Source organism: Papaver somniferum, chromosome 1 (assembly GCF_003573695.1).
Source record: "Papaver somniferum cultivar HN1 chromosome 1, ASM357369v1, whole genome shotgun sequence".
Taxonomy (NCBI): domain Eukaryota; kingdom Viridiplantae; phylum Streptophyta; class Magnoliopsida; order Ranunculales; family Papaveraceae; genus Papaver; species Papaver somniferum.
Window position 1 is genome coordinate 201,623,722 of NC_039358.1, and position 72,089 is coordinate 201,695,810.

A 72,089-nucleotide genomic window follows, 5' to 3' on the forward strand; every position below is an offset into this window, starting at 1 on the left:
TCCAAATATTTTTAAATCACGATTCAAATGGACGAGTAAAAAATAGTTTGGATGAAATGGCCAAAAAAAATAGTAAGGATGAAACTGGATACATCCTAGCTTAAATTTAAAAAATAGGCAGGATGAAACTGGATACATCCTGGTAAACTAAAAATAAGAAAAAATATTTGAAAATGGGCACGATGAAACTGGTTACATCCTGCCTATTTTTACATTTTTGTCCATTTAAACAGTATCAAAATCTAACTGTCCATTTCACCCAGGAATTGTAGATTTTGATCTTTTTAACCAATTTTGTGTAGTTTGAGGGGTTTTTCGGGTTTCCTTTGTTTCTCCTTGGCTTCCCCTCTCTCTGTTTGGTGGTTTGCTTTGATGCTGCTTTTGTAATTTGCATCTTTCTTAATATATTTCTTATTTACCGAGCAATAAAAAAAAGTACATGAATTTAGAGATGGATTATGTTATCTCTTTATCTTTTTTCGAATTGTGCTTATTTATTATAGGAATTTAGAATTTAATAAGAGGAATGTATCACCAAAATATGAGCTTTAAATTCATTGTTGTTTGAATTTTATGAAAATTTGATCAAATCTTATAAGATAGTGTCCATATAAGATTGTTCGTGGATCCTCTCTCTAAAATCACACACTCTGAAAATATAAAGAGATAACTTAATTTATTGCGGAGAATTAGTAAGTTTTTTTTTTTTTTTTTTTTTTTTTTTTTCTAATTTCATAAAATTTCATTCATGATAAAATGGAGATTACATAGACTCCAAGAACATCAAGAATCAAAATCAAAGATCGAAACACAATTAAAAGGTACTAACAAAGAATAATTCCTGAAAAGAAATAACGAACCCAACAAGAGTACCAAGCAATCCGAAGATTGAGAGAATGGTTTTGGGTTTATAATCTAACCATTTTGATATGATTCTGTTTTCTTCTTGAAAAAGAGATCTTCCTGAAAATATGAGAGTAATATGCCAAAGTCTTGAATCTTGATCACCACACTTGAACTTCCACCAAAATCTCCATTAAAATCACAAAGAAACGCCATGAAACCGCAAAGAGAATTTCTGTAAAGAAGAAAGCACAAACAAAAAGAGCAAAAAATCCACAAGAACACCACAAAATTATCTTACAAACAATGGAGGTTGAAATAAATTTAACTTAAACAACTTCCTATCTAAGAAAACAAGAAAAAAGAGAGAAACCTGCTCATTTCCAGCCCGATCTGAGCATCGATCGTTAATGGTGATGAGGATATTTTTAGGTTTTGAGACCAGAGAGGAGAGAGAAACTTAAAAGAGATGTGTGTAGCCTTCCTATACCCATCCTGTGTTTCTTCTTTTGTTTTCAAAATCGAAATAATGAATGAGACTCCCAAAAGGAAAATCGTTTCATGTACCCTGAAAAGATAATGATCAACTTAATTTATTGAGGAGAAATTGTAAGTTTCACAAGAATGAAACTCCCAAGAGGAAAATCGTTTCATGTAAGAGAACGTTTTTGGAGAAATTTAACTTCATCTGGTGGACTATTTAGAGATAGCGCAACAAACAGACTTTACAACAACAAGAAGAAAAATATTCCTCAATTGGTTACGTTGGTCAAATGTACTTTGTTTAGTTGGTCATTACATTCTAAGCTCTTTGAGGGTTTTACTTTGGGCATTTTAATTTGTAATTGTGAAGATGTTATTGGTTGCAGCTAATTTCTTGTATCTCTTTTTCCGTTGACTTTCATCGGTTTGATGAGAGTTAATTTTTAATCCAATTTGCCATTTTCCTCTCAAAAAAACAACTTCATGAGTCAGTTAACAATTTTTAAATTTATTACTCTCTCCGTGTCAAAATAATAGGCATAAACTTGCATATTATTTTGAAACGGAGGGAGCAACAAATTAAGGTACAAATGAGCTTGTGGGAAAAATTGAGTCGACAAACTAATTACCAATTCCCTTTAATGTTTTGTGCGATTTATTAGTCTGTGTAGTCTGTGTTGAGATTAGACATTTAATTCTATTCTTGGCATGATTTCATTAACGGAAGAGTAAAGTATGTTAATGAAGATATAGATACCGCTTCAAAATAAATTTTAAAAAAGCTAGATAAACATGGGAAACTGGGTCATCCTGGCTTAAACTTAAAAAATAGCGAGGATGAAACTGGATGCATCCTGATTTAAATTAAAAATAAGAAAAAGTAATTGAAAATGGGAAGGTTGAAATTGTTTACATCCTGTCTATTTTTACATTCTCATCTATTCAAACATTATCAAATTTTACATGTTTTTTTCACAAAAAAATTGTCGTTATTGGGTTAATTGATCAATTTCATGGATAAACATTGATGTCGATTTAGATGAACATTTATGAGCCCCTAGCTACCTCCAAGGTATGCCCACACATGGTAGTACATCAACTAGGCTAGCAGCCATACCTAAATTTGGACATGATGTGGGTTGGGTGATGTAAAATATCATCACTATCACACGACATACTAATTAAGAGCCGTCCCATTTCAACTGTATAGAGAAGTCGTGTAGAACTTTGAGTTTGAAAAAAAAGACTTCATACTCATACAAAAAAAACTATTCAAAGTTGGTACTAGATTAGGGTGTCACCTACTTGTAATCTACATGATTGCAACGTTCAATTAAGTTTCATTTGATTTTGACTCTTTTATACTGAAATCAAGTCTTACTTGGTATCATTTTGAAGCTAAATTCTTTGCAAAACACACACCGCTTCTACTAGTTTCAACAATACGTACGAAGATGAATCGATCATTGACGTACGGTCGAGTAACGGTGCTGTATGGGTCAATATTGGCAGCAAGTATATGCCATTTCTATCACCGAAATACAACTTGAGAGTGGAAATAGATATTTTCCTATAAATACAACTTGTACACTCTTTTTCATCAATGTCAGAAGACCGTAGAATTCGGAGCGGCCATGATATTTAAATCTAAGTTATGAAATGCAGATAAAAATTACAGATTCTTTTTACTTATAAATAGTGATTTTTTACCATTCTATTAAAGAGGTATTTACGTATTGATACACCACGTAACTGACATGGTATATATATGGCCCAACGATCCACTCTCTCTTTCGTTTTTTTTTGTAATCTCCTCCTCTTCTTCTTTCTTATTTATTTTTTGATGTTTTTCTTGTTATCGCAAGTATCAAGCTGTTGTTGTTGGGGTTGATATGCTTATCTGCATCACTAGACCATGACCTCATAATAGATAACTTACTAGGGCATGAAATAGATTTCAAGTTTGTCTACAAGCTACATAGACATTCACTCAATATCCAACTCCTTTCTTGTGATTTTGGCATTACACATAATTTGGGTTATGTCATAGTCTTATCTTCTTTACTAAAGACAACCAATAACCCTACATTCATCCCAAATCTTCCAACCAACAACACACAGATAGATTATACACATCAAAAACATTAAACTCTTTGTTGGATTATCACAGTGGACCTCAATATTGCTGATTAATATCCTTGTTCTGCTATTTTGTTGCATTCCTAGCCTCCTGTGTGGGTCTTTATTTTGTCTGTTAGACTCGACCCATCCAAAACTGTCATAAATAAAGATAGTCGTATCCTTAGCTGTTAATGTGTGTAGCTCATGGGCACAATAACGTATACCTCTCTTTCCACGAAAGGTTCCAGAGCACCGCAATACGCTCCCCTTTTCGCAACAGATTGGGGTCGTACCTCTTGGGGACTCCTAGAGCCGCATAAAACTCTACGTATGTTGTCCGTTCCAAGATGAAAATGTCAGAAAACAAAATCCGCCGCCGCTGGTGGCATGCAACGAGGCACGTGGTCAACTATTCATTTCTCTACTTAATCCATATTCCCCCAACTGGTTTCCCATTTAAAGGTGGTTAGGGTGGCTGCATGTTGGGGTATGCACCCCCCTTCTCTAAACTCCCTTCTAGGATTATATGTTTAACGGTCGGTCATGTCATCATGAACTCAATGTCCCGGTAGTAGTCTCGAGAACACGTTCGCCATGTATACGTGGCATGATGGTAAAGTTGTTAGGTGAAGACACCAGTGATTTCAGCTCAAACTCGCCTGTATTATAAACAGACATAGACATGCATTTTTGTAAGCTAGTGTAACAGGTTGCTGTGAGTTTTTATTTTAGTCGCGAATAACAACTAACAAGACGTCATAAATGATGATCTAGACAACCGTTTTTATGGAGAAGATATTTGGGAAGTTGGAAATTCAACTCTTACCAACAGGCAACAACACGCATTCACTCAGCAAAGTGTCGACTGCTGAGGGTTTCTACGTACATGGTTGTTGGGCTAATCCGGCCCAATTACTACATTCATACTACTAATCAAAAATTTGTAGTTTGCAGTGATCCTCCTATGCATATATGATTGTACTTTGCAGAACTTCCCCAATCGGGCGAAGGAATTTATGATTTCAATTCATCCACCTTTTCCGAAACTCCAGTTTTCGAATTACAACGACATTAATAGTTCCAGCCTTCCTATTTGGAAGAACAAGACGGCCCTGTATAATTATGATTTTGTAAAAGGTGATGTGGGGAATATTGGAGTCATCGCACTTGCCTGGATCACTCTGGTTTGGACTGACCACCATTATGTAGATTCATTTTAACAGTCAATTATATAATGGTGAAAATGAAATGCAACTTGTGTTCGTCAAATTTTCTCTTCTGTTTTCAGTTCTCCATGTCAGACACTCTAAAGAATAAATATAAAGATGAAGATAGGACATAAACTAGTCGGACTTGACAGAAATTCTTTTAGACGGCAATCCAGTTGGGATACACTGCGGAGTATTTTTGATTTAACAACACCATAATCATGCAAAATTTTCATTTCTCAAGTGTTCTTATAATCATTTTTTATAATAAAAAATGGTGGAATGCTGAGTAAATTTTCTTCCATGAAATATTGGGTGGAAATAGCTAATTATCCCTTCACGGACTCGACATTTGTACGCCTAACTTTTAGGGGTAAAAAAGTTATTCTTCATTTGGTCCTCCTGTACCAAAATTAGTGAATTTAATAAAAAAATGAATCTCCAAAGAAAACATGAAGAAGAAAATATTTTGGATTCAAAATCAGAATAAGGATCCTCCTTTACTTGAATAATAATCTGCACTTCGTCTTAGATTCTTCACTCAGAATATCTGCTCGTCTTCATTATTCTTCTAATCACATTTCTTCTACTTCCTCAGAATCAATCGATCTTGTTGTTGATTTTTCTTCTTGATTTTACCGAATGGCGAATGATGAAGATAATAGTAACGAATCTCCTCCTCCTCCGCAGAAACATCTTGTTTTTGCTTATTACATTACTGGTCATGGATTTGGTCACGCTACTCGTGCAGTTGAGGTACTTATCTCACTCTTTTGATCTCGTTTTTATCGCATAATGTGAGAGATTTTGGTTTCAATTTCTTCTTATTTTAGCATTTCTGTTTGATAATCAGTGGATTTTGAGATTACAATGGTTTTCGAGTTAATTTAGAGGTTTTGATTGATTAATAGGAAGTAGGTTATGATTTGGTATTGAAATTTTGTGGATATTGATCTCAGAAATTGAAAGAAAGAAAGCAAGAACGTCACATAGACTGACCAGAATAATCTTGTTTAGTAATGGCTTTGGATGGTGAACAAATGTAGTTTAAGGTTATTGTTGAGATTTATTACCAACTTCGGATGGAATTTGTTTGGTTTGTGAAACGGAAATGTGGAATGTTATTGAAATTTGGTTGTTCGACATCTTATTGCAGCTGGGCATGATGTCTATGTGGTCACTGGTGCTCCAGATTTTGTTTTCACTTCTGAAATTAAATCTGAAAGACTCTTCATTCGTAAGGTCTTGTTAGATTGTGGAGCTGTTCAAGCAGATGCATTGTCAGTGGATCCCCTGGCTTCGTTAGAGAAGGTACAAATAAAATGCTTGAGTGAGTTCAGAAGTATGATTAGAATGTAGTTGCTGTTAATCACGTGAATTTTGTTGCTGCCTGATCTGCTTATGATTGCTATTGCCATATGTATAACTTACTTTGTATTTTTCACCTTTTGTTTTCCTATGTTCTTGACTACTCTATCGTCTCTGTTTGTTGGATAATGTAGTATTCGCAGACTGCAGTTGTACCCCGGGATTCTATTTTGGCAACAGAAATAGAGTGGCTTACCTCAATCAATGCTGATTTAGTGGTACGTGGATGGTCTTTATTTATTTTGTTCCAAAAGATTAGCAATGTCAAATTTTGCATCTGCTCCTTGTTGCATAACAACATGAGTGTTTCTATAGTGCATACCTTCTTGAATATGAGTTTACATTCCTATGTTGCTTGAACATGGGTTCTTTGCTGCTTTTTGGAAATAGGTGTCGGATGTTGTTCCTATTGCATGTCGAGCAGCGGATGATGCTGGAATTCGCTCTGCTTGTGTCACCAATTTCAGGTGACTTTTTAGTACCGGTTATTACTATATGTATTTAATTTGGTTGGATCACCTAGACTGTTTCTTAGGGGCGGTAACATGAAGGACACAACAAACGATTTTATAAATTATTCTTTTGTCATGTACCTCTATGAAGACAATATCGAGCACATCCATATTAGAGTTACGGCTATGAGACAATGGTCACATGATGGCTGTTGCTTTGATGACTTGAATGACTGAGTGTTACAGTGACTTGTATGTTTTTCATGACCAAGTCAATTCACCATTCCTTTTGATTTGGGACTTGAATTATTTCCAGGTGATCGGAAATTGAATCCGGAAAAATGGGGATTACACAAACAACACAATCATAGACCTGTTAATTATATTTCCTCTCATTTAGTTTGTATAAATGATCTCTTCACGCTTTGTTTACACCGGTGCAGTTGGGATTTTATCTACGCTGAGTATGTGATGGCTGCTGGACATCACCATCGTTCAATAGTTTGGCAGGTGATTCATTACGCACTAAAGCTAACTGTACAGATAGTTTTGGGGGAAGTGCCTCTCTCTCTTTCTATTTGTAACTGTACAGATAAATCCTGAAATTGAATGTGCAAGTACTTATGAGATAGAGTAGCTGAGGATGAAGCACATTAAGTCTGTTTTATTTATTGGCCTTTGGTACAGATAGCAGAGGATTATTCTCACTGCGATCTTCTAATCCGCCTTCCAGGATACTGCCCGAGTATGTTGGTTTACATCTCATTTTAATGATTTCTTCGCATTCATTTTCTCTTCAATATTTTTGTAGCTGGCGTATAAAGTTAAGCTTCGATTTTGCAGTGCCTGCCTTTCGTGATGTTATTGATGTACCGCTTGTTGTGAGGGAGCAACGTAAATCAAGAGCGGAGGTAGTGATCTAAACATTCATCAATCATGTTGGCCTATTGCATCTTGCATCTCTTGATAATGTTCCTTCGGTGCAGGTTAGGAAAGAGCTTGAAATAGGGGAGGATGTTAAGCTAGTTATTTTCAACTTTGGTGGACAGGTGATAAATCATTACGTTGTTCGTGTTTTGGTCCTTGCAGCTTCTATGATTCTATCATTTCGTATTATTTAAACTTTTTTCTTGCTAGCAGCCTGCAGGTTGGACGCTAAAGGAGGAGTATTTACCGCCTGGTTGGCTCTGTCTGGTACTTTTGTTTGCAGAACTATCCCCTTGATCTGTTTTAGGCAGGCAAATATTTTTCCGGACTTGAATTATAGCAGAATAATAATCTATTCCAAATCAGGAACTTCCTCCAAATTTTATAAAGCTCAAAAGAGATGTATACACACCAGATGTGATGGCAGCATGTGACTGTATGATCGGTATTGGATTAAGTTTCGTTGAAAATTTAAGTTTTTCGTTTCTGTTAGTCTGATAATAAAATCAGATACTTAGTTATATTCTGTTTCAGGAAAGATTGGGAATGGAACAGTAAGTGAGGCTCTGTCATACAAGTTGCCTTTCGTATTTGTACGGAGAGACTTCTTTAATGAAGAACCGTTCGTTAGAAATATGCTTGAGGTATACAAGTCCATAGCTGATACTTTAGCTCTTTACCCATTTATTACTATAATAGTTGGGATATGTGAGTTTGTGTGGTTGACCTGATCTTTTTTTTCTTTTTTCTTTTTCAAAATAGTATTACCAAAACGGCGTTGAAATGATTAGGAGGGATTTGCTCACAGGACGCTGGGCACCTTACCTTCAGCGTGCAATTAGTTTGAAACCCTGCTATGAAGGAGGGGTTGATGGTGGCAAGGTAATCTTTGCTATCCTTGCTATTACCTTCAGCGTGCAATTAGTTTGTCTCTGTTCATACAGCCTTTTGATAAAATCCGTGTTTAGAAATTAATTTGCAATTTGCTCGATCATCGTTTTTTAGTTGATGTATCTCGGACTCCAAGTTGTCACCAATGTATTCTCATCTGAATGATATTTAGTATTTACCTAAATTTTTTAGTTGTTATAGCTGATAGTGGCCTTGTTGATAATTCAGGTGACTGCCCGCATACTACAGGATATGGCTTTTGGAAAGAATAATACTCCGCAAAAGGTAAATCTAGTTTGTCTGTCTTAATTTAAATTTGTAATTTGTAACAGAATCATGCATTTACAGTTTTGAATATTTGTAATCTCGTCTATTTCTGGAAAAAGACTTGTTCGAGATCAGTTACACCCACCAATGTGATCAATCATTAAATTACATCTGGACCATCTTTCCTTACCCAAGAAGATGTGATCTTAATATCCTTTTTTCGTTTGTGCAAAATGTAGTTTAGCGGGGCCAGCAGATTGAGTGATGCCATAGTCCTCGGGTATCAATTACAACGAGCACCTGGTAGAGATGCAGATATTCCAGAGTGGTATTCTGTTGCTGAACATGAACTAGGTTTGCGCAACTCATTGTCGAGTGCTGAGTTGAATCAGAAAAGCTCTTCCGAAAAATCGTGAGTTTGACTGGCATTAATCCTCACTTGATCTGTTTGTGCTTTTTAGTTTTGTATTTACGTACATGTCTGTCTTCCTGTTTCTGTGCTAGATGCGTTGAAGAATTTGAGATTCTTCATGGAGATCATCATGGTCTTTCGGACACAATAAATTTCTTCAGGAGTTTGGCAGAGCTGGATGTTGAACATGATTCTCGACACAGTACCGAGAAGCATAAAATGCGAGAGCAAATTGCAGCTGCTGGTCTTTTTAACTGGGAGGTCGTATCCAATGCTTTAATTATCATGTGTTGTTTCTTTTGTGATTGGTTAGTCACTGCAGAAGGAAGCACCCATATGAAACATAGGATTAACAAGTTATGGATTCCTTGTCGTAATACTAAATGTTATTCTTTACTTAATATTCAACTAATCTTTTTTGTTGACGGCAAATCCCATTTATATAATTGAGATTGAAAGTTAATTCATTCATGGAAGGAAGTTTCGTAGGCATAACATCATATTTTTTATGGCTCATGCAGGATGAGATATTTGTTGCCAGAGCACCTGGGAGATTGGATGTCATGGGAGGAATTGCAGACTATTCAGGAAGCCTTGTATTGCAGGTAATTAGTGATTTAGTGCTTATGTTGAAATTTATTATTGTCGTAGGGGTCTTCTTTCATCAGGAAAAAAACAAACAAACCATCTTTCACGTCATATGGAAAGTCATCTTAACTCCGTATAAGAATAAAGCATGAAAAGGGAATAAAACCTCTACTTGGAGAAGGTGGGAGCCGAACCGAGGGGCTTTCTTGCAGAATCCTTAATAGTAGAATTTATTTCTTAGTTTGGGGTTGAGAATGTAGTGTTATCTTTTACTCTGTTTTCTTTTATGTTTTCTTACTCTGAATTATAAATCTCATTGCTGATTTTATTTCGCTTATATAGATGCCCATTAGAGAAGCTTGCCATGTTGCCATCCAGAGAAGTCATCCAAGCAAGCAGAAACTCTGGAAGCATGCCCAAGCTCGGCAACTTGCAAAAGGGCAGTCCACTCCTGTGCTGCAAATTGTATGTCATCAGCCTAGTTGATCAATATTCTTTGTATCATTGCAAACGAAATAAGTTCTTATTTTGTTGTCTAATTTTCCTCAACATATCCCAAAAGATTAAAACGAAAAATGTTCTCACGTCTTACTTCTGTTGTAACAATATCACGAGTTATGATCCTGATCACTACCATTATTCTAAACAATGTTTCTTGATAGCACAATGTATATGTTCATAATACTGAATTAAAACTAATTAACATTTTATCGTTACAAAATTCGACCAATGCAGGTTTCATATGGGTCAGAATTGAGCAATCGTGGACCAACTTTTGACATGGACTTATCTGATTTTATGGATGGTGAGCAGCCAGTTTCTTATGAAGCGGCCAACAGATTCTTTGCCAAAGATCCTTCACAGAAGTGGGTCATCCTTGTTTTTTCTTTCTTTCCTCCATGTCTGTGGATATTTTTGTGTTCCTCCTATAAATACTTTTTTTTGTTAATACGAGTCTTGGTATAGGTGGGCAGCATATGTTGCAGGGACTGTTCTTGTTTTGATGACTGAATTGGGTGTACGGTTTGACGATGGCATCAGTATATTGGTAAATCACTCCCTCAAGTTCAGAATTCATGGGTTACTTGTTACATGGGATATGTAGATTAACATAATTCTTATTTTCCTCCATGGACCGTGACTAGTAAACTCCATGTCAATTTTTTCTCTCTCTCTAATTAATGAAATAGTATACGACTTGTATTTGTTTTCACTTTTCAGCTAGATGTCATCTTGTTATTACTTGTTTAGAAAGGAGGAGAATATATTTGATGCTAGCTGATACGGTTATGCATGATCGCGTATGAATTCCTGCTCTTCGATTTTTATCAGTGTGGTCTTGCAGGTGTCTTCTGCTGTGCCGGAAGGGAAAGGAGTATCTTCTTCTGCTGCAGTGGAGGTTGCTACCATGTCGTCCATTGCTGCTGCTCATGGTTACTTCTCTTTTCCCATCATACGCCATGTTCTCATTTTTAATTTTTGCGACATGCATTTATGTAGCTTTTAATTCTGACATATATTCTATTTACCCACTCTAAGAGATAGGTTTAGGTGAATTAATTCTCACCCGCACACATGACAGCTTAAAAGCTCATCATTTAATTCTAAACATTTTATGATAAGAAATGACATCCTTAGTCAAATTTGATCAAGCGACACTGAGTTAAGTTTGCAACATCCACTAGATAATCAGTTGCAGGAGCATCTTTTTCTGGAGCGACTGTCCCTTTGGGCTATGAAACCAAGGGATTGATTTTGCTTTTGCCATCAGTTGTGGCTCTTGGGGAGATAGGTCTGGCAGGCGTGCCGGTTCTTGTCATGGTCAGCATGTTGGGTATCTGCAAATTCGGCGCCGTTTTCCACCAGCAGAAGCTTAGTTTTTTCCCCCTCTAACAATCCGAAGCACTTTTGAGTATTCTTTTTCATTCTGATTTTACTATTCTTTGTAGTCATCAAGATTCTAATTTTTGTTATAGACCTATAAGTTGTAACCCTTCATTTGTTGTAATAGAACACAAAGAATAAGGCGAGGGTGTAGTAAATTTTTATTTTTTACCAACAAATATTAAAAATAATTTTGACACAGCAAATAGTAGAAATCTCTCTTTACGTTCAACAATTATTCATTTTGGTCAATTGAATGGAACCGACGTAACAAAGACGCATCTACTTTTAGAAAAGTTGGGGGTGTCAAGTAGTAATTGCTGGGGTATACTGGCACCGGCTAGCCAATAATGTTATAGAAATCACTGTATGCTTTTATGGAGGAAAGAGGTGATCACAAATGAGTGGAGGAGAGTCGACAGAGTAGCCATTGAAGACTCATTTTATTCCACATTCATAGTTCTGCTCTCCACACTTTCAAATTTCTCTCAAGAAACACCATCATCTTCATTCATTTCTTCTTCATTGTTTCTCCATCTGCTTGAAATTTCTCATAATGGCCGCGGAAGGAATTCTTGTTAACGGGGTCACTGAAATCATTAAGAAGGTACTACCTGTTATTGCTCAACAGATTTCTTCGTCATGGGGTGTCAAAGACGACTTGAGAAAGCTCAAGGAAACCTTAGAGTCAATTCAAGCTCTAATGTCTGATGCCGAGAGGAAGCAGGTGAATGATGAGGCTGTGAGACTTTGGTTGAGAAGGCTGAAAGATGTTGTTTATGATGCAGACGACGTTATGGATGAGTTCATTTACGAAACCATGCGTTCTAATAAGCACAGGGTACAAGCTCTTGTTTCATCCTCCAACCCACTTTTTTTTCGTTTCAAGATGGCCCGTAATATTCGAGCCATCAATCAAAAGTTGGATGAAATTCACAAAAACAGTCAAAGGTTTCGCTTCCAAAATACCGGAAGTGCACAAGAAAATCAGAATAAAGAGCTTATAAAAAAACGCAACCGGTTAACTACATCGGATGTAGATGATTCGTTACTTCTAGGCAGGGAAGGTGCAAAATCATACATAATTAACTTATTGATCGAGAAGCCGTCGCCATCTGTGCCGTCATCATCATCGGAGATTTCTACCCAACAGCACAACGTATCCACTTTATCTATTGTGGGCATGGGGGGTCTGGGTAAGACTACAGTGGCTCAAATGGTCTATAAAGATGACTCCATGGTGAGAAACTTTGAGCCAAGAGCTTGGGTTTGTGTCTCTGATCCTTTTGACATCTTTAAGATTTTAAGAGATATCATCGAGTCCATCACTGGACGAAAATGTGAGGATCCATCCAATGTCGACGTATTGGCAAAACAAGTCAAGGAAAATTTGCTTGGTAAGAAATATTTTCTAGTGCTCGACGACGTGTGGAATGAGGATGTCGGAGATTGGGATAAACTGAAAAGTTTTCTTGTTTGTGGCGGCTTGGGCAGCAAAATATTAGTCACTACACGAAGCCAGAATGTTGCATCCGCTGCTGGGGGTACATATTACTCTTTGAACAAATTACCGGATGATGTTTGTTGGTCCATTATCAAGAAGAAAGTATTGTCCCAAGGTGGAGCAGTGCTGACAAAGAAAATGACAGATATTGGAACTGAGATAGCAAGGAAATGTGATGGCTTACCCCTTGTGGCGAATTCACTTGGAAGTTTATTGCGTTCAAGAAGAGATGAAAGCTATTGGCAGTCAATCGTAGACGACATCGCTGATCGTATGCGAGGTACAACTGAACATGAAAAAGTCATTTCAATATTAAAACTGAGCTATGATAATTTATCGCCTCCTCTGAAACAATGTTTTTCATACTGCTGTATTTTCCCGAAAGACTGGGAAATAAATAGAGAAATGTTAATTCGATTATGGATGGCAGAAGGATTCCTTTTGTCATCAAGTGGAGGAGAAAGTATATCTCTTGAAGATATTGGTAATGAATATTTTGAGTATTTGGTGTGGAGTTCGTTCTTCCAGGATGTGCAGAAGCATCATCTGTCGGGAGACATTAAGACATGTAAGATGCATGATTTGGTGCATGATCTTGCAACGAGTGTTGTAGATCCTAATGAATTTAGAATTGCCAAGGTAAGAGATGACAAGGAAGATGTTTCAGAAGTTCGACGCTTACAACTGCTAATTGATAGAGGACAAAGTTTGGCATCTCCTACAGTATTATCAAATGCTGTGAAACTGCGTACAATTGTTGCTCTTGAACCAAAGAATTCGCATGTCAGTTCTTTCTTTCAATGTAGGCGTTTACGCATACTATGTCCTCTCGGTGGCTGGAGTGCATGCACACTCTCTTCTAGGAGCATGTCTGCTTCATCGATTTCTAAGCTGAAACATCTGAGGTACCTTGACCTCTCAGACATGGATTTATCTCCTGAGGTATCTTTAAATCATTCTTACAATCTGCAAACACTCATACTGAAATTCTGCAGAAACGTTCCTAGCTGTCTTCTAAATAAGATTGGATCTTTGAAGAGTTTGAGGCATCTTGATATCTCGTTTTCGGATATTAAATCTATACCCGAAAATATTGGGTCCTTGGAACATCTGAGTTTCCTTGATCTTTCAAGAACAAAAATCTCAAAGTTACCGGATTCAATCACTTATATCACCAGTTTAAGGACGTTGAGGTTCGATTGGTGTAGCACTTTAGATGCCTTACCAAGTGAGCTAGGAGCACTGACACGATTGAGGTGTCTTGATTTGAGTTATTCTTCCATCCAAGAATTGCCTGAATCATGCATTAGCAACCTCTGCAATTTGGAGATTGTGGAATTAGGAGAGTACTGTAAGCTTCCAAAGGAAATTAAGAATTGGCCGAAATTGAGAATTTTTGCTCACTCTAGAAAAGATGATGTAATGCCTAGAGGTATAGAAAGGCTCACTTGCCTTGAAACATTGAATTACAATGCTAGAAATGAAAATGAGATCTGTGGAAGTCCCAGTAATAAGAGTTACGGAGGCATTGAAGAGTTAGCAGGCTTAAACTCCCTTCGGGTGTTAGAGATCAGAAAACTTGAAAATGTGAGAGGTGGAATAGAAGATGGAGAAACAGCAAAGTTAAAGGACAAGCAACATCTTCGAGAATTACATCTGGAATGGGGTTCCACAGGTGGTGATGATGACCAAGTACGGAGTAGTAGAAGTGTAAAAGATACTGCGGTGTTGGAGGGTCTCCAGCCTCACTCAAATTTGAAGCATTTGCATATATATAGATTCTCAGGTTTAAACCTTCCAAAGTGGATGATGGGGTGTTCATTATCTAACTTCCTTCCGAATTTGGTGAAAATAATTATGAGAGATATCAATAATTGTGAGCAGCTTCCAGCTCTGGGCATGCTCCAATTTCTTAGGTATCTTGGGATCTTCAGAATGAAATCAATCAAGTGTCTGGGAGAAGAATTCTATTATCAACAAGAAAACAGAGAAGAAGAAGAAAGCAGTAGTAGTGATACTGCAAAGAGATCCTCATTATTCCCTTCCTTAGTTTATTTGGATATTTGGGGATTGGAAAACTTAGAAGAATGGGTTGCTCCTCCTCTTTCTTCTTCTTCTTGTTTTCCTTCTCTTGAGACGATCGATATCACAAACTGTAAACGATTGAAAACCATACCAATAATTTCGTTTTCTTCTCTGGAGTCATTGAGATTATGGGGTACCAATGATAATGCAGTAAACTCATTACTGAATAGAGGGGGAGGAGAAGGATGTCTGCCCTCTCTCACATCCATTGAAATATGGGATTCTCCAGATCTAATATATTTACCACCATTGGGCGCACTACTCCAACGCAGTACTCCGAATTTTTGGTCCCTTGAAATTAGGTGTTGCTCAAATTTTCAAGGTTTTCGTGATGATGGTGATAATCGAAACAACAACAACAGTTCGATTCGTTTACTGTTGCTAAAAGATTGTCCTGCTTTAACATCTCTTCCTGATTTACGATTATGCACTTCTCTTCGGTCCCTTGTAATTCTGAATTGCTCAAATTTTCAAGGTTTTAGTGATGATGGTGATAATCGAAACAACAACGACAAGAGTTCTATTCGTTCACTGTGTCTAGAAGATTGTCCTGCTTTAACATCTCTACCGGATTTACGATTATGTACTTCTCTCCGGGAATTAACAATCTGGAACTGCGACAAACTGAAGAATAAGGAGTCAATACCCTATGATCTTAAGAAGTCCCTCACGTTTCTTGAAGAACTCAAAGTTGATTTCATCCAAAGAGACGAGGGTGTTCCGGATGTCTTAACTAATTTGATGGAGAAGAAGAAGCAGATTTGCTCGATAGGAAGTCATCTCTTCTTCTAGAATTACCAACAGGTCCCTTTTCTCTCCCTCTCTTTGTCTTTATATAAAATGCCATCTTGTTTATATGCGTTTCTTTGGATCTTTCATTTCCAAATTCTAATTAACTGAGATTTAATTCGTCTTCCCTTGGTTGTATGCAAACAAGGTTACTTTGCTTATGAATTTTATTGGTCCACCAGGTTGGTTGGATCGATGGCGAGGAATCAACAGCATGCTTCTTAATTTTGCTCTTGAAATTCTGCAAGCAGTGGGTATTGTATTACAAAGCATCTGTTAAAAATTTGCTTCCCCAACGCAGTCTTAGGACAAAAACTTTGTCTCAGGAAGGAGAGAAGACCGTTCTTCTTGTTCCAGAGACAGAATTGTCAGTTGGTCCAGTCGACAAGCCTTCTACCTCAAGATCATTTTCTCTGACTAAGGTGTTCTCCTCATCAATGGCTAAAGGCACAAACTCTATGCCAGTAACACCTGTTGCAAACTCAGGCGTCGAATCTTTACAGGGAAGACATCTCCAAGATCATTCTGATTTTCCTGTAAGTGCCCCTCTCTCTTTCTCACACTCACGCACATGCACACTCACTTTAGAGAATACAAGCCCTAGACTTACTGAAAAGGGGCATTTGTTTCACAGAAACAAGCAGATCAGAAGCATATATCACGCTCCTTTTCAGTTCCTGTTAATGTCAAAACGATGGCAACTTTAAGGAGAATGGATTCATCAGGAGGTCTGATTCGTGTAATTTCAACTCCTCGTCCTGTAATGGTTGATGGAGGATCGCCAGATGACATTGCTGCAGCGGCCACTGGTGATTAGCTAATTTCTTTTCATCAAGTTAGACGCCAAATATTTTGTTTAATACTGTCATGTGATATTTGGCGTCTAACTTTGTTTTAGGTAGGCTTAATTTCTAGGTTATCTCTTATGGTTTACATATATGCAGCGACTGAAGAAGCAACTGAAGATATTCCTGAAGAAGAAGCAGTGTGCAGAATTTGTTTTGTCGAACTCAATGAAGGGGGGTGAAACTCTTAAATTGGAGTGTAGCTGCAGAGGTGAACTTGCACTAGCCCACCAAGAATGTGCAGTGAAGTGGTTCAGTATAAAGGGTAACAGGACATGTGATGTCTGCAAGCAAGAAGTAAAAAACTTACCTGTAACATTATTGCGAATAGAGAGTATTCAGCAGCAGACTGTTAATAGACAGACGGGGGTTGTGGCACCACAGAGGGAAGTTCCTCGATACAGGCAAGTCCCATTTATGGATGTATAGATTTCTTCCCGAAATGTATGCCTTTCTAAATGAATTTGTTGGCATGAGGCTTAGATACAAGAGTACAAGATTGTTGGTTAAACTTCAACATAAAAGTCACTAACAAGCTGGTTAGGACAAGATTAGGAAATTGATGTAATCCTAAGGGAATTAGAATTCATCTAGTTCTAAGAAAAGGAAAGACATGTAATAAGGTAATAGGACTAGGAAAAGAAATTCATAGTTCTATATATATATGATCACCAAAGTTGTGGTTGATCATATGAGCAAGATTAGAGCTTGTGTTTAGTTTTGAGAGATTTTCTAAACATCAATAAAGAAAGTTGTCTTTATATAAGCTAAGTTTCATCTTGCAGTTGCCATTAAAGATATCTTATCTTGATTGCTTCATCTCATGCATTCAAGGGTCTGGCAGGACGTGCCGGTTCTTGTCATGGTCAGCATGTTGGCGTATTTTCTCTTCGTTAATATTCTATGAATATTTACAATGGTTTTTGTTTCATCAGAGATAGAAGAAGAAGGTTGATAGCAAAAGTACAGATGACCAAAAACAGATTATTTCCTTTGAATACTCCACATCAAACGGAAAGTTGCTACAACAGTAGTGTGCATAATGATTCTTGGTTATGGCATAAGAGAATGGGACATGTGAACTTCAACAGTTTACAAACGTTGGCAGAGAAGGAGATGGTGTCAGGGTTACCTTTCATTGAACTTCCAGAACAAAGATGTGAGAATTGTATCTTTGGAAAGCAGCATAGAGATCCACTTCCAGTTAACAAAGTTAGAAGAGCTGAACAACAGTTGGAGATCATTCATAGTGACTTGTGTGGTCCTATAGAAGTTACATCACATGGAGGTAATAACTATTTCATAACTTTCATTGATGATTTTAGTAAAAAAGCATGGGTATATTTACTTAAACAAAAGAGTGATGTTTTTCATGCTTTTAGAAGTTTTAAAACATATGCTGAGAAACAGATTGGTAAGAGCATCAAGATATAAAGAACTGATAGCGGAAAAGAGTATGATATAGTTGATAGTTTCATGGAAGAACATGGTATCAAACATCAATTAACCGCAAGATATACACCACAACAGAATGGAGTTGCAGAGAGAAAGAATAAAACTATAATGGAGATGGCAAGAACTATAAGAAAAACAAAAAATTTACCAAAGAATTTCTGGGAATATGCAGTTGACACAGCAGTATACTTACTTAACGGATGCCCTACAAATAGTTTGAATAAGAGATATTTTGTAAAAGGATCGTAACTTTTTAGTCAAATTAGGGTCAGGGTCGTAAAACATTCACTTAGTGTACTAGGGTAGTAAACTGACTTTGACCGTTAATTTATTTACCAAAATTCCCTTAAGAAGTGGATAAATGACATGGTACACTAACACTAGTTAAAAACTTAACGGAACAAGTAATCCGACCCTTTTTATAACTTAATCATTTATTTACAAACACATATTTTTAAGAGGGTAAATACTTTCCCCTCAGCCTATTTCTTCTTTGAAATCGAAGAAGCACGGGGTAGTAGCAACCACCTAATTATAATTCATTTATTACTTGAGCTTGAGATGGGTATTGCAAGAACTTAGACTCCTTACACTGATAATAAGCATAACGTTTTTGTAATGTCACTTTTGATTTGGTTCTTGATTGGAATAATATGTCATTTCATTTGGAGATCTATGGGATTTATTCATTTTTGTGATAGTATATTCTCAACAGCGGAAAGATTTTTGGGTCTCTCATTGTTAATTATTCATAAATGGAAGCATAAATTTTTTTGTTAGTGAAAAATTGATTTGTTTTGTTGAATCTTTTTATCAACAATGATTGATTTCAAGGGCATGTATTTCTCACTGGATTTGGAATTTATTCTGTAAATTAAATTAATCATGGGACTTATTTCTGGATGTTTTTATGGTTAATTCAATTCAGTTAACGTGTTTGTGGAAATGTCTCAGTGAAATGGAAGGTTAGCTGGAGAGAGGAATCTAAGTAGGTGACTTCATTCACCATGAACTCTTGTTTAGATATAACTCCAATATAATGTGGATATTTTGTAATTAATAAAACATTGAATTAATCATTATACAAAGCTTTTGGTTGGTAACCTAGCAACAAACTGGGCTCCAACACCTTTTTGAATATCAACAAAAATGTTGGGGCGAGAGAGGCTCGAACTCTCGACCTCAGGATCACTCAGTATATAGCTATGAGACCTACGCGCTAGCTATGTGGATATTGAATCGGGTTTTGCATACTCTGATAGGATCACAAAAATGGGATCTTTAATTTTGTATTTATAACATTTTTGAAGAGTAGAAGAATAACTATTGTAGAAACAAAACGCCAGTGTGAATTGGTTTTCGTTATGTTGGTTCTTTTGAGAGCTTCCAACCATTTTTTATTTTCTTTTGGTTACTGAACTTGATTGAATATAAGTGTGTTGCTCACTTGGCTTAGTGATTCAATTGGTTCATAAATGGTGTAATTAAAGGTCATAAAGATGAGGGTATTTATAGGCTTTTAATTAGGCATGTAACTGTCATGTTTTTGAGTACTTACATCTATTCATTTGTGTTGTTTTTGATTTCTCAGAACGTCCAGCTCCGACACGAGCCAACAGTATTTCACACGGTAACTAACAAAGTTAACTTGACCACATTTTAAAAGTCAACTAACAGTTGAATTGACAGTCTCTGTTAGTCTAAGACCCTACCTAGTGCATCAAGTGCATTTTCTACGATCCAGACCTTTGACCAAAAAGTTACGACCCTTTTACAAAATATCTCTTTGAATAATATGACACCAGGAGAAGCTTGGATAGGTTCAAGACCAAGTGTAAGACATCTGAAAGTTTTTGGGTGCATTGCATATGCACATGTACCTAAAGAACTTAGAAAAAAGTTGGATGAAAAGAGTGAAAAGTGTATTCTTGTTGGTTATAACTGAGTAACCAAAGGATATAAATTGTTTGATCAAGAAACAGGAAAAGTAATTACAAGCAGAGATGTGATCTTTGATGAAGATTCACAATGGAATTGGAATCCTAGATCAACAAACAATGTTGATCCAAATTCTGAGTCAACAAGGAATGTTGATCCACCTACTGTTGTCAGAACAGTTCCAATTATAGTTGAAGAAGAAGTGCAGATTCAAGAAAATTTTGAAGAACATCATGAAGAGGCAAGAACAGAAGCAATACCACAACAAGAAACTACAAGACCAAGAAGAAATATGTTATACTTGCTAGGTTGAATGATTATGTAATATCAAGAGATGATGAAGACATTAATGAGGACGTAGTGAACTTTGCATTGTTTAGAGATGGTGTTCTTGTAACTTATGAAGAAGCATCTAAAGAACAAGGTTGGATTCAAGCCATGAATGAAGAACTGAAGTCAGTTTAAAAGAATGACACATGGGAATTGACAAAACTTCCACTAGGAAAGAAACCTATTGGTGTTAAGTGGGTTTATAAAACAAAATACAAATCAAATGGTGAAGTAGATAGACTGAAAGCAAGGTTAGTTGCTAAGGGATATAGACAAAGACAAGGTGTAGATTACTCAGAAGTATTTGCACCAGTTGTAAGATTTGATACAGTAAGAATGATAATTGTTTTAGCTGCACAAAAGTATTGGAAGATTTTTCCGATAGATGTTAAGTCAGCATTCTTGAATGGAGTTTTGGAAGAAGAAGTTTATGTTGAACAACCAGCAGGTTACATTATGGAAGGGAGGAGAATGAAGTATACAAGCTAAACAAAGCCTTGTATGGTTTGAAACAAGCACTAAGAGATTGGTATACAAAAATAGATTCTTATTTCATTAAGAAGGGGTTTACAAGGTGTCCACATGAGAATACTTTATATTTGAAAGTTGATACTCTTGGAAATCATATTATAGTATGTAGATGATCTTATTTTCACTGGAAATAGTCCTGAGATTATCAATGAATTCAGGGAGGATATGGTGAAGGAGTTTGAGATGACAGATCTTGGTTTAATGTCATATTTTCTTGGCATAAAAGTACAACAAACTGAAAGAGGAATTTTTATCAATCAGCAAAGATATGCAGAAGGAATACTAAAGCGTTTCAAGATGGATAATCGTAATCCAATCTTAACACCAGTAGAGGAGAGATTGAAGTTGACAAGAGAAGGGTCAGGAGAACTTGTGAATTCAACAGACTTTAAAGGTATTGTTGGATGTCTGAGATATTTGACTGCTACAAGACCTCATATCATGTATGCAGTTGGATTGGTTATTAAGTTCATGGAAGAACCTAGACAATCACATTTATAAGATGCAAAACGTATTCTGAAATATGTTAGAGGAACAACTAGCTTGGGAATTCTCTATAATGTTTCAAAAGATTCAAAATTGGTTGGATTTACTGATAATGATTGGGCTGGTGATGCTAAAGGAAGAAAGAGCACATCAGGTTATGGATTTCAGTTAGGAACTGGTTTTTTCTCTTGGTCATCAAAGAAGCAACAAGTTGTTTCTTTGTCTACAACAGAAGCTGAATATATAGCTGCTAGCAACTGTGCTACACAACCTGTGTGGTTGAGAATGATGTTGAAGTCATTGTTTCAAGAACAGAAGACACCAACAACAATAATTTGTGATAACAAGTATACAGTTTCATTAACTAAGAATCTTGTGCTTCATGGAAGAAGTAATCACATTGATATTAAGTTTCATTACATCAGAGAGCTTGTCAGTAACAAGGAGATAGCTGTTTTGTGAAAGTGAAGAGCAAGTCACAGATATTTTCACCAAGTCTTTGAAGTCTAACACTTTCATTACTTGCGCGGAAAGCTATGAATGATTGGTAAAGAGTATCTTGGTTTAAGGGAGGATATTGAAGGTTAAACCAAGATAATGTGAAGATTACACTAAGGATCAACAAGTACTGTTGATACAGTTGATAGGAATCAACTGTGAGAGTTGACAGAGTTTGAGTGGGTCAACAAGAGTTGTTGACACAGTGCATGGATCAACTTGTTTGGTTGATACGATGGTACGATATTTAGAAGTAAACTTGGGATGCAAGTATTACTGGTTTTAGAGTTTGTTTTCGTGAGAATATTCTGGAAGAGTCTTTGTTATATTTTGATTAAGTTAGGAAAGTGTTTATAGCTTGAGAGTCAAGTTTGTAAACATATAAATAGGTTGTTAAGCCGTGAGTTTGAATTAAATAAAGATTAAGAGAAGTATTTGTGTTCTTTCATTAAGTCTTTGATATCAGATTTTCTACATACCAGTAATCCTTTGAAGGAAACACAGTGTATTTGAGACATCTGGCATCTAGTTAGCAATTTGGGGTACGGGGGAACGCTCGAGACCGCAAACATACACGTATTATTAGATTTTCTATAATTGAATTTGTTATCGGTCAACGATTTGTGATTCACTGGTAATTCAGAACATAATATGCATGTGTATAATTTGTTTTACTAATGTGAGTCTGACACTCAAAATTTACCACATATTAAATTACCTTCAAACATAAATTTGTGGATGTTTGATGATTTCCTGGTTATACTTTTTGGTTGGTTATAGTTTTTGGAAATATAGAAAAACTTAAAGGTTGAAGGCTAACGAGTGATGGGCTTAAAAGTGAAAGGAGTGTTGGGATTAAGTGTATCATCCATATTAATGGTCCGATACAATGACGAATTTCAAGACGGAACGTAAAATACACGAATTATCCGGGAAGCTGAGAAAACACACGTACTCTTCGGACTTTCAGTTGAACGACGGTGCGAATGAATCCACGAATTCCTATCTAGGATCCGGTAAGACAATTGTTAATAATATTGATTCTTGAAGACTTATTTTTGTTCTCGACCTGATTTCCAATCCAATTTGCAAACCTTACGGATCCGAATTCGTGAATTGGGAGGGGTTTGCAAACTAGACCTGAATTTGCGAACTGTTCTGGGTCTTTTATTTCCTACTTTAGGCTAGTCATATTTTAGGAAGGGGTTTCCAAACCGGCGAAGATTTCTGGTGGCCGAAGTTTGTAATAACCTATATAAATATAAATTTATATGTATTAGGCCTCGTAGAAAGATAAAGTAACGATTAAAAGAGCGAAAAATAAGAAATATTAAAAAAAATTGTAATCGCTTTTAGGATAAAAGCTAGCGTTTTGTGGTGAGTGCAAATTGGTGAGGTACAATAGAAGAGGTAATTGTCTCGAGTAATTGTCGCAGTGTAACCAAATATATGTTGGGAGTCACACGACACGTTGTAATCGTTTCTTCATAGAAATTCGAGTTGGCGTGGATTAAAGTGGACATAGACAATATATACACGTATATATTGTTCAACCACTGTAAATCTTGTGTACTATGAGTTTGATTCATTTTTTTCATTTGTTATTGTTGATTATCGTTGGTTTACTTATTATTCATCATAATATTCAAAGATCTTAGTATTTTCGCATTTGTCAGAATCTCTAAAGTAATTGTGTCGTGGCAAGTCCTTTTGTAACGAGACCAAATTCTTGATAATTGGTATGAGAGTGTTAGGTTTAGGTACAATTGAAGTGGCAGTTATGGGTGATAATAAAATAAAAAGTACGGTGCATGTGGTTAAAGTTTTCAGTAGGAAGAACTTTGTGTTTTGAAAGTTTTAAATGGAAGACTATTTATATGAGAAAGACCATGGTGTTCCATTAGATTAAGTCGCGAAAAAGGGAGCACTCAGAGGCTAAGAATGGTTAGTTCTTGATCGCAAGTGTGTAGTGGTGATCGGTATATGTCTAACGGAGAAAGTTTATAATAACGTACAACAAATATACGTTACTAGCACGAAGTCTTATATGGTTACACTCAAAAGTTGTATCAAAATTCATCAGCCTCGGGAAAAATTATGTTGTGTGAACAACTATTTAATAGCTAAAGATGTAAGAATGCGAAGCGATTTCAGCATATATTTGGAGGTTTAAATCAATTATTTACTTTTGATGATGAACTTCAAGATTTACGGTAGTTGTCTTCATTTCCAAGAAGTTGGGAGACGGCAAGAGCAACTACATAGCAGTTTTGCAGGTAGTGAGATATTGAAGCTTGATGGATGCAACAAAGGTTGATTGTAGAAGAAAAGAGAACAACGGAACAAGGTTATAATGGTTCTAGTTCTTCAAACATTTAGTTTTTTATTTTACATTTTTACAATCCAGTGTCATTCATCAAACAATGTATATTAACATGCCAACATAATTCAGATGGTTTGGTATTAATTGAGATCTGATAATATAAAGTAAAACTCACCTTTTCTAGCTTATTAATATTGACGACCAACACATTGTCCTCCCTCGGTCCTTCGCTTGAGTTTTCTTTACTTGCATTCACTGTCACTGCAAATGTTGATGTTGTAGCTTGGCTCTTTGACAAATATGAAGCGTAGGCACGAAAATAACATTTTCCTTTATCAAGGCCAAACACATCAGTAATCGCATCATTCTCAAAGTTTGTTCCAGATAAGACACCATCTTTGGAAAGCATATTTCTCTTCTCATGGGTGACCTTCACTTGTTCCTGCAAAAATTACAAGCGAAACCTTAGAAACACCATCCATAACTATACATAGTATTAGGAAAACCACTTAACACACAAATATACTCATATATTTTTCAACAACACTAAGACGTATGGCTCAAACGTTTCCTTTCCGGCCCTCCATCCAACTTTCAGGACGCCCATCAATAATGACTCCATCTTTCAATTGTTATAGTCATACATTTGTAAAAAAACAAAAGATTATAAGTTTATGTGGCAACACCAACTTAATTTAATTTGTCAAGAAGAGTTATTGAACACAATACTTACAAGATTATAACATTTTTGTGCATAGGAAAGTCCGTGTCTTACTGATTTTCTCACGCAATTTTCTTTATACTTGGCTCGTTTTTCTGAAAAACCAGGTTTGCGTTCGTTCTCAACAAAACCTTTCCAAAAGGGAGGGTGACACCCTCAAGGTTTTACGCTCAATATATCTTCAGCGGTAACTTTTCCTTTGAGTGTCTTTCTTAACTTGCACTTGTATGTCCTAAATTTTTGTAAATAACTAGTTTCAACTTTGGGGCGGAAAAAACATGATGGCACGCCGAATGTAAACTTAAGCTGAATAAACAAAACAGAGAAGTTAGAAACATGGTAAAGTTATAACACTATAGATTGAATAGATCAGTGCCCATCAAAATTCACCCTCAAACCATCCCAGATTGAATCTTTGAAAACCTGGGAACTATTATTCAATCTGTAAACTTAAGAGGGATTTGTGCTCGTACAAGCTTCCCAACATGAGTAGCAAGATTTCCGACGTTTTCACCATAAGGCCTCCCAGCTTCATCTATAGTCACCAGTAATCTCATCCCAACTACAACAACATCTTCATGACCAGCTTGAGGATCAACAACGGGGTTAAGTAGCTTTTCAAAGGCATTGTTCATCTGCAACAAACAATGAGAAAACAATGAGATCGATTGACAAATTGTTACAAATATTATCAGTAATAGGTATACCCTGTGACAATATTTTCATTTTGGTGTACTGTCGAACTCAATATATAAAAACGAGTGGAAATAAAAAGATAAATTAATTTATTTACTTGAGCACAAACACAATACTAATTAAAAAAATTATTTTTTTGCATAAATATACAACACGGTAATTGGAGTTTACACACAAAACTTTTAAAAATTATGTTTACTCATAATCTTAGGTATTAGTTATAATCTTATGAATATTTATGGGCATCTAATTTTATTTTATTTCAGCACTTCTTTATTTTCCCACGGATTCTTTTTAATATTTTTGTAATGCATTGTGTGTTTTTAATACATATGAGAAACATGTTCACAATTAAGCTAGTATTAATATACATCGTAAATACATTAAGATATTGCGAATATTTTTTCATAATATTTCATGGTTAATTAGTTTTTTTTGTAATATTAATTGAAAAATACAACAATTTTGGGACCCTTTTTGTTGGGGGCTCTAGGCGCCGGCCTAGGTTCCTATTCCTTGATACGGGCATGCTTTTGTCATCATATTGCAGATAAGAACAACACCATATTAACATAATATACGAAACTATATACAAATTCTAACACCGTTGAGCTCACGGAAAAATATGATAACAAAGGAAAGAAAGCAACCACCTCAGGTAATCCACTTTGACGGTCACAAAACGATTCCTCAGCATATTATAAAATTTCAGTTTCTCCTGATTCAGCATTATGATGAACAGTTTCTTCGGATATATCGATGAACCTAGTGAAATGAAGGGATGACGAGGATGGTAGTGGACGGGTCACCACATCGACGCTTTTATAATTGTTTAAGGTGTAAATCAACCAGGTGAGAGTCTTTTTCGAGTAATGATATCTAAGGTATTGATACGCATTTGAATCTCATAGTGATCCAACATGAAGTGTACTTAGTATGTCGTAAAGAACTAGACTATCATCATGAAATTCATCCATATTACCACTGCATCTACTTTTACTGTTACTAATACTCTTGTTTATTCTTCTTCTTATTTTGTTTTTTCTATTTTCATGTTTCGTCTTTATCTCTCGCTCACGATATTATGTTCCATGTTAAATTTATACGATGTGCAACCTACATATATCTTGTTTGTTAAAAAAAAATCATCATTCAAAAGGAATTGTATTAACATGTACACAAGCCGTGCGCGAGAAATTACAACTTAAAGAGGGCACAACATCCCTAACCTAAGCAAAAGCACAAATAGAAAAATAAAATAAAATAAGTTCCAGCAGATATATAAGGGCATCAGAAGAGAGGGTCTCTTAACGTACCGTAGAAATTAATAAACGATTGTAACTTGCAAACTAAAAAAAGTGCGATAAATACATTTAAGTAGGACTTTCATCGACCCCCTCAAAGGTTAGACCCTTATGAACATTTCTCGAAGATTCACCTTCGAAGAGGGAAAGCTTATCCTATTGTGGAACCAAACTCCATGAGATGACCTACTGAAATATTACTAGGATTATCTAGTACATGATTTAGAAAAGCATTTCACTTTTGTAGTTAATGTGTCATCGGGGAATAGACCCGTTACTTTAGAGTTTAGACTCACATTGGTGTTGGCTCCTGGAGTTGGCTCAGACACAACTATTTTGGTGGTGCAAATCTCTGCGTCTTACACAACTAGAAAGGCAGAAACGACCTCTTGATCTTCTTCAAACCCTTGAAATATGTTATGAGTTCCGAATCCAAGAGAAGTTGATGATAGACACATTTTTGTGTCTAATTTGTCCTCAATGTCTGTATTGTTGGAACTCTATTTTTGTATTAATATTGTGTTTTTATGTATTTTTAGGAAATAAACATTTTTGGAAAATTCGGCTCGAAAAGTTGATTTTGTCACTCGGAGGACAAGTGTTATTCGGACTCTCGCTTTTGGATAAGGGGTAACCTAATTACTAAGGGGAACCCCCAGGTCACCCCAAGGCAGCTGCTATTCGCACCCCAGTTCTGGTTAGGGGGGGAGGACATCTTCTTCCCAAATTCAAAAACCAAAATTGGCGGGAAAAATTGTTATCAACTGGCAGATTTAGGGTTGGCAGTTTGGACGGGATTAAAGGAGACTCAACGACCCAAATTGATTAGGTTTGTTCCTAGGGCGTAGACAGAGCTGGTATGGGTGTTCAAATCGAGTTAGTTGGGTTGGATAATCGTGGGATGCGAAAACAGGGAAGTTGAGTTATTCTCGGCATTTTCTTGTTTATATGGAAGTTACGTGACCAAATGGGTAAGAAGTTATCCTGTTTGATTTGAATACATCCTATGAAGATTTGGAGAGGTTAAAACAAGCCAGCAGACGCGTGCATGGAAAGAAAATTTCTTGGGAATATTTTCATTCACTGCCGAGTAATGGGAAGATTTTTTGGATTAATGAGAAGTTATTCTTGGTCCAAAGGTGTATAAATATAACTCTTGGGTTAGAATAGAAGCGGGTCGAGAGTTTGGGGTCAAGAGGAGGTCCAGAGAAGCAGAAATCATGAGTTGATGAAACTCTGTTGCTGCTGCTGCTGATGATGAATAACACCAAGAACACGAAGAACGACTCGCAAGGACAGTCGTTTATGAACAGTATCAAAGACGCACGTCCGTGGGTCGCAGCACAGTCTAAACAGCAGCAACACTTGTATTTTATCGTTCATTCTGTGACGCTTTTTGTGCGTCGCAGGTTACAGTTTTATACCATTTTCTCTTCTTCTCATCATTTATAAACCATTTTTGAGCCATAATAAATTATTTTGAGAGCATTTTTACTATGATGAGTTAAACCCCAACACTGGGACGACGGAGGAGGCCGAGCTTCATACATGGATAATTATATTTAATTCTTTTCATGAATTTTGCATTAATTTTAATTGAAATTATGATTTAAATTAATTAGTTGTGATTTGATTTGATGGGTCATGCTTAGCTTAGATGATTTGATGTCCCATGCTTAACATTTACACCTAATATTTTGAGAATCAATCTTGGCAATAAATTAGAGTCGATATATTTAATATATTTTTCGAGCTATTATTGATAAAAGAATTATTATTTGAACCTTAAGAAATGAAATTGGCGGAATCCTAGTCCCATTACCTCTCGCCCATTGTGACAAATATTGTGTATATATTTTTATTTTTAAATCTTTACAAGTCCGAGCAACGAACTTTTACTACCACTTTCAATACAACAACAGTTGACCGATCAGAATATGAGGAATTATCCCCTCGCAAAATCGGTGGAACACTTACCTTCTTGAATCCCCCCAAGAGACAAGGTTTCTTTGTTTCTCTTAGACCTCTTTTTTCTTTTTCTTAGTGATGTCGTGAGAAACTTGATCATCTTCAGTCTAGCTAGTAGCATCCTTGTTAATGGATCTGCATTCAGATGCCAATTGTCCCAAAATTTTGCAATGAGAACAAAAGTTAGGGACCTTGGGGATCTCGACACATTGCCAAAATCATTCTTTGTTGTCACCATCACCATCTTCAATCCAAACACGGTTTTAATTCTATTTGTAAAGTCTACTTCAACCCAAATACTATCAGATAAACTAAAATCCATAGATAAAGTATTTTTATCTATCTGAATAGGCTTGCCAAAAGCTTTGGCCATAGCCAACAAATTTTCTTATATCCAATACTCCAAGCTAAACCCCGGAAACTTGATCCAAACTTTAGCTAAAGAAGTTCTATGACTTTCCATATTGTTAATGTTTATTATTTACTTTCTTTTCGTATAATAAAGTCTTTAGATGTCAAACGTCTCAAACGGGCCTAAGGTCGAAAATAACAAAGTTCATCCACCATAGTGATGTTCAGATGGCAAAAGTCTTGTTGTTGGCTTTTTTAATTTGTAGGTGGCAAGTTTTACCTATAAAAAAATGAGAAACAATGTTGTGCTTTATATGCTTTGGTCTTATTATTGGAAATTTGGCGTTGTATAACCTGACTTGATAGTATTGTAGTCTTCAAAAGTTATACAGTCTAACCTCGATAAATGAATACACTTGGACCAAGAAAATATATTTGATTAGCGAGGTTATTTATTTATCGATAAATGAATATATTATTTTTTTATCGGTAAATGAATATATATTTATTTAGAGAGTGACTTTAGTTTCACATATATAACATTGATGTTTCTGAACCATAAGTTGGTCAATTAGAAGAAGATATTCATCAAGAATTCTCTGATGTCATTTCTAACTTATGGTATAGAAATGTGATGGATGTCCAGTACTTTTTGAACTATCCTAATAAGAAGATTGATATAGTTGCGGACTAGCATACAGACGAAAAAATTATCTGGTCAGTAATAAATGATGAGAATAATCTTGAACCAGATGATAGTATACGTGCCACACCAAGTGTGTCATCAAAACAGTAATCATTATAAAAAATGACTTACAATACGAGCAGAATATTCCATAATTTATACATGCAAAAAATTAAGGATGTGATGCAACATTAGATGTAATTTTTGAGGAAAAATGATTTTTTATACGAGCATGGTTTATTAGATGAACTATTTTTGTTCATTTATGTATATTTTTGTATAAATTTTGCGGATTATTTAGTAAAATTTTCATTGGATCTTTAAGGATATATTTTTTTTTATTCATTAATATATTTGACGAGGTTATTCATTTAACATCTTTGTCCAAATCGGGACCAAGAAAAATTATTTATTTGGAAAAGTTATTCATTTATTGAGGTTGGATCCTAATACATTCAGTTTAGCATCAGAGAATAAAAGTTTAGTTCCACAAAACTCCTGAAGCAAACACTTGCCTAGTCGCTGACGGTTCCGAGAAATGCACTGTTATCATCGGTTGATTGTAATAATGGTTATTTATCTCTGGAATGCTAGTATGTCTGAAAGTTAGAAAAATGTCATCTAAGCTTGTAAAAATGCCACAATGGAATCGAATTTCAACCTCATTGAGGGAAAGTTGTGCTGTGAAATTGGGCCAGGTAATAAACCAGAGTGTTTGGGCTTTAATATGGGTTTCAAAATGCAATGGCAAACAGAGCTAGGTCCGTGAATGAATTCTGCACTACTGTTGATCTTTTTCTTGGAACCGTTTTTTTTTGGGGACTACTCAAAAATGGTGGGGGCTATTTTGTGATAGGAATATCTACCCTATAGTTATAAGGGATATTTTAAAGTGTAGAAATGACTAACCTACCCTTAACCTAATTAAATTTAAAACCAACCTAATAACCACCTATATATATAAACACCTCCTTCCATCACCACCGCCGCTCACCACCACCTACCACCTTCGCTACCACCACAACCGACCACCTCAAACCACCACCATCGCCACCTCTATATACAATTTAATTTAAATCATTAACAAAATCAAAATCAAAATCAAAATTATAACAAACCCATTATTTTTCATTCGTTTTTAGTTGAAAAAATGAGAAGTAATCGTTAAAATGAGTTGAAAATGGAAGTCGCAGAGAGAACTTCGGCTAGGAATTTTGAGAAAAATTTTGTCGAACTAGCCGAACCTGATGGAAACGAAGAACATGAAGGAAAGTTCGGCTATTTCGGAAAAAAAAAAGAATTTTAGGCACAGGTTGCCAAACTTAGTTTTAACGAAGTTTTTGCTTTTAGAAAAAAGTTTGGTTACGTCGCAGTTTTTCTTCCTAGCCGAACTTTTGGTTCGGTTACGTCGCAAAAAAAGTTTCCTAGCCGAACTTTAAGTTCGGTTACGTCGCAGTTTTTCTTCCCATCCAAACTTTTGGTTCGGTTACGTCGCAAAAAAAGTTTCCTAGCCGAACTTTAAGTTCGGTACGTCGCACATTTTTTTCCTAGCCGAACTTTTGGTTCGGTTACATCGCAATTTTTTTTCCTAACCGAACTTTTCTCTGAAAGCAAAAATTCCATTAAAGATGAGTTCGGCTACCTGTGTCTTCAGAAGCATTAGCCGAAATACATTAGAAGAAGTGTGCGGCTACCTGTTCTTCTGATTTCGTAGCCGAACTCTACTGTCATAGCCGAAATCAGTTTATAAAATTTTCATTTTTTCGAAAATTTATGCCAATTCAAGCAATTAAGTAAATTTGAAGTATATCTAAGTACCCAAAACCCACATTTCCCAATCAAGCATCTTTAAAAAAAAAAAAAAAACCTTCTTCTCAAAAATTATTCTTTTAAAAATACCCAACTAATTAATCTAACCTCACCAATCACTAATTAATCATTATACTAACACTAATTAATCATTACACTAGCTAATTTAATTATCAAGGGTAAGTTTGGTATTAAAAAAAATTAGATAAGGGATGACTCAATATTACTTCTAATATCCACTCAAAAAATAGAGAGTAATCCCCCACCATTTTTTTTTCAATGATAAAGGGTCCGATTTTTTTGATGGGTCAACCAGGTTGTCAAGAGATGATCTACACCTCCCACATTTCCTCAGGTTTGCTTGTTTTTTTTCTTCCAACAATTAATATGTTTATTTCATTTAGTCGAGTCCCACAGAAACTCTTTCATGATTCTGGTGATAGTTTGATCTCAACAGCTCTTGGCATTTGCATTAATGACATGAAATACGTAGGGAGGCTAATTAGAGCACTATCGATGAGTTGTATTTTTGCGGCTCTTGACAAGAAGCTTCTGTTCCAGTTTGCCAATTTCTTTTTGAAGTTTTCAATAATGGCATCCCACACTGAAGATTGATTAGCAGAGCACCCAAGAGGCATGCCCAGATAGTGGAAGGTAAATGATTCCATCCTGCAATGCATAATTTTATCGAGATCCTCAAACTTGTTGTCGGCAACAATGCTAACAATGGTACTTTTATCTAAGTTTACTCTCAGTCCTGTAATGGCTTGGTATACTTGAAGGACTAGAACCAAAATCTTCACCACGGACTCTTTGGCATCCATGAAGATCTAGATGAATCAGGTGATTTCATTTAGATCCAGACGACTCAGATGAATCAGGAATAAACAAACACGGTGTAGAGGTAATAAACCAAAATTCAAACCAAAAGCGTTTGGGCTTTAATATGGGTTTCAGAATGCAACTGGAAACAGAGCTAGGCCCATGAATGAATTCGCACTAGTGATGTACTTGTCTTACCACGGTGTCGTGTATCAATGGATATTGCCGCCGGGCATCGGCTGATGTGTATCATTTGCAGCTGATACATATTAGTTCCCCTTGATACAAAATTTTCGGATTATATGAATGATCCCTGTTGTATATGTCTGTAACATGTTGAAACTTCCCGTGACGGTTTAAATCGGTTTGATACAAGCGGCAGATACTGACATTTCTGACAAATCGTAGGACGAGAGTCTCCAATCTAATGATTCGAACTCGTCCAGCAGTGGCCGATCCATAACGTGACACTGGCAACCAATAGTTAGTATGGTCAGATTCATTTGAAAATGGACCCCCGGCAAAAGTTAATTAATAAAAATTACTTCCAAGTGGTTCCCAACTGCAAGTAAGAAGAGACTTTGATCGTATGTCAGTCCCAATTCAGACAGACAGACAGACAGGCCTCAATAAATTTGCACGTCTAATCGATGGAAAAATGAATCAGAAGAGCAACTCATTCAGATTTCAGACTCTCCCACTTCCCTTCCTCTTCGCACGTGCGCGTGCTTGTTGTGGACCCCACAAAAGGTGGGAAATCCCACTCGAATGTGTACCGCATTTGACCTTGTTGCGTATCAAGTTGGCAATGTCATATTATACGGTGTCTGACTGACAACATGATGTCGTGCAGTTGTGGCAAGTACACAGTACAAAGTCCTGTCTCTCTCGTCTAACAACCAAATCTAGAAGCTAGACTTAATTTCATTCGTTTGTACGAGCCAGACAATTACAAGTTCCTAATAACTATATCTTGATTTTTGGTCCCTAATATGCGTGCATTCGTGCACTCGGCCAATCCCAAAAACTGGGCGCACTGGTGGCCAAAACATTTGAGGAGAGCCATAGTGGAAAATTATGTTGAGAAAAAAACTTAGCCCAAATGCTGGTGTTGTTATGGTACCGTGGTTAAAAGATATCCAAATTGGAAACTAAGATTTTTGGGTGATGATGGCGGAGTTGAAAACTTGACAAAACAAAGCCCGTTCATGGAGAAAGGTACCAGTTTAAAGAAAAAGGATATCAAATTTCATATAAACAAAAGTAATTTAGGGTTTGTCAAATATGAAATACGAGCCTTCTCACTAAACTAGTATATCCCCGTTAGTAATGTTGTTTTATTAGGTTTATAAATTCAAATTTAATAAATTTCACTTATTTTTTTACATATGTTTACAACATCAAACTTTTGGTATCACACAACACTAGACTGCACGGTGGAATACATCACGTTATGTGTATATTTGCAAACAAATCTTATATCTTAGCCAACTTTTGAATTTATTTCTTCATAGCACCATAATAGTCACAATACGTGTATTTTTTTGGCAAAGCATCACACCATAATATACAACAAAACACGTTTTAATTAATTTCTGGTACAATACAACATGACACGCAACGTGGCCGAAACATTTTACACCTGTATCAAGCAAAAACTATACTTTAATCGTATGGTCTCGTGGGATTTGGTGATCCCTGAAATAGCCTTATTAATTATCTTGCCGATGAACCGAGATGAACTTTTGAATTAAAAGCTAAACCACATTTGTGTTTGTGCTTCTTCCTAATTATTTGATTCAAAACCAACAACAGAACATTAGTGTGAAAACCATTTTTAAGAATAATTATGAAAATGTGCAAGAAATTCTTAAGAGGTAAGCTGTAAAGTGGTAAATACTCACAGGTGTTTTACCGTCATGATCAAGTATATCTTTCGTGAGAAAAACATGATCAAAAATTAGATCTCATGTTCTGCAAGTATCTCATGATTAACAAAAATAAAGTATTTTTTACTATTTAACAATTCTACCTATTTACAGTTCATTTTTTTTACTACGTTCTCAATACATCTGAATCAAAATATAAGATACAGATTTCTCTCAGATTTATGAAAAGACGAGTAATTTAAACAACAAGCAAGCGCGGTTTACACTAAACTATAAACTATTACCACAAGTAGCAAAAGATTTTCGAAAATATATATATTTTTTGAAAATATAAATAAAATAAATAATCCCACTCACTAGCTACAAGTTTAGAGATAATACCACCATATTATTATCTTAATCTAAAGTTAATTAATTAATTAAAAAAAATAAAAGTGAAAATTAGTACAATCAAAAGGGGGAGTTGTAATGATAAATATGTGGGGGTGCAGATATAAAATAAGAAGAGTGAGTTAATATTTGTCCCATTCTTAGCCCGGCAACTCAACCTTAAGTGCTGCTTTTTGTCCCCCGCATTTCTATTGCCTTGTTTTCTTTTGTCCCCCTCATTTTCCATTTTTGCCCTTTTGACTTTATCAACTTTTGTACCTTTATTCCGATTTTGCCCTTTTGTTCTGACTTATTATCTGAAATGGTACTTGCTTTGTTAATCTCTTTTGAGCTGTTTCTAATTGTGATTATCATGTTTCTGCTGTGCTTGCTTTCTCTTTAATGGCAAAGCTACTAGAAGATTTGGGATGGTGAGTCTTGATTATTTTTGACTACACAACCACTTTCTTTTTCCTGGAAACAAGTATGCCCTGCCTCCTTTTTTTCCCGATTCTGATTGACGAAAGATTTTGGTACAAAAACTTCCGAACTTTGGCCACTGGCATCATCACCCGATAAATTTATTATCGTGTCGTAGTGACATTTGTTAATCTGAGTTGTGGTTGTTATACTTCTGTGTTGCTTTTTTTTTCCTATGGTGAAGTTATTAGAAGACTTGAGTAACTGAGTTTTGTTCCTTTTTAATTACACAATTATTCTTTTTCATAAAAACAAATATTATGGATTTATTTTTTTATTCGTAGTAAAAAATTTGGTACAAAAGAGTTTTGAACTTTGGTCACTGACATCACCACTCGATGAATTTGTCATTATATCGCAGTATTACTGTTTAACTTGAGCTAAAAATGGTCTTACAAAGAAACTAGATGTGTAATTACTTTACGTTATTCTTTTCACAAATGTTGATAGATATTGGTATAAAACATTCCAACACAAGGATTTTTGAAATATTTCATCCTGTCGACCATTAGCAATGCCATGGTACTTTTTGACTATGTATTTCCGTTTTCACAAAATTGGTTAAAAAGACCAAAATTAACAATTCCTAGGTGAAATGGACAGTTAGATTTTGATACTGTTTAAATGGAAAAAAAATGTAAAAATAGCCAGTATGTAACCAGTTTTATCGTGCCAATTTTCAAATATTTTTTCTTATTTTTAATTTACATAAGATGTATCCAGTTTCATCCTTACTATTTTTTAAATTTAAGTTTACTATTTTTTTTTGGCCATTTCATCCAAACTATTTTTAATCGTTCATTTAAATCGTGATTTAAAAATATTTGGACAAATGACTTATTTTCCGTTTGGTTTTCAACTACTTTTAATAGGTATTGGATCCAAAATGGTGACTAGTTGAAACAAAGTCAAGTCAAGTCATGTAAAAGGCACTTTAGAAGTTTCAAAATCGTAAAAGGGCAAATTCGTCCTTGCACTTCAAGTCCCATGTTCACACAGCAGAGAATTATCACTCCTACTCTAGAATCCCATCAAACTCGAAATGAACCTGCACATTAACTAGCCACGTACCCACTCCAAAACACGCGTCGGCATAACGTTAACAAACGATGAGAAATTTCATTTCAATCAACATCTACCCGTCCATTCAAGTTCATCAGAGAGAGAAAAAAAAACTATCTTACTTTCATTTTTTAAATGATTAAATAAATAATTTTGGGGAGCTGGTTATTAAAAGAGTTTAATGGAGCAAACATCCTAAAATTTTGTTTGCTTTCTCAATGGAGGGTCCTTAGTTTTCAATTCTTCTTCATCATCATCAACAGCAATTTCTTCATCTTCTTCTTCTCCTTCTTCCAATCAACTCTACAGCTATACTCATCAACAATTTCTTCAAGTAAGTGAAGCTTTATCCCCTTAAGTTTTCTGATAATTTTTTTTTTCCTTTTTTGAGGTAGTTTTTGTTGAAAATCAGGTTAATATGACTTGCTATGATCTTGATTTTTGTGTTTGCTGTTAAAATGAGGTTGTAAATTTGTTTTGTTTCCTGGTTTGAGGTAGAATTTGTGCTGATTTTGAAGAAATTGTTTGTTGATCAGTTTATTAGGTAGATATTCAGTTTTGATGAAATTGGGTATTGCTTCTGATTTCATGGCTTATTTCACTTGTTGGTAGTTTGAGGGATATGATACACAATAGGGTTTATATACAGTTTGGGGAATTTTTTTATGTGTACAAGGATCTGATAGTTAGGGTTTTGATTTTCTGGACTTACAATTTCTGATTTTATGGTGTTTTTATGATAAACTTATATGTCTGTGGGAAAGTGGGTTGAGAGATAGGTAATGGTTAGTTTTGAGACTTCAATGTATGAAATAACCATGAATTTCACCTTTAAGAAGCATAATATATAAGTATATTTGCTGAATTACTACTTATATGGTTCTGGCCTTCATGAAAATGGATATGGAATTTGGGGGTTTGGACACTGTGGAACATGTTTATAGAGTAGAGTTTAGGGAAAACTACAGATATGGCATTACTTAATGGGATGAGATGATTGGGGCCAGTCATGAGAGTTTTGGCTTCAAAATTGTATTGTATTTGCATAGGCCAATAGGTCTCATTTTGAGTCTCAGATTGTGTTTGATATGAAAATCAGGGGCAATCGTAGGCCTTCATTAACAGGGATGATCATTTATGTGAACTAGATACTTGATATACCAAAAAAGGGATCAATTGCTTTTAAAATTTGAAATACAAACTAGGGCAACTTTTAGAATTTGAATTTGGGTGTTTAATGTAGCTGCTGGCTTGTTTGATCTATAGTTGAATGGATTTTTGGTGGGAGATGTCATGTCACTATGGGAAGAGTTAATGTTTATATATATGTCTTATCTGGTTTTTATAGCTTTTGCCGTTGATGATTGTATGCAGGTCAAGAGCATTTGTGAGATTTAATGTCATCAACACTTATTGGTGCTGCAGAGGAGGGACGTACTGCTATTTCTTTAATGACTTCTTCTCCTTCTTTAGAGATCTCTGGATTCAGAGAGCGTAACTACATGGGGTTATCAGACTGTTCTTCTGTTGACAGCTCAACCATTTCTAGCTTGTCTGAAGATAATAAAAGTACTTTCAATCTAAGTTCCACTGAATTAAGGCTCGGTCTTCCTGGATCCCGATCTCCAGAACGTAGTCAAGAGCTTTCTTTGCTGAGTTCGGGCAGACTTGAGAAGCCCTTGTTTCCCTTGCTGCCTATGAAGGATTCCACCTACTTGTCATCGCAAAAGACCGTGGTCTCTGGTAACAAGCGAGGGTTTTCTGATGCCATGGATGGGTTTTCAGAGGTAAAAAGCACCGTGTACAATGAAGGAAATTGGATGTTTCCTGCATCAGGGTCTGACTCTGAAACTGCTCAATCTGTGGCCCAAGGAAAGTTACATGTTAACTCGAGTGTAAAGTCTGTTGCTCTGAAAGAGCACTCTGGAGTCGAGAATGCCACGGTGAAAGAGATTACACATCCCAAGGTATCCAGTGATGTCAATCGTAACCAAATTTCTCCGGCTAATAACATTAGTAATCAACCTGCTGCCAAGTAAGTTAAAGTTACAACAAAAGGGAGTTTTAGATAAGTGGATTTGGTTTACCATGAAGCTAGTTACTGACCTTCCTCACATGACAGGGCACAGGTTGTCGGTTGGCCGCCAATAAGGTCATTCCGAAAAAATACATTGGCGACTACCACAAAGACCAGCGAGGAAGTAGATGGAAAACCTGGTCCCAGTGCTTTGTATGTCAAGGTCAGCATGGATGGCGCCCCTTATTTGCGAAAGGTGGACTTGAATACTTACTATGACTATCAGGAGCTATCTTTGTCTCTTGAAAAGATGTTCAGCTGCTTTATTATTGGTAAAAGAACCTTAACCAAGTATTCAATTTTGGCTGAACTTTAAAACGCCTTTGTTAGCATGGATTAGTGATTTCTTTGTATGCCACAGGTCAATCTGGGCCACATGGAGCTCCCGGGAGAGAAAGCAAGCATAGGGATCTTCTACATGGATCAGAATATGTTCTCGCATATGAGGATAAGGATGGCGATTGGATGCAAGTGGGAGATGTGCCTTGGGAGTAAGTCTCTGTTTTGTGTTTGCTGCTTCTTATGTTTGCTTTAGTTTTAATTTGAAAGGGCAGTCATGAATCCAATGTGTGCATAGGAAAGAATTTTCAGCAGACATGTTTTTCTTGAATGCAGAACATTGCAAATCTTCTAGATTTATTTCATTTTCTGTTGCCACTGCTTGAATGGCAATCCAGATGACGTGACTTAGTCATTTTATTAATTTAAAGACTTGGTAGTGTCTTGAAAGACGTGGTGAATGACACAGAACCTCCTAATGCAAGTCTGCACACAAAACCTTTTGTTTTTGAGCTGTGGCATATGCTTGGTCTTGATTATAAGTCTGGTCATAAGACCATCATCAACACAAGCTCTAAAACCATTTCAGTAAAAATCACAACCTTATCAGTTGTGTGCATCCTAGTCTACCATTTCTTTCCCAAGTTATGTTTTAGGTGAGATTCACCGTGCATGATGGGTCACTCAAATGCTTGGAGCGACTCTTTTTGCAGCCTAATTTTAACCTTGGGAGTTTAATCTGTGGCAGTATGTTTATCGATTCCTGCAAAAGACTGAGGATTATGAAGAACTCCGATGCCATTGGCTTAGGTATGTCCCACTTATTTTTTGTCAAATAACACTTCTATGGTTTTGCCTTGGATAGCGTTATTTGTTTAGTCCACTTTTACATTTGAGGCATGCATAGACCAGAAGAGCATCGAACCTCTATCTGAAAACATGGATGCGGGAAAAATTTGTTACTATGATGGTTAACTGATTCGTCATCTGTTGCTAATTTTCAGCTCCAAGGGCGATGGAGAAATGAGCAGGAACTAGCTAGTAGCATCTAAACACGATAAAGCAAATCCAAGAAGTAAAGGAGAGAGTGCAGAATAACAAAAGCAAATCTCATGCCACTGTCAATTTTTATACTTATTTTTTAAAATTTCAGGAAAGTTATGATATATATCTTTTTACGCATGTTTATTGCTATTAAGAAAGGAAAAAAAGAAAATTACTTGTCAAGAACACAATGTGAGTGATAGTTATTGTTTACTGTTTGTTTAGTGCCTCAGTTTCTCTCTACAGATAATTTCCGTCTGTAAAGTGTTTTTAATCTTAGACATGTTTTGTGTGCTTGAGACCTTTAGTGTCCAAACCCTTAAAGTTTTCCTCACTATTCTTCCCTTCTGTCCTTTTTCATTTTTGTTTACGGTTCTGCGATGCCCGCAAGACAGGAAGCTGGTAATGGATAATCACATTGTTATAAGTGGAACATAATCCAATAATTCCACCTGCATTATCTCTTGAATTATTATTGGCAATGAGAACTAAACTTAGATTTTTCAATGCTTATTAATAGTTGTCAATCTTCACAATTAGCATTATCCAAATAGTAAAATAAATATCTAAAAATACTTTCATTGCTTTGAAAACAAATATATAAGTGGGTGAATTTTCTCATTGTTATTCAGTGAGTTTTTGATCATTCGGAATTTCGGTTGGCAGTAATTTTCTTTAAGCAAAAAAGTTTTATATAATGGCGAGTCATAGAACAGAAAATGTAAACGAGATATGCCATGATGATAGTGCTGCACCAGTGAAGGCTCAAACGATCGATGAATTGCATTCGCTTCAGAAGGAAAAATCAGCTCCAAATTCACCAAGAATCAAGCAAAAAGCTGGCGATGGCTTATTCACGTCAGCCATTCTTGACCAAGAAGATCGTCAGAAACAACAGCTTAAATCAATCAGGTATACAATGCATACATTTCGGCACATTCACATAGCCTCTTGTCAAAACTTATTCAGAAATTTTCAGTTTCTAGGATGGTGTATGGTAAATTTCTCTATATTATTGCAGTGCATCACTGGCATCTCTAACAAGAGAGAGAGGACCAAAAGTGGTGAAAGGTGATCCATCAACAAAAAAGCCCGAGTCTCCAAAGGCTGCAATTTCTCACCGCCCCAGCGGTACCCGTCACTGATAGTGCCCTCAAATTTATCCACATCCTGTACAATCTCTCCCCTGCAGGTAATTAAGCTAGCTAATTGCTGGTAACCCAGAAAATTTTGCAATAACTAATTTTTAGTAGCAATGCTGCGCAGACTCTTAACAATTCTTTTTTTCTGACCTCAATGCAGATGAGCAGGCCATAAAGTATGAAAAAGGGTCCTTCATAACATCGAGTGGGGCATTAGCGACGCTTTCTGGAGCGAAAACTGGTCGTTCCCCAAAAGATAAACGCGTAGTGAAAGATAAGTCAACCGAGGATGATCTCTGGTGGGGAAAGTATGTTAGCCTCTTCCTCTTGAGTGACACATTCCATATCTAATTATATATGCTTACTTAAAATATTAATGACGACCCCCCGGGACTGTTTTTCTTTGTGCAGAGGCTCGCCCAACATTGAAATGGACGAGCACACCTTCACCGTTAACAGAGAAAGAGCTGTTGATTACTTGAACTCCTTAGATAAGGTGTGTGCAATTTATGGGTTCCTTACAATTACACGTTTTCTTCACAAAGTGCGTCTTAAGCAAGAATCGATAACATATAAATATGATTGCAGGTGTACGTGAATGATCAGTTCTTGAACTGGGATCCGGAACATCAAATCAAAGTCAGGATAGTATCAGCAAGAGCATATCACTCTTTGTTCATGCACAATATGTAAGCAATTTTATACCCTTTTGTGGTTTTTCCTGTAGTCCAATGACAGTTTCTGCTACGCTTGAACACTATGGACTCAAATTGGCAGGTGCATAAGACCTACAGCTGAAGAATTAGAGAATTTTGGTACTCCGGATTTCACCATTTATAATGCAGGACAGTTCCCATGTAATCGCTACACCCACTACATGACTTCTTCGACTAGCATAGACATTAACCTTTCTAGGAAAGAGATGGTCATCCTTGGTACACAATATGCCGGTGAAATGAAAAAGGGTTTGTTTGGTTTAATGCATTACCTCATGCCAAAGCGCCAAATCCTCTCTTTGCACTCTGGCTGTAATATGGGCAAAGATGGTGATGTCGCCCTCTTCTTTGGGTTATCAGGTACAAAGCAACCAGAGTTTTCTTTTGGTTTTCATACGTTCCTGAGTTCTAATGCTGTTTATTGTAGGTACTGGGAAGACAACTTTGTCTACGGATCAGAACAGGTACTTAATTGGAGATGATGAACACTGTTGGAGTGAGAACGGTGTCTCTAACATTGAAGGAGACTGCTATGCTAAGTGCATTGACCTTTCAAAAGAGAGAGAGCCAGAGATTTTCAATGCCATCAAGTTTGGAACCGGTAACTATGCTTACTTTGGCTTCTGCCATATTCATACCCATGTTTTCAATGAGTTTTTCTTACAGTAACACGTCTTTGGCAGTGTTGGAAAATGTGGTTTTCGATGAGCACGCTCGTGAAGTGGACTATACCGATAAATCTGTTACAGAGAACACTCGAGCGGCGTATCCGATTGAGTACATACCAAATGCAAAGATACCATGTGTCAGTCCACACCCAAAGAACGTTATCCTTTTGTCTTGTGATGCTTTTGGAGTGCTCCCTCCTGTGAGCAAGCTGAACTTAGGACAGACAATGTACCATTTCATCAGCGGCTACACAGCTTTGGTTGCTGGAACAGTGGAAGGTGTGAAGGAGCCGACAGCAACATTTTCAGCTTGCTTTGGAGCGGCATTTATAATGTTGCATCCTACTAAATATGCAGCAATGCTTGCTGAGAAAATGCAACAGTACGGAGCCACCGCTTGGCTCGTCAACACTGGCTGGTCTGGTGGAAGGTAATAATACATAAACTAGTCATGGATTCAACAAATGTTTTGTGCCACCCACATGGATTTCCCATTTCATCACCTTATTTGTTCCGAATGACACTCGTAATATTTTTTTGCTATTGATCTCTGCAGCTATGGTTCGGGCAGCCGCATCAAGTTACCCTACACGCGTAAGGTCATTGACGCCATACACTCAGGCAGTCTTTTAAACGCAAGTTACACTAAGACTGAAGTATTTGGGCTCGAAATCCCCAACGAAGTGGAAGGCGTCCCTTCAGAGATCTTGCATCCAATGAATCCTGTTAGTTGAATTTGGCTTCTCCATTTTTTCTTTTAATCTTTCAAAGTTGATAAAAGTATTAATTTTCGCATCTCTATCTCCCTAATTGTAACGCAGTGGTCAGATAAACAATCGTACAAGGATACCTTATTGAAGTTGGCAGGTCTGTTCAAGAAGAATTTTGATGTTTTTGCTAACTACAGCATTGGCAAAGACAGTAGTTTGACTGAGGAGATTCTTGCAGCTGGGCCAATTTTCTGAAAACAGTTGCTCTTTCAAATTTGGCACATGTAGGATCAGAATCTCGCAATGACAATGTTTCACCGAAATTATCAATGACACAGCACAATAGCATCGCAGAACAATTTCAGAAATGATAAAATAAATGACGTCAGCTAAGATCACGAGAAAGATATGATAGTCCTGCGAGAATTAGAGAGTTTGCGAAATTAACATTTGTAAGGTTGCGAGAATGTCGCGGACCATACCCGAAAATAAAGGACAGATTAGCTGTCATCCACTATGTATTTCCTTATAAATAGTCATTCGAGTTGTAAAGAGAGGGAGAGATCTTTTTTTGGAGTAAGAAACAAGTAATAGAAGAGAGAAAGTCTAGAGCAGAGAACATTCTTGATTTCTTTATCTTTTCTTGTAAGAACATTCAAAGATTGATCATAAAATTAAGAGTGTAAACCTAAAAATGAGTTGATTAATAATGAAATCATATGAGGGGTGTAGTGTATGATTTCCTGCAACTACATAATGGCGCTAGAAACAGGGAGGCATTGAAGATTATTCTAGAAAAAGCTGAAGATTGATATTGAGATTTGTGAAAATTTAGAGTGATTGATTAAGAATTTTCCATAATTTCTTGCAATATTGTTAACATTGAAGAAATGGCTAGAAGAAGAAATACTTCCGAACAACCGACTACTGTTAGAAGAAGCAAAAGAATTGCTGAAAGAGAAAGAAGTGAAATGGGAGAATCTACTAGAATGAGAAGTAATAAAGAAAATCAAATTCAACCACCAATTCAACAAACACTAGTTCAAGGGAGGAATACAGATTATGATAGGGTGAGCATACACACTTGGCAATCAAATTCGGCAGAAGAAGTAGAAGAAGAGCAACAAAACAAAAATTATAGACAGGAAGAGAGAAATCAAGAAGCAGATGAAGGAATAATTCATGGAGGTGAGGAAATTGGAGCATTAGAAACGTTGAGACGAAGAATACATGAAGAAAGAAGAGATGAGGCAGAAGAACGTGCAAATTTAACAAGGAAAAATCACGAATTAAGGATGGAGAATATAAGACTACAGAATACAAGATCGAGATGTATTACAAAATCATATTCAAGATCGACTAGAAGAGAAATAAGGCGAAACTCACCCACAATCAATGCTGGAAACAATATTCAAGAAGAAATATCAAATCCTAATGAAGAATATCGCGAAAATAGAGAAAGAGCTGATGATCGTTCCACAAAATGAAACTTTTGATGATGGGAAATATGGTGGAAATCAAGAGAACGGACAACATCAGGGACGAAATGACCAAGATGGCGAAGGAAATCGAGAGGAAGGAAGAAGAATTTTACATGTGAGATAAACTCAAAGAAAACAACAGACAATTGAAGAAGAAATTGAAAGACATTATGCTGAACAAGCACGTTTAATCTGCGAACGTGAAAGATTGAGAGCGGAAATGGAAGAACAAGAGCATCAGGAGACAATTCGCCAGAACAATCATGACACTCGAGAAAGAAGGCATACACAAAACCGGAATATCGGTAATCTCAATGATGAGTATGATAGAGTAGAGAGGATGGCTGAAAGACAGCGAATTGAATTGATAAGAAATGAACAAAATCATGGAGGGAAAAATGGAAGGCATCATCATATGTGAATTCAAGATAGAGATGAGGAAGAGAATCGCAGAAGAAGACGAGATGAGGATAATGAAGAAGAAATGCAAAATTTCGCGAGAGAAGATAGACATGAACGTAGAAGAATATAGGCGAAATTAAAGAGACTGATGGATCAAGATTCAGGTGTAAATAAACAAATCTTGAAAGAATTAGAAGAAATGAGAGGAATGCTGAATAATAGAGGAGAAGTAGGTAGAAGACAATTGGATGAAGCAATAAAAGAAGCTGCGAAAACTCCATTTACAAGGGAAGTACAATTAGGAGGAAGACCACCGAAATGCAATTTGCCCGCATTAACCAGCATTTTTGATGGAACAACTTGTGCAATTCAACACATTAAAGCCTATGTGAGGTGCATGTTACAATGGGAAAATCATGATGCCGTATTGTGCAAATATTTCGCATCCAGCTTAACAGGAGAGGCGTTAAAATAGTTTGAAGGTCTACCAAAGAACACAATAACCTCCTTCAATCATTTGCAGACTACATTCTTGAGGGCATATATAAGTAATAATTCCTCGCGGCCTAGTATAGAAGATGTGTTTGGATTAAAACAAAGGATTGGCGAAAGTTTGAAACACCTGAGATGGAGAACTATGTGTAGCGAAATGGCTGGTCGTGTAGATGAGAGATATCTTATATTATCATTTATCAATGCTATGTTTGCAACAAACCTATTGTATGTCCAAATTTTCAGAGTCAAGAATACGATCACAATGACTGAATTGCGAGAACTTCAAGAAGAATACATTGCTCTAGAGGAACGGCAAAATGAAATGGAATCATATCCAGTTGCGAACACCAGCTCACAAACAGCGAATGCAAGCTTATTACCCAAGCTAATAAACAAAGTGGCGAATACTTCGCAAGTACAACAAGAGAAGGTGACGAATATTTAGGCATGTTACTTTCATGCCTAAAGAAATTCGTCAAGAGAAGGTGACGAAAGTCATGAAAAGTTTCAATTACTTTGAGAATTGCTCTGACGTGAAACGGTCAGTGAATAACGGCTATATAACGTCCTGTAAGAATGTCTCAATGATTGGAATGAGAATTTAGATTACATAACCATGTATTCCTTAATCCGAAGTTTTCGAACTTTGTTGATTGAGAGAAACCGGAGGAATTGTCTTTGCCAAGTCCGCGAACCCAGTCCGCGAACTGACGGAAGTTCTCTTACAGAGAATTTCTGCTGAGATTTTCCAAAAACTCGTTTGCGTGTTTCGTCCGCGAACTGGCGGAAGTATCTTTGCCGAGATTTTCTGCTGAGTTTGGAAAACTCTGCCGGTTTCCTTAAGTCCGTGAACTTGTTTGTGAGCTTAATTGGTTATGATATAAAGATGTGCTCTGAATATGAAACTTAAATTACTAAGGAATGCTTTATCCAAACCGTGGCTATAAAGTTCATGAGCCGATTCATCGAATCGAATCATCTTTGTTTCAATTGTGTCTTGTGTAGTTACATAAGATCTCAGAGCAATTGAACAACTCTGTAACTAGTTCATTTGAGTCAATTGAACTAGTTATGGTGAAGAAGAACAAGGTTAATATGAAATACTCATATGGTTAACCTTTTGGGTTATTATGTTGAACCAACATACACGTACACGTTTGGGCATGGTTTTCACAAACCCAGTAAACGTCTACCCAAGTGTGTGTGACAAGCTAAGTTTTCGATCTAACAGTTGAGAAATATTATCTTGAATCTAAATCAGGTTTTCATCTAACGGTGAATATGGATTGCTTTGTAACTAAGGCAAAACCCTGATTTGAAAGCTATATATAGGAAACATCTAGCATTGGGCAAAACTAATCCCCACACGTCTGTGTGATACTAGTGCGCTCGCTAGAGTCGATTCTCCTTTAACCTTTGGTTTTCTTCTCTAAAACCAGGTGAACGACATAAAGACTTCATTGGGATTGTGAAGCCAGACCGATACTACTTTTATCGTAGTTGTGTGATATGATCTTGCATCTTCTATCGTACGAGTACAATCTTTGATTGGCTTGAGATCGTGAGAGTTCTCCGATATGCAAGATAAAGAAGTCACAAACATCTTCGTCTCACTGTTTGTGATTCCTAGACAAACCGCTTGTGTAGTCAAGAAGGATTGTTGAGAGGTGATTGATTAATCTAGGCTGTTCTTCGGGAATATAAGACCGGATTATCAATTGGTTCCTGTTAACCTTGATTTTATATCTTAAGACGGAACAAAACCTAGGGCTTTTATGTGGGAGGCAGATTTATCCTTTGATAGACTTTTCTGTGTGAGACAAATTTGTTTATTATCAAGTATGCGATTTTGGGTTGCAGCAACTCTTAGTTGTGGGTGAGATCAGCTAAGGGAATCAAGTGCGCAGCGTCCTGCTGGGATCAGAGGCGTAGGAGTACAACTGTACATTGAATTAGTGGGAGACTTATTGGGTTTCAACTATATTCCAGTCTGAAGTTAGCTTGGAGTAGGCTAGTGTCTGTAGCGGCTTAATACATTGTGTATTCAATCTGGACTAGGTCCCGGGGTTTTTCTGCATTTGCGGTTTCCTCATTAACAAAACTTTTGGTGTCTGTGTTATTTCTTTTCCGCATTATATTTTATATAATTGAAATAATACAGGTTGTGTGTTAAAGATCATCAATTGGAAATCCAACCTTTGGTTGTTGATTGATATTGATTGATCCTTGGACATTGGTCTTTAGTACCGTCCAAGTTATCTCTCTTTGATAAAGACTCGCAGATTTCCGTTTGCTTGAGTAAAGATCAAATCGAGAGATTGAGATATAAACTCCTTGATATATCTTTTATTTATTGAGTCTAACTGTCTAATTGATTCTCATAAAAAGTATATTGGAGTTTGTCCATACATATTGCTAAAAGAAATATTGGGTGGTGTTGTTAGACCCCCGCTTTTTCAATTGGTATCAGAGCAGGCAAACACATTAAAAACCTCAAAAGTCTGTGTTTGTAGCAATCTGACTATATGGACTATAAAGTCTCAATAGACGCTTCACCAGGTTTAAAAAACAACCGCAAGAAAAGGTCTGACAAACTGGTGTCTCTTCAAAAAGGGTTGGATGAACAACTCCGGATCAACTATGACCTTGTTGCAGAAATTGCAATTCTTAAGGATTTGATATCTCGAAATACTCCCTTTGAGAAGTTGAAAAATCTCAGTTGTTCCTCTTTCAAGAAAAGTCATAAATGAGATAGTAATCAACGATAGAATGTTAAAAAAACTGATATGATAAGGAACAATCAGACAATCTTCAAAGCATAGGCTCATGTTGTGATCCATCTGATCATATACATCAAGCTTGTATATCCTTTAAAAAGAGTCTTAATGTTGCAAGTAATATTTGTATGAAAGCTAAACAACTGTATGATTCTCTAAAAGTTCATACAACACTACCAGGAAACTATAAATTGAGAAGTACTAGTAGTATGGGTGCCTTTGCTTTAAGATCCAAATCTCCCTTTCAATGGTTTCTTGATAGTGGACGACAGGTGATCTCACTTGGTTTGGTTCGTCTGTTGACTATGAAGGAGGTCCTGTAACATTCGGAAATGGAAGTTGTTGCTACATTAGCAAAAAGGGAACGATCAAGTTACCCGGTGTTCCAGAAATCCGTGATGTGGTATACGCTAAAGGTATGACTGCTAATCTTCTTTCTATTAGTCAAATTTGCGACAAGGGCCATCGAGTTGTCTTCAATGCGAATGGATGTGACACTGTTGACAAATCTTGGAAAGTGATTTTTCAAGGAACTCGTGGTAAAAACAACTGTTATCTTCTTGATACTCAGTTTAGCAACCGTTGCAATTTGACTAAGGTGGAATCTACACATCTTTGGCATGAGCGTTTTGGTCACATCAATTATCGTCTTCTAACTAAGATCATTAACAAAGAACTTGTTAGAGACATTCCCAAAATCAATGCAAAGATTGAAGGTGTATGTGGTGCCTGTCAAAAGGGTAAGCAAACGAAAGTTCACACAAATCATCTCGAGATATTCTCACTAAAGCTCCACTTGATTTAATTCATATGGACCTCTTCGGACCAATTCAACAAACCATTGTTGCCGGTAAGAAGTATGCTTTAGTTATGGTATATGATTACACCAGATTTACTTGGGTTGCATTCCTATCCCATAAGAATGAAACCATTAGTGAATTCAAGATTATTGTTAAAAGGATCCAGAACGAACAAGGTCGCAAACTAAAGAAAATTAGAAGCGATTGTGGCACTGAATTCAAAGACACCAAGGTATTTGAGTTCTTGACGAACTAGGGATCATTCAACAATACTCACCACCAATTACTCCTCAAGCTAGTGGAGTTGCTGAGAGAAAGAATAGAACATCCAGGAAATGGCCAGGGTAATGCTCCACAAAAAAAACTTACCTTTAATATTTTGGGGAGAAGCTGTCTTTAAAGCATGTTACTTGATCAACCGTGTGTATTTACGGTCTAAAACCCTTCACGCTCGTTATGAGTTATGGTATGGAAGGAAACCCAGCCTACACTATCTCAGGGTGTTTGGAAGTAGGTGTTATATTCTGAAAGATCGAGAACAGAAAGGGAAATTTGACACCAAAAGTGACGAAGGTATCTCTTGGCTATGCTTCTGATAGTCGTGGTTTTCGAGTTTTTAATCTCATAACACAAGTCATGTTGGAATCTGCTAATGTTATTATCGACGACATTAGTAATTTTCGTCAAGATAGTTCTCCTACTGAGTTTCCTCCAACTGAGGCATTTGAGAAAGTCAAAGAAATTCCAGAATAAGTCGAAGTTATCCCAACTGTTACTGATCCTGACATTTCTAGTGACGAGGAGAAGAGCACTGATCAAGCCATTCCTGATGAACAAGAGCTTGTCCCTCCACGACATCTTTGGGTTCAAAGGAATCATGACCCCAACAGTATCATTGAGGGAAGGGATTATACAGCCAAAACAAGGGGTCAACTTCAAAATATATGCAATTTTGGTTGTTATCTTTCGTAGGTGGAACCAAGGAATATTGATGAAGCTCTGAAAGATCCTTTTTGGGTAAATGCGATGCATGAAGAGTTAAATCAATTTGAAAGACAAGATGTATGGGAATGTGTTCCTTGTCCTCCACATGTCAATATTTTTGGTACCAAATGGATATTCAAAAACAAGTCTGATGAATTCGGCACAATTGTCAGAAATAAAGCTAGACTTGTCGCTCAAGGATATTCACAGATTGAAGAAATCGATTTTGATGAAACCTTTGCACCTGTGGCACGTCTTGAGTCCATTCGACTTTTATTGTCCCATGCATGCTTTCTCAAGATTAAGTTGTTTCAGATGGACATAAAATCAGCATTCCTGAATGGAATTTTAAAAGAGGAAGTCTATGTAGCTCAACCTAAGGGGTTCAAAAACCCTGATTTCCCAGATCATGTGCTAAAGCTCAAAAAGGCGTTATATGGACTGAAGCAAGCACCAAGAGCCTGGTTTGAGAAACTTACTACCTCTCTTATTAGAAAAGGTTTTTCAAGAGGAGGAGCTGATAAAACATTGTTTACCAAATGGAGTGGGAAAGATGTGGTCATTGCTCAAATCTATGTAGATGATATTATCTATGGATCAACTTCTGAAAAATTCGCAAAAGATTTCCAAGTCTATCTTGCTAAAGAATTTGAAATGAGCAATGGTGTTGAATTGAAATTCTTCTTAGGATTACAGATTCAACAACATAAGGAGGGTATTTACTTATCCAAAGAGAAGTACGCACGTAATCTTGTGTCAAGATTTGGTCTGGATAAGTCGTCTCCTATGCCTACTACTGGTAAATTTCACAGGGATGAGAAAGGAGCAAAAGTGGATCAAAAATTATATCGATCCATTTTAGGTAGCCTTTTGTATCTTACAGCTACTAGACCTGAAATTTCTTTTAGTGTTGGTTGTTGTGCCAGGTTTCAGGCGGATCCAAAAGAATCTCATCTTGCAGCTGCAAAGAGAATCATACGATATATAAATCACACTGTTGGGTATGGACTCTCGTACACTTTTGATACTAATGCTGACCTTTCTGCTTATTCTGATGCTGATTGGACAGGATGTGTAGAAGACGTAAAAAGTACATCAGGGGGCTTCTACTATGTAGGTCTCAATCTTGTAGCATGGCATAGCAAGAAGCAAAACTCTCAATCCCTGTCCACATGTGAAGCAGAATATATTGCTGCCGGATCATGTTGTACTCAACTCCTACGGATGAAACATATGCTTGCTGATTATGGAATTGATACTGGAATAATGAAGATCTTTTGTGATAACTCCTGTGCGATTCGAATTACTGAGAATCCTGTTGAGCACTCAAGAACAAAGCACATTGACATAAGGTACCATTTTATTCGTGATCTTTATGAAAATGGTATCATCAGTATGGAGTTTGTGCCTTCTGAACAACAATTGGCTGATATTCTCACCAAACCCTTAGATACTGCAACGTTTCAACACTTGCGGCAGTCTATTGGTGTTGTTTTGGTTCATTAAAACGTTTCATTGGCTCTTGCCCCTATGCTTATCCTTATATTTTGGGAAATTGAGTCTGAAACTCCAATAGCTACTTTTCAGTTCAGTTTCTGTGATTGTCGTTATTGTCTTTTTAGTATCTCTTTAGTGCTTCAAAATCCTTCTTTTCTTTCGAAATTAAGGTCGCTCTTGTTGTTCTTTCGGGAATGACATCAAATGGGGGAAAGTTCTTTTGAACTTGTGCTTAATGGTAATATCTTGCAGGGTGTGCGGCTGTGGAATTTTATAGGGGTTATCTTGTATCTTATAACTCCTTGATGAATGCATTTAGCTTCAGCTTTATGATTGCATCTAAATTAAGTTGGTATGTATTTTTTCTTTTAGTCTATGAAATGTCTCTTGTGGAAATTTCATTATGATCCCGTTCTTTTACCTTTGCCAATTTTATTGACAAAAAGGGGGAGAAATAATGTAGTTCACACTACAAATACATATGGTTTTCGGATCATTGTGTAAAGGGGAGTGGTTTCCATGATCGAGATGGAGTATTGACTAAGGGGGAGTGATACATATCACCATAGTATTGTTGGTAAAGTCGTGATGCAATTGGACTTTGATGTTACATAATGATATTATGACACTGTATAATAATGATCGAGAATCTCGATTTCTCTCATTTTTATAGCTATGGATCTTCAACAATGGTGGTGCTAAACTTACAACCTTTGAGATCATTGGAGTACTTGGAAGGACGAAGATTTCAAGGAACGTTGAATATTAGACTATGGAATAGGAGCCACTAAAGTTTATCTTTTTTGTATTCCATATGTATTAATAGTTTTGTCACTAAAATTGACAAAGGGGAAGATTGTTAGAGCATAGATCGGTCGACCTCGCATGTGTTGCTATATCAAGCATGTTTGTCAATATTAGTGATCAAAACTATGAGTCTTGATTTCTGGTTTATTATACTAAGTCTCACACTAGGATAGAAAAGTGTAGTTAAGCTCAAGGACTTCATGGCGATTCATCATACAACGACGAAGATCTATTCAAGGAACCGTGGAACTTCATCAACAAAAAGGTATGTGGAGACTTGAACTTATCTATCACTCAAAAGTCTATATATTCTATCTCCTACTTCTTATGAGACAAAAAGTCGTATGCTATATAGACTGGATCATACACATTTGACATTTCGAACTGAGTATTCACTACTTATCTTTTTCTCGAAATTGTGTGTTGGTAAAGCGTTTCACTTTGATCAAGTTTATCTTCACCTAGTGACGAATGTCATGAAAAGTTTCAATTACTTTGAGAATTTCTCTAACGTGAAACGGTCTGTGAATAACGGTTATATAACGTCCTCTGAGAATGTCTCAATGATTGGAATGAGAGTTTAGATTACATAACCATGTATTCCTTAATCCGAAGTTTTCGAACTTTGTTGATTGAGAGAAATTTGAGGAATTGGCTTTGCCAAGTCCGCGAACTCAGTTCACGAACTGACGGAAGTTCTCTTGCCGAGAATTTCTTCTGGGATTTTCCAAAAACTCGTTTGCGTGTTTAGTCCGCGAACTGGCGGAAGTCTCTTTGCCGAGATTTTCTGTTGAGTTTGGAAAACTCTGCCGGTTGCCTTAAGTCCGCGAACTTGTTTGTGATCTTAAGTGGTTATGATCTAAAGATTTGATCTGAACATGAAACTTAAATTACTAAGGAATGCTTTATGAAAACCGTGGCTATAAAGTTCATGAGCCGATTCATCGAGTCGAATCATCTTTGTTTCAATTGTATCTTGTGTAGTTACATAAGATCTCATAGCAATTGAACAACTCTCTAACTAGTTCATTTGAGTCAATTAAACTAGTTATGATGAAGAAGAACTAGGTTAATATGAATTTCTCATATGGTTAACCTTTTGGGTTACTATGTTGAACCAACATACACGTACACATTTGGGCACAGTTTTCAAAAACCCAGTAAACGTCTACCCAAATGTGTGTGACAAGCTAAGTTTTCGATCTAACAGTTGAGAAATATTAGCTTGAATCTAAATCAGGTTTTCATCTAACGGTGAATATGGATTGCTTTGTAACTAAGTAAAAACCCTGATTTGAAGGTTATATAAAGGAGACATCTAGCATTGTGCAAAACTAATACCCACACGTCTGTGTGATACTAGCGCGCTCACTAGAGTAGATTCTCCTTTAACCTTTGGTTTTCTTCTCTAAAACCAGGTTAACGACTTAAAGACTTCATTGGGATTGTGAAGCCAGATCGATATTACATTTATGGTAGTTGTATGATCTGATCTTGCATCTTCAATCGTACGAGTACAATCTTTGATTGGCTTGAGATCGTGAGAGTTCTCTGATAGGCAAGATAAAGAAGTCACAAACATTCGTCTCACTGTTTATGATTCCTCGACAAACCGCTTATGTAGTCAAGAAGGATTGTTGAGAGGTGATTGATTAATCTAGGTTGTTCATCGGGAATATAAGACCGGATTATCAATTGGTTCCTGTTCACCTTGATTTTATATCTTAAGACGGAACAAAACCTAGGGGTTTTCTGTGGGAGACATATTTATCCTTTGATAGACTTTTCTGTGTGAGACAGATTTGTTTATTATCAAGTCTGCGATTTTGGGTTGCAACAACTCTTAGTTGTGGGTGAGATCAGCTAAGGGAATCAAGTGTGCAGTATCCTGCTGGGATCGGAGGCGTAGGAGTACAACTGTACCTTGAATTAGTGGGAGACTGATTGGGGTTCAACTATAGTCCAGTCTGAAGTTAGCTTGGAGTAGGCTAGTGTCTGTAGCGGCTTAATACAGTGTGTATTAAATCTGGACTAGGTCCCGGAGTTTTTCTGCATTTGCAGTTTCCTCGTTAACAAAACTTCTGGTGTCTGTGTTATTTCTTTTCCGCATTATATTTTATATAATTGAAATAATACAGGTTGTGCGTTAAAGATCATCAATTGGAAATCCAACCTTTGTTTGTTGATTGATATTGATTGATCCTTGGACATTGGTCTTTGGTCGAGAGATTGAGATATAAACTCCTTGATATATTTTTTTATTGATTGAGTCTAACTGTCTAATTGATTCTCATAAAAAGTATATTGGAGTTTGTCCATACAGATTGCTAAACGAAATATTGGGTGGTGTTTCTGTTGAATCTGTAGTTGCGGTATGAACATTCACTCTATCATAGTCTATGAAATTGGTCTCCATCGGTTCTTGTTGGATCTGAGTTTGGACTTGATTTCCTCTATTGTTTCTTTCTCCCATCCTTGAGGATTCAACGATTTCGCTTCTTCTTCTTCCAGCGATCCTTCTACTCCTCCTGATTGTTATTGTTTTTTCCGCTGCAGTTGTTTGCCTCACCATCTTGTTAGTCTATAAAAATTCTTTCGCCTTTCGAAGATAAAAATTACTCTTTAAAGAACCGAAAACTGGACCGATGAAGATTATTTTTCTGAGATTGAAACTTTTGGTGGAACTTCTTTAGATCTAAACTTCTAAAACTCTCAAAGATTTCTAATGAAAAGGTGATAAACTATGAAGAATCCAGAGCTTGTTTTTACCGAAATTCACCAATAGGGTATATCATTCTGAGCTGATTTCTAGCGCCAAAATGTAGTTGTGAGAAATCTCACAACCACACCCTATATAAAATGTACAAAACAATCTAAGTAATCTCCATAAGAATCACAAGAACATTCATTAAAATCTTTAAATTTGATACAAATAGATGAAGAAACCCTAACTTGCTCTCCAAATAATCTTCCTCTCTCCTAAAATCTTATCTAAGCTCTCAAAAAGATCTCCCCAAAATACAAGGTCGCTAAGCTCCTTATATAGGAGTTTACATAGTGGATGACAGCTAATAAAGCCCTTATTTTCGGATCTGGAGTGCGTCATTAACATACGCTCACATTGACTCTTCACGCACGTACTCTTAATATCGCATAGCTCTTCACACTTTACTCGTGATTAAGTTGACGTCATCTGATGTGTTATTTCAAATATGATGTATGCGGTCGCCTTCGCTCAGTCTTGATGGTCATTACTTCGCATAACTGATAGGCGTGCGGTATTTTACTCCTACATGACATTTCTAGTTAGCGCGCTGATCTTCACATGTTTGGTGTGAGTTGGTGACATCATTGCACTCGTCAGTGGTAGCATGATGGCACGTTATATTCGCATATTACCAAAATGATCTTTTACCACTCTTACTGGTTGTGCGGTATTTTGCATCCACATTTTGCCTCTTCTAGTATTGTTCTTCAAAGGAAAGGGCGATAATAGAAGTCTCATTCTTCCGCATCAACCTATCTCTTCATATTCTTCAAATCTATCGACATTTTTCCGGACTTTCCTCATGATCATTTACACATGTTGACTCAATTATTTACTGATTCACACGTCTCTGACTTCTTCCTTTTTTACTGGTAACCGCCTCTTCTTGTTGGGCTGCTATTAAATGCTCCTGAGAGATATAATATCTCGGGAAGAGGAACAATATCTTCTGCTCCTCCTAGTTTCTATCACATGCTCTGCTCTGGATGCGTGTCAATTCTATGTTTAAATATATAAAAAATTGTGATATATGTGATAACAATAAAAAAATACGATTCTTGTGAAAGTGATAAAATATAGTAAATTTTTATTAAACTAATCCTAATAATGTGATTTCAGATGATTTTCCTTTGTTGTGGTTAAAAGCTGAACAAGCTTTCTTTATAGAGCTTCTGGCCTATTTGAGAGTATTTCGATCAATAACAACCTACTGTTTTTTCATGCCACAAATTTTTCATCAAATAACACCGCAGAGTCTATTTTAGTATTTAGGATATTCGGTATCAGACCTAAAAAAAAGTGTGTAGCCTTTTTCCAAACCCTAATTTTCCACTGACACCCAATGTTTCTGTTGTGGGAATGTTGAGTTATGTCTTGTAATCATTGTTACTGTTAGCGGCCTATTCATTTGGCTTAATCTAATAGATAAGGGAATCCTAATTAATTAGGTTAATTGTGGTAACTCTTTCCTATAGGAGAATTCACCCACCCACCCCCACCCCGAAGAAATAATAACAGGAAAAAAAAACAAAAAACAAAAAAATCCAGCAGGGATCGAAGGTAATAAGAACATATTGAACCGATCGTGGGTTTCCTACGTGTATTGGTTAGGAAGACATCCTTAAACATTGTGGATGAGAAAATTTCCCTCATTTTATGAATACATAGAAGATCATCTCCAATCATATTGTTTGGATTGGTATTGTAAATCCACTTGTATCTATTTAATTGGTTGGAGTACAATTTAAAATTTAAAATTCAAAATATTTATACCACGAGATAAAGACTTATTTCAAATATTTCAAAACTTCTGAAACCATGTTTATCAGAAACCCAGTTATTTGTTTGTACCGTATGTTTATATTTTCCGATGAAAACCAAGTTTGTTATTATCGGTGCATCACGTAGGTATGAACCTATATATGAATGAAACATTATTGAAAACTGAGATCTCACCATACTTGTTACACTACAGTAGTATGTGATTATCATATCCTATTAACACCTTTTAAGCAATTATCAAGTCTAGTTTAAAAACGAATGATTCGTAACCAACTTTGTTAATGTTATAATAAAAATCATGATTAAATTTTATTGAGAACTAAAACGAATCATTAATCTCATTTAGATGTATATGGTAAAAAATTACAGTGTTCTTGAGATAGTTAAAGAACATCATGATGATGATAACTATGTCAAATTTAATTATTTCTAATGATTTATCAGTATATTTTTAGAATTAAAATGTTGATTAGGGTTTCTCACATCCTCTATGACAACCTTTGAAACTAGAGGATGGTCTAAAGGATGTGGTAGTACGTAACCGACTTGCCACCTAATCTCCACAATGAACATCACGTCTCCGTTGGAGAGTTTTTTTTTAAAAAAAATTAAGGAAATCTGATGTGTCCTTAAATGTAGGAAGACTCTGTAGTCCCATTGGAGATGATCTAAGCCACCAAACTTCCGTTACTCTCTCCACTATTTCAAATAATGCTAACTTATTTATAAATGGTATCGATTAAGTTAAGTGTGGGTCGTGATATCATGTCGTTCAAATCCTATGGTGGTTATTAACTAAAAAAATCTATAAATTTTGACGAAATCTTTTACCTGGCCAAATTGAGGTATACCTAATGAGACAAAACCCAGGTCATTATGAAGTAAAATACAACACTGCTTAACCAAACACTTTTAAAAGGGGGATTACAAAGCTGTTGAATGAAATCATACTCAAAATTAAAGAAGAAATGAACACTTTCAGTTCTGAAAGTATGAAAAGTCGGCAAGGTCGACTAATTAAAAAGATAACGACTAATATTAGCCGGCATGCTTCTTTCTAATAACGATGTCGACTTTATTATTTTTGACACATGAGATTGTTGTAAATGCTTCACTAGTCGGCAGGGTCGATAACTGCAATCTATGCCGACCAAACAATAGTTGGCAGATTCATATTCAAATACCATGCCGGCTTATAAAAAAACGGAACAAATGAAATACAAATGATTTTCCAATTAATTAGTCGACAGGGTCTATAATCCATACAGTTCCGACTAATACGCAGACGGAAGGGTGGTATTCAAATACCATGTTGTTAGAGCACTGCTCGGTCAGACTCGCAAGCGTTGCTATCTCAAGCTTGTTTTTCAATGTTAGTGATCAAAACTATAAGTCTTGATTTCTAGTCTACTTATAGTGATGTCTCGGACTAGGATAGATTGTGCAGTTGAGCATTAGACTTCACGGCGTTCATCATTTGAAGACGAAGAACTACTAAGAAGAGCTTGTGGAACTTTATCAACAAAAGGTATGTGGAGACTAAAACTCATCGATCTATCACTTGGAAAGTCTATTTCTACTTTATCTCCTATATTGAGACAAAAGTCGTATTACTATAGAGTATTCGACTATGCACATTTGAGATTTCGAGCTGAGTTTAACTCGCTTACATATTTCTCGAAATATGTGTTGGTACGCTTTCGCTTCAACCAAGTTCATCTTATATTCTTGACGAAAGTAAAAAGATGATCATGTGAAAATCTTCGAGTAACATCTTACATGGTTTGTGTGATACAACCATTTGGTGTAGATTTGGAATGTTTCGTTATGGTTATTTCAATAACTTGAAAACTTCTTTGGTGCTAATAGTTCGTGAAAACAGCTATTGTCATCCTCTAAGAATGTTTCAATGATTAAAATAAGGTTTAGAACACTTAACCATCATTGGATTATGAACATAGTATGAGTTCTTGCATATATGTGATTCATGACCGGAACTATAGTATGCATACCCGTATGTGTACTTGTGAGTTGTGAAATTCCGAGTACCTGAGTACACATACCCATATGCGTACTGGCGAAGGTTTTGGGTCCGGGAATTTCTGTTGTGTTTAGAAGTAAGTGTACCCGTTTGCATACTGGCGAACCCAAACTCAGTCCTGCTACTTAAATATGCGTACCATTTGCATACTTGAGTGGTTGAAGTTCTAAAATCGGTTTGTTCATGAACTAATACATTTATATAATAAGGAATGTTATGCAAACCGTGTCTATAATGTTCATGAATTGATTCGAGTGAATCGAACTGATTTTGCTTCAATTGTGTTCTTGTATACTTCTTTGAGCATATAGCAATTGAACAACTCCAGAACTAGTTTCATTTGAGTCATTTGAACTAGTTGTACAGTTAAGATGAATAAGGTTGATATGAGATTGTTCATATAGCTAAACTTGGTTAACCACTGTTGAGTCAACCTAGTGTACACGTTTAGGTATGTTTACTCAAACCTAAATGAAGGTACATTTCATTTGTGTATAACAAGCTAAATTTGATCTAACGGTTGAAAGATATTAGATTGAGTCTAATCAGGTTTTCATCTAACGGTGAATATTGAATGCTTTGTTACCAATGTAACTTAGATTGAAAACCCTGATTTGAAAACTATACAAGGGAGAACTCTAGCAACTGGGAAACCTAATCCCCACACCTTTTGTGTGATACTGGTTGCGACTAGAGTCGATTCTCCTTTAACCTTAGGTTTTTCACGAAACCCTATAGGTTAACGACTTAAAGACTTCATTGGTATTGTGAAGTCAGACCCAACTATTTTTTCTGTAGTTGCCTGTTCTGATCTTACTTTTACTATTGTGATTGAGTATTATCTTTGCTATATTTGTTTGAGATCTATCTCCGACAGGTAAGATTAAAAGTAGTCACAAACATCTTCGTCTCATCGTTTGTAATTCCACAATATCTTGTTTCGCTTCCATACGATAAATATTATTGTGAGGTGATTGATAATACTAGGTTGTTCTTCGGGAATATAAGTCTGGTTTATCAATTGGTTCCTGTGCACCTTGATTTATCAAAAGACGGAACAAAACTCATAGGTATTTTTGTGGGAGACAAATTTATCGATTCCAATAGACTTTTATGTGTGAGACAAATTTGCTTATCAAGTCTTCGACTTTGGGTCGTAGCAACTCTTGGTTGTGGGTGAGATCAGCTAAGGAAATCAAGTGCACAAAATCCGCCGTGGTTCAAGAGCCGTAAGGAACGCAACTGTAACTTGATCAATGTGAGATTTATTAGGGCTCAACTATATTCCAGTCTGAAGTTCATTGGTAGTAGGCTAGTGTCTATAGCAGCTTAATAATGTGCGGTGTTCAAAGCTGGACTAGATCCCGGGATTTTTCTGTATTTGTGGTTTCCTGGCTAACAAAATTTCTGGTGTCTGTGTTATTTCTTTTCCGAATTATATTTTGTTATATAATAGAAATATCACAGGTTGTGCATTAAGTTCAATCAGTTCTTGTATCCGACCTTTGGGTTGTTGATTGAGTTGATTGGCACTTGGATATTGGTTTGTGATACCGTCCAAGTTATTTCTCTTATTCAATCGGACTCGCAAATTCCTATTTGTTTGATTGCAGATTGAATTGAGAAATTGAGATAAAACCCTTTGATATGCTTTTTTATATATTGGAGTTTGTCTATATAGATTGCCGAACGAAATATTGGGTGTGGTTGTTAGACCCATGCTTTTTCACATGCCGACTTTATAACATTTTCAAAGCATTAGTCGGCATGGTAAAAATTTCAAAACCAACGACTGTTAAAAACACATTTAGTCGGCATGGTATTAAGGTTGAATATCGTGCCGACCCTGTAAATGACATTTCCAGATATGAAAATTCGGCATAGTATTAAACTTAAAAAGACAACGACTACATCTAAACGTGAAAAGTCGGCAAGTTTGTGGAATAAACATCTTGGCGGCGCCGCAACTGCAGATTCACAAATTCGATTTTTCTAACCTAATTTGACATGCAAACATAAAATTGAAGTATTAGATAGAGTTTTAAAGAATTAATCAACAAAGAAAAATTCTAATTGACGAGTTTTTCGACGAGTTTTTTTTATTTGAAAACGATAAACTATAGAGAAGAAGAAAGCAATTGATCATTAAATTGATGAAGAAGAAGTAGGAAAAGAATAAGGTTTGGATCTAACACCAAAAAAGGGTTGTTTAGTTATTATTAAGGGAATGGTAATTAAATAACTTCGTACACATTAGACACCCCTTAACCCACTATTATGGTTGGGAACAAAATGGGTACACCTCAAGCTCATGTAAAGACGAAAAAGATCATTCAATTTGCAATCAAACGGTTTTTGCAGTTTAGAGGGGTGTCAGCCTAAAGGATCAGCTTCAGCTACAAAGACTCATAATCGGTCAAGAGAAGCCTTATTAACTTTAAAGACTTGCAAAAAAGATTCTCAAAGTGTTGTTCTCCATTTTTTATTCTCTGATCTTCACTCACTCAACTCTATGCTACATCAACGTGTTAACTACTCTCCATTGCTGGTGATTTCTTTTCTTTCAAAGAATTTCAGGTACACTCTCCTTCTAGATTTCATTTGGTCTAATAAATTTTAGTAATCCCAGAACGATTAATTTGTCGAAATTTTAATATACCTCTTTAAATGCACCATGGTGAGTCAAACTCGAATCACTCGAGTCAGATTCAATTTCCCGAGTCAGCGATAAGGCCCTCTGAAGAGCAAGAAAATCTCATCAAATAAAGATGTCAATTCAGACACTAAGAGACTTAAACTCCGATCTCCAAAACCAAAAATCACCAGCACTTCCACTGATGGGTTTCCTCCTCCTCCATTAGCAATGGCATCAAAAATCTCATCAACAACATTATTCACATTCCTCATCTTCTTAACCTGCCTCCTCCTCCATCTCTACTCAACAATCCATCCACTCATCACATCACAAACCTAATCAACACCACCCTATGCAAATTTTAAGAAACACCCACCACCATGTAATTACCTCAAAGGAGAATGGAAATCATACCCAAATCAAAAACCCATTTATGATTCAACTTGCCCATTTCACAGAAACTCGTGGAACTGTTTGAAAAATGGTAGAGAGAATATGGAAAAGATCAATTCATGGAAATGGGTTCCTGAGAATTGTGGTGATTCTTTTGGTAGAATGAATCCATTGGAATTTTTGGAGTTTATGAAGGATAAGAGTATTGGGTTTATTGGTGATTCATTGAATGAGAATTTTATTACCGATTTTCTTTGTATTTTGAGATGAGGTGATGATGGGGCAATGAAATAGAAGGGGAAGAAGGGGGTTTGGAGAGAGGGTATTTTCCTAAGTTCAATGTTACGGTTGCTTATCATCGAGCCATCTTGCTTGCGAATTACGAGTGAGTTGTTACTTGGCAGTTTATTATGTGTGATTTGTTCTCGTTTTGGATTTTGATTTTTGTATAATCACAATTAGAATAATTAAGTTTTCTTTAAAGGTTAATTTAGTATTTTAACCATCATTTAGACACCTCATATCCTTCTCTTTGGTTGAAGAAATTCATACGCCCCAAATAATCACCATAGGACCTAAATTAGCCAGGCTATAAAACTTAAATTCTAATTGTGATTTTTTTTGTTTGTTTGTTTGTTTGTTTGTTTTTTTGTTTTGATGAAAAAGACTGACAGGAGGTTAGTCAATTGGGATTAGGAGAGACATTCAGAGACTTTTCATGCAAGAGACTTTGGGTGACTCTCCGTGAGTTTAGAGATTTCGAGAGACTCTCTAAATGATTTTGAAGGAATTATGGTGATTCATTGAGACAATAAGAAATATATGAATTTCAGTGTACACACATGAGACAAACAATATATGAATAAGCTGAATATAAATATATTTGAGTAATATGGAATATGTAATGACTTTTCTGTTACAGGACCTCTAGTTCATATACGTGCGGCCCAATAATAATATACTTAGGATTTTATTTTTTTTGGTCGGTAAATATAGAAATTTTATAAAAGAGAAAAGAGAAGAAAACAATACAATCCTACTGCGAAAGGCAGCAAACACCCAATCCCTGCAGATAGGAAGAAAAATAACCAAAAACCAAATTACATCAAAGAGAAAAAAATTGATATATGTGATAATAATAAAATGTGGAAATTTATGAGAATATATATGTCTTGCCCAAAATATAACATCAACAGTTAAGATTGATAATTATAGATTGAATTTATATTTTCAAAATTTTAACATGATTAAATTAACCTTTCTCAATTATCTATTATTAACGAAGAGCACTTTTAGCTTCATTAGAGAGCAGCAGTTACTCTTCTTCCTCTTTTTTTTTATTATTAAATTTTTAACATCAAGATCAAAAGACCACTGTTTGACGCCATTATTAGATTACTGGGTTTTAAGATACCATTCTTTTGTATCTCGATGCCTTCTTCCATTTTCTTCTTCATCTCATTATTATAGGTTTCAAAAAGGAGATCGAGGAGTTTCTCGTGATTAATTTTTTATAAGATAACTGCAGTTTTCACTAGATTGTGAAAACAAGAATTGTCAATGTTGCCATTATGCCATGTAATTTAAACGAGATGGCTTTAGCCTTTGCCATGTAATTCTCTTGCAGGAAATGCAGGCAAGTTGTGAAAGGTTTAAAAAAACAAAAAAAAAGTCGTGAGAATTATACACTAAACAAAGTTACAATGGTGTCGTTCTTTCAAAGAAAGATTACATGCAAAAAAAAAAAAAATCATCTACATGCATCCACCATGTAAGTTTCAAGGTGTCCTCATTTTTGTCTTGTTCAATCTTCTTTGTTACACTCCATGGTTCCTTTTGTACGCACAACCAAATACATTCATCTAGCAATTGTTGTTTTTCACGATTATAAAGGTGATATCTGCATTTGTCACAATAATGATATGTGAAATCAGCATTTAGCGCATCGTTAAACTGTGATGTCTACATCTATCACGTCAACAATGAGAAATTAATACCATTTTTTTTTCTTTTGTGTGTGCCTGCTTTAGAACACTCTTTAAAGGTCGTTGAGTCTCCGACTTTCCTTTCATCAACTTCACTATCTCGAAATCATTTTTGGAACTGGATTCACTAGTGACAACCTCTTTATCATGAATTATCGGCCATCCATCTTGTTGCTTATTCTCCTTCCCCACGAATGATCAACATGATGACAAGAAAAATAAAAATTGGAAATGTATCAAACATATATCAGATTTGTGCCTAAAGGTTATGTAAACAATCAATTTGTGTATGAAATCTAACCCAATCGTAAAATATTAATGAAATAAAAAAATATCACAAAAAAAAACACAACATACACGGGTGATTTAGCCATAACTAAATAATCAAGACTTGATGGTGTTAAATGGATAATATACAAAAATTACCAACCAAACAAATTAAGTGATAAGTACTAAACATGATCATTCAGATGCTAAATGTATAATTAACTATAAGAACATCAGTCAAACACTACCTACTCATGGGACGGACTGCATTTCCACTACTGTGATAACCTGAAAAACTCTTATAGAAGTTAGAAAGGAAGGGATCTTACTACAAAAAATAACGATGTGAACTAGTGAATCAGATGGTGATAATCAGAAATAAAATGGAAAAGCTCTAAAGTTTTTGGTAAACTAGTCGAACAAATGGTGGACGGCTCATTTTATCTGGCTAAGTAGAAGAAAACCAAAAGAAGATAACGGCGTGATAAACTAGGAAAGCATGAATTTTGGGATTTATATTTGTTATTTGACTTTTTCACCGCGCGTGAAATATGGTAAATTTTTTAACAACCAAAAGGGGATATTGCATGCTGAGGAGAAAGGGGACTCGGACAATCTTTCCATGTTACTGGTAGATTTCTCGAATGCCTTCAACCTCATTGACGGATCATCCATGCTTTCTGAGGTACGTAATTTTTTGCCCATCGATCTCTTGGTGGGTTGAATTCTGTTACGCTTCTCCTGCTCGTTTACATGGATCATGTTCTTGCCTCTTCCCAGGGTGGTCCTTTGGGCCCATTGTTGTTTGCTCTTACTCTTCACCCCTTGGTTAAAAGAATTGTCGCGCAATGTGAGCTTGAACGGCAAGCCTGGTACTTAGATGATGGTACCTTGATTGGAGATACTCTTATGGTTGCTAAGGCCTTGAAGATCATTCAAGAGTATTGGGTTGAAAGGGGATTGCATTTGAATATAGCCAAACGGAACTATTTTGGCCCTCTCCATACCCTAGAGCTTTAGTTCCAGGAATCCAGGCGTTTTCCATCCGAATATTAGTAGGCCAACTAAGGGTGTGAAGCTTCTGGGTGGGCCGGTCAGCCTTGACGCTCAATTCAATAAAGATTTGGTTGTTAGCAAAGTGCGCAAGACTATGGGTCTCATTGATGTTGTAGATAAATTAAAAGACCCGCAAGGTGGATTGCTTCTGTTTTGGAATTGCACTGGTGTTTCGAGACTTTATTTCGCCTTGAGAACAACTAGACCTGAATTTCTACAAGAACCTCAAGACTTATTTGATGCTCGACTGTTTCAATTCCTTAGACACATCATTAATGGGGACGGTCCTGGCTATGGGCCCATTCAGCAAAGGCTTTCTACTTTTCCTTTCATACATGGCGGTATGGGTGTGTACACTATACAGGATACCAAACATTATTGTTTTCTTGCATCTTGTTTACAGACCCTTGAGTTGCAGTCCAAGATTCTGAAAGGTGCTGGTATTAGTAGTAGTGGCCCCTCTTTTCAGCTAGCCTTGGACTACTTCAACTCAGTGTGTGTCGACGTTTCTCCTCTCTGCTCTAGTAATTTTGTCACCCATTCCATGAACTCCTTAGCAAATATTTACTTTGATGCGGTGAAGAAAAACATTCACACCAGTTATGCTATGTCGGAGCGTGATTATGTTTTATGGCATTGCAACCAGACTAAACATGCCTGGGATTTTCTGATGGCGATCCCAATAGTGGAGCTTAGTCAACATATTGGAGCTAGGAAGTTCAGTGCAATTCTCCCTTACAGATTAGGCATCCCTCTTTTCGAGGTGGATGGTACGTGTCCTTTTTGCAAGAGAGATATGGATTTTTTTGGCGATCATGCTTTGCATTGTGCGAATGAAGTTGAGCTTAAATTTAGACATGATTTGTTGCGAGACACTTTCGCAGACATGTGTTACCGTGCGGGTGTATCGGCTAGGAAGCAGGTTGACTTATGACTTCTTTCCAATAACGACACTGCTCTGAGACCGGCAGACATACTTGTGCATAATTGGGATAATGTGCGGGATGTGTGTTTGGATGTGACGGGTGTTTCGCCTTTTACCGGGGATGGAGTTCGTACCTTTACTTCAGGCCTCGCCATTAAGAATGTTGTTACTCGCAAGAATGCTGAATATTTGGACAAATGCACATCGCATGGTTTTGGTTTTGAGACACTGGCCTTTACTACCTTAGGGGAGTTGGGAGATGGTACCATAGACTTTCTGAAGCGTCTGCGCAATTATATGGCTAGCCATGATGCTAATGTTCGATTCGGAGAATTTCTTTTCCATAGGATAGGTGTAGTTATTCAAAAAGGTGTGGGAGCTCAGCTTGTTGCTACGCTTCCGTCCATTTTCTTACCTGTTGATAGTTTTTCCGAGTTGTAATTTGGTATCCTACAATAAATTATTAAAAAAGAAAACAAAATAAAAAACAACCAAAATATCCGACAATAAGTTACTTTATAAGATAGAAGGTCCATTTAGTATTCTTTAGTAAAGTAATATTGTTATGAGTTTAACATATTACAAATCTTAATGATGGGTGTGAGATAAAAACAAAAAACAAAATGGGCTAGAAAAATATTTTCCCCCAAGATAAATATTACTATTCGTGTGAAAATAATAAAATACAATAAAATCTTATTAAGCTAATCATATAAAATTTAACAATCCCAAAATTATTAGTTTATCGAAATTTTATTGTAGTTAATTTTTTTTTCCCTTCAAATCTATGGTAAGTCAGACTCGAACCGCTCAAGTCAGATTCAATTTCCTGAATAGCAACAAGGCCCCTCTAAAGAGCAAATCTGATCAAATAAAGATGTCAATTTAGGCACTGAGAGACTTAAATCCCCAAAACCAAAAATCACCACCACCTCCACTAATCAAATCAATGGCATCAAAAATCTCATCAACAACTCTATTGACATTCCTCATCTTCTTAACTTGTCTCCTCCTCTATCTCTACTCAACAATCCTCCCATTCTTCACATCACAAACCCAATCAACACCACCCTTTTCAAATTTCAAGAAAAACCCACCACCATGTAATTACTTCAAAGGAGAATGGAAATCAAACCCAAATCAAAAACCCATTTATGATTCAACTTGCCCATTTCACAGAAACTCATGGAACTGTTTGAAAAATGGTAGAGAGAATATGGAAAAGATCAATTCATGGAAATGGGTTCCTGAGAATTGTGGTGATTCTTTTTATAGAATGAATTCATTGGAATTTTTGGAGTTTATGAACGATAAGAGTATTGGGTTTATTGGTGATTCATTGAATGAGAATTTTATTACTAGTTTTCTTTGTATTTTGAGAGGAGGTGATGATGGGGCAATGAAATAGAAGGGGAAGAAGGGGGTTTGGAGAGGAGGGTATTTTCCTAAGTTCAATGTTACGGTTGCGTATCATCGAGCCGTCTTGCTTGCGAATTACGAGTGAGTTGTTACTTGGAAGTTCATTGTGTTTGATTGGTTCTTGTTTTAGATTTTGATTTTTGTATAATCACAATTAGAATAATTAAGTTTTTTTAAAGGTTATTTTAGTATTTTTACCATCATTTAGACACCCCATATCCTTCTCTTTAGGTTGGTTGAAGAAATTCATAGGCTCCAAATAATCACCATAGGACCTAAATTAGCTAGGCTATAAAACTTAAATTCCAATTATGATTTTTTTTGTTTGTTTGGTTGTTTTTTTGTTTTGATGAAAAAGACTGACAGGGGGTTAGTCAATTGGGATTAGGAGAGACATTCAGAGACTTTTCATGCAAGAGATTTCGGGTGACTCTCCGTGAGTTTAGAGATTTTGAGAGACTCTCTGAATGATTTTTAAGGAATTATGGTGATTCATTGAGACAATAAAACATATATGAATTTCAGTGTGCATACATGAGACAAACAATATATTTACTTATTTTTACAAAATGAATATATGAATATTTCAATGAAAAATTATTAGTCCATGCATGGCAAATATAAATACTAACCATTTTGCAAATAAAATCAAAACGAAACGAACATAAGGGATTTGAATCTCTGGTTAACTTATTAGGTTTTGGAAGACAACAATTATTCATTTTATTTTTCACGAATTTAATTGTAGCTTAATTGGTTATTGTTTTTAATATTTTGATATTTTAATCTTTAAAGAAAAGAGAAAGAACAAAGTCTCTCAAAATATCACCTACTTAAGAGAGACTTTTTTTTAGACATTTATGCTATGTTTGGTAATAAAAGTCTCTACAAGTCTCTTAAAACAATAAGTCATTGGTTTCAAATTCCAAATTCAATAAAAGAGAATTCTGAAGACTTTTAGAAAGTCACGATCCAATAACAGAGATTGTTTGAGAATTTGAAGAACTCTCTATTGACTAACAAGAGATTTTAAAAATATCTTAAATTCTTTTTGTATCTCCACAAATCTCAATTGACTAACCCCCTGTAAGACACTAAGAGAAAATCAAATCCCCAGACACTAGTCGAGAATCAGTTATCATAACATTTTTAAACAACGAAGTAATTGTGAAGATACGGTTTTTCTAACAAAATCCGTGAAATAACATGAAATAGTCTGCTCATCAGTTAATACGGAAGAAAATGTCATTCTAAAACGTAGTTTAATTATGAAAATTTAGCCATCAACATGAAAAAAAACATGTGAAACTATACAATGTTTTCTTTCTTTTAAGTTTTTGCTATAACATGAGATTCAAATTAATTTTCCATTTCTTTTCTTGTATTGTAGATGAAAGGAGACACACCTACTGAGAGGTCTAGGGGACTTTCGAATCCTGCACCAGCATCTCCTGCCGGTACGCATTATCTAGTTTTTTATTTTCTCGGTTCTTGTATTTAACTTTAATTTCCATTTATTTTTTATTTACTTTTTATTTATTTTTGCAGTTGGTGGGAAATGCCCAGGTGTTTGTTACGGACAGACAAATAATTAGCATAGCAAAATATTGAAAAAGTCACACTATTACTATTTCCGGAAAAACCTGGAAACTGAACCACATCAAAATATCAACAATTGGTATAAATATATCTGAATAATACAGATAAATATATCTGAATAAATCGAATATAAGTATATTTGAATAATACGGAGTATGTAATGATTTTTCTGTTACAGGATCTCTAGTCCATATATGTGCGGCCCAATAATAATATGCTTAAGATTTTATTTTTTGTCGGTAAAGATAGAAATTTTATAAAAGAGAAAAGAGAAGAAAACAACACAATCCTACTGCGAAAGGCAGCAACACCCAATTCCTACATATAGGAAGAAAAACAACCCAAAAACCAAATTACATCAAAGAGAAAAATTTGTGATATATGTGATAATAATAAAATATTATGATTCGTGTGAAAATAATAAAATACAATAAAATTTTACTAACCTAATCATATAAAATTTTAACATTCCCAAAATTACTAATTTATCAAAATTTTACTGTAGCTAACTTTTTTCCCCCTTCAAATCTACTGCTTCAGTAAATGCACCATTGTGAGTCAGATTCGATTTCCTGAATCAGCAACAAGGCCCCTCTAAAGATCAAATCTGATCAAATAAAGATGTCAATTCAGACACTGAGAGACTTAAACTCCGATCCCCAAAACCAAAAATCACCACCACCTCCACTAATGAGGTTCCTCCTCCTCCTACATTAGCAAATCAAATCAATGGCATCAAAAATCTCATCAACAACTCTATTGACATTCCTCATCTTCTTAACTTGTCTCCTCCTCTATCTCTACTCAACAATCCTCCCGTTCTTCACATCACAAACCCAATCAACACCACCATTCTCAAATTTCAAGAAAAACCCACCACCATGTAATTACTTCAGAGGAGAATGGATATCAGACCCAAATCGAAAACCGATTTATGATTCAACCTGCCCATTTCATAGAAACTCATGGAACTGTTTGAAAAATGGTAGAGAGAATATGGAAAAGATCAGTTCATGGAAATGGGTACCTGAGAATTGTGGCGATTCTTTTGATAGAATCAATCCATTGGAATTTTTAGAGTTTATGAAGGATAAGAGTATTGGGTTTATTGGTGATTCATTGAATGAGAATTTTATTACCAGTTTTCTTTGTATTTTGAGAGGAGGTGATGATGGGGCAGTGAAATGGAAGGGGAAGAAGGGGGTTTGGAGAGGGGGTTATTTTCCTAAGTATAATGTTACCGTCGCGTATCATCGAGCCGTGTTGCTTGCGAATTACGAGTGAGTAGTTACTTTGCAGTTCATTTGTTTGATTTGTTTTTGTTTTGGATTTTGATTTTTGTGTAATGAATTGATTTCGGCAAAGCATGGACACTTGAATAGGTTATAATTAGAATCATGTTTAGGTGAATTTGGTAATGCGATAACTAGGTCTTTAGAATGACAACACTGCAGCTGTGTGTGACATTTTAGCTTGAAGGTATTAGAATGTACTTGGATTTACTAAGTAGTTGAGTAGAGTTAACTTTGTGCGAGACGAAATCTAGGTAATCAACATAATAATTTGCTAATTATCGTGAAGAAATCACTAAAGATGCACAAAGCCGCTTGAAATCCTTGGCATACGATGCGTATAAAACCTAACAAACCTGATACCGTTGTATGTTTGTAGACCTCAATTCTGTTGATAGTGTTAAATGTGATTAAATGAGGGTTAGGGTGTCTTGGTGAGTTGTTATGATGAACTAGTGCGTAGACACAATATCACGGAGAATTGTACTGGTTGTTTCATAATGCATTGATTGCTTGCGAACTACGAGTGAGTAGTTGCTTTTGTATTCGATTTGATTCTTTTGAATTTGGATTTTGATTTTTGCGTAATGCATTGATTGCAGCGAAGCAAAGACGCTTGAGTAGGTTATAATTAGCATCATGTTTAGGTGAATTTGGTTATGCTGAGGGTAGGCCTTTAGAATGACAACACTCTAGCTGTATGTTACATTTGAGCTTCAAGGTGTTAGAATGTACATGGATTAACTAAATTGCCGAGTAGAGTGAACTTTGTGCGAGACTAAATCTAGGCAGTTGATGTGATGTAGAATAATGTCCGTAGAGATTTGTGCCGAGTAGACTAAACTTAGGGAGTTATAAGTTTATAGACCTCAATACTTAAATGGGGATTAAATGATGGTTAGGGTATCCTGGAGAGTTGTTATGATAAACTAGTGTATAATAGACCCAGTATCACGGAGAATTGTACCGGTTGTTGCAGGGGTTTAATGAATCTACTAGCAAAAGTGTTAGTCACTTGTTTTAAGAGGCTTAGTATCTTGTTCTTGACAGGATTGTATCTGAAAGTGCTTTTTTCATGTCCATTTCTTTTTATGTAAAGTAAATGAGATGTCTCACATGCTTATGACTGATTATATAAAGGTTTCAGCCAATACCACAGTTGGATCAGTCGAAATATCCTGGACTGAAGGGGGTATACCGCGTGGATGTGGATGTTCCATCAGATAAGTGGGCTGATGTCACAAAATTCTATGATGTCCTGGTGTTCAATACTGGGCACTGGTAAGAAATGCTCTCTAGTTCCTTGTTTTTGCTAAATCATTAGTATGATTGTTGACACAGGACACCAGAAATCATTTGAGATGCTATCCTTAAACTCTATCAGTTCGTGTCTTCAGTAGTTCCCATGTTACCATATCTTGTATAGGACCCCTGCTGATTCTCTTTGGTGAGATCCAATTAGCTTCAGATGTATGAGTTAAATCAATAGTCACTTCCTACCAAAGACTGTTTATAACCATGACGTTTTAATTATTGTTCGAATAGGTGGGGATATGATAAGTTTCCAAAAGAGACTCCTCTCGTCTTTTATAGGGATGGAAAACCGATAGTTCCCCCCTTGGGAATGCAAAGTGGTCTTAAAGTCGTACTTGAGAGTATGGTATC

The 72,089-nt window shown here is 36.1% G+C and overlaps 4 protein-coding genes and 2 pseudogenes across 9 annotated transcripts in view; all 6 read left to right on the plus strand.

Annotated features, from left to right (window-relative positions):
* Positions 1 to 5,081: 5,081 nt before the first annotated feature.
* Positions 5,082 to 11,644, plus strand: LOC113312224 (L-arabinokinase-like). Of its 5 annotated transcripts, none has more exons than XM_026561001.1 (21): positions 5,082 to 5,411; positions 5,790 to 5,966; positions 6,158 to 6,241; positions 6,414 to 6,490; positions 6,919 to 6,985; positions 7,163 to 7,220; positions 7,319 to 7,386; positions 7,462 to 7,524; positions 7,613 to 7,669; positions 7,769 to 7,847; positions 7,937 to 8,046; positions 8,165 to 8,284; positions 8,522 to 8,578; positions 8,800 to 8,972; positions 9,065 to 9,233; positions 9,494 to 9,577; positions 9,903 to 10,025; positions 10,296 to 10,426; positions 10,527 to 10,608; positions 10,893 to 10,993; positions 11,246 to 11,644. In XM_026561001.1, coding segments are annotated over exons 1-21 (1,995 nt in total). In that variant the 5' UTR covers positions 5,082 to 5,297; the 3' UTR covers positions 11,247 to 11,644. The 5 variants fall into 5 exon arrangements, with proteins under 5 accessions (XP_026416786.1, XP_026416776.1, XP_026416780.1 ...); XM_026560991.1 differs by having other exon boundaries at positions 10,906 to 10,993; XM_026560995.1 differs by having other exon boundaries at positions 10,893 to 11,644.
* Positions 11,645 to 11,851: 207 nt separating this feature from the next.
* On the plus strand, positions 11,852 to 16,141 carry LOC113312249 (putative disease resistance protein RGA4). The gene is made up of 2 exons (XM_026561009.1): positions 11,852 to 15,837; positions 16,005 to 16,141. The coding sequence occupies exon 1, from the start codon at positions 12,001 to 12,003 to the stop codon at positions 15,823 to 15,825; it is 3,825 nt and encodes a 1,274-aa protein (XP_026416794.1). The 5' UTR covers positions 11,852 to 12,000; the 3' UTR covers positions 15,826 to 15,837; positions 16,005 to 16,141.
* Positions 16,142 to 36,538: 20,397 nt separating this feature from the next.
* LOC113312266 (auxin-responsive protein IAA9-like) lies at positions 36,539 to 40,131 on the plus strand. Its single transcript, XM_026561028.1, has 6 exons — positions 36,539 to 36,718; positions 37,759 to 38,419; positions 38,507 to 38,733; positions 38,823 to 38,952; positions 39,489 to 39,550; positions 39,745 to 40,131. Exons 2-6 carry the CDS (start codon positions 37,782 to 37,784, stop codon positions 39,765 to 39,767), a joined length of 1,080 nt encoding a protein of 359 aa, XP_026416813.1. The 5' UTR covers positions 36,539 to 36,718; positions 37,759 to 37,781; the 3' UTR covers positions 39,768 to 40,131.
* A 350-nt stretch (positions 40,132 to 40,481) lies between these two features.
* On the plus strand, positions 40,482 to 43,275 carry LOC113358114 (annotated as a pseudogene).
* Positions 43,276 to 66,927: 23,652 nt separating this feature from the next.
* LOC113358123 lies at positions 66,928 to 67,618 on the plus strand (annotated as a pseudogene).
* Positions 67,619 to 69,772: 2,154 nt separating this feature from the next.
* LOC113312270 (protein trichome birefringence-like 12) overlaps positions 69,773 to 72,089 on the plus strand; it is a 3,373-nt gene continuing 1,056 nt past the window's right edge. For both annotated transcript variants that reach the window (XM_026561033.1, XM_026561038.1), the window contains exons 1-3: positions 69,773 to 70,412; positions 71,565 to 71,705; positions 71,970 to 72,089. The exon at positions 71,970 to 72,089 is cut by the window's right edge and continues 130 nt beyond it. In XM_026561033.1, the coding sequence (XP_026416818.1) occupies positions 69,862 to 70,412; positions 71,565 to 71,705; positions 71,970 to 72,089 (812 nt within the window). In that variant the 5' untranslated portion in view covers positions 69,773 to 69,861. The remainder of the gene's footprint in view (positions 70,413 to 71,564; positions 71,706 to 71,969) is intronic.

What these genes read in the sequence shown, in the direction of transcription:
- LOC113312224 (XM_026560980.1), top strand. Translation starts at nt 5,298, where the DNA reads ATGGCGAATGATGAAGATAATAGTAACGAATCTCCTCCTCCTCCGCAG. An exon ending in GCTTGTGTCACCAATTTCAG is followed by an intron (nt 6,491 to 6,918) that starts GTGACTTTTTAG and finishes ACACCGGTGCAG; the next exon opens with TTGGGATTTTATCTACGCTG. An exon ending in CTGGTCTTTTTAACTGGGAG is followed by an intron (nt 9,234 to 9,493) that starts GTCGTATCCAAT and finishes TGGCTCATGCAG; the next exon opens with GATGAGATATTTGTTGCCAG.
- LOC113312249 (XM_026561009.1), top strand. Translation starts at nt 12,001, where the DNA reads ATGGCCGCGGAAGGAATTCTTGTTAACGGGGTCACTGAAATCATTAAG.
- LOC113312266 (XM_026561028.1), top strand. Translation starts at nt 37,782, where the DNA reads ATGTCATCAACACTTATTGGTGCTGCAGAGGAGGGACGTACTGCTATT. An exon ending in GTGGGAGATGTGCCTTGGGA is followed by an intron (nt 38,953 to 39,488) that starts GTAAGTCTCTGT and finishes AATCTGTGGCAG; the next exon opens with TATGTTTATCGATTCCTGCA. An exon ending in CTCCGATGCCATTGGCTTAG is followed by an intron (nt 39,551 to 39,744) that starts GTATGTCCCACT and finishes GCTAATTTTCAG; the next exon opens with CTCCAAGGGCGATGGAGAAA.